The sequence below is a fragment of the Temnothorax nylanderi genome, unplaced genomic scaffold (genome assembly GCF_030848795.1).
Source record: "Temnothorax nylanderi isolate EJ_2023f unplaced genomic scaffold, tnyl_v1.0 TNYL_tig0687_pilon, whole genome shotgun sequence".
Classification (NCBI taxonomy): Eukaryota; Metazoa; Arthropoda; class Insecta; order Hymenoptera; family Formicidae; genus Temnothorax; species Temnothorax nylanderi.
Window position 1 is genome coordinate 5253 of NW_027249749.1, and position 72089 is coordinate 77341.

Here is a 72089-nt window from a genome sequence, read left to right on the forward strand (position 1 = left end):
CGAGCGGGAGCGTGCCGTGTGACGTCACGCGGACCGACGCGGCCGTTGCACGCGGACTCCGCGGCGCGGCGAAAACGCGGTCACCCCTCCCCGCGGCGCGGCGAAAACGCGAACGCGGTCGCCCCTCATCCCGCGGCGCGGCGAAAACGCGGACGCGGGTCCCCTCACCCCGCGGACCCCTCCCCCGCGGCGCCGGAAACGCGGTACCCCCCTCCCCCGCCCGCGGCGCGGCAAACAACGCGGTTCCCCCCTTCCCCCTCCTCGCGGCGCCCGAAAACGCGGTAACCCCCCTCCCTCCCGCGGTATACCCCCCGCCCCTCACCCCCCCTCGAGCACCTCCACTTGGGTCAGAACGCCCATAGCTTACCTACTCTCGGGCGCTAATTCGCGCCAACGTTGCGGCATAGGACTCTTTTCGCTCGAAATACCGCCTTAGTTGGAACTTGAATTCTTCCCAGGTCGACACTGATTCGAGCGGCTGTCGATTGTACCAATTCGAAGCGCGCTCTTTTAATTGACTCACGGAAGCAAGCAACAAAACCTCATCGCTAAATCGGTATGTCCGCGCGATATTGACGATTCTCTCCAGCCATCTCAGTACATTTTCGTCTTCCTTACCCGAGAAGGTCGGGATCAATTTCTCAGCGCACTTCACGTTCTGCCATATATTTGACGCTCCACTTCCGTTTCGCGTCAACGCGCTCGCGTCATCGGTATCCCGGCGGGTCACGCTCACCGGTGGGGACGGAGATGACTGCCGCACAGCTCGCATCACTATTTCCACTATCTGTTCTATGTTCGGGATCGCATTAGCATTCGCACGGTTCCCAGGAATCCCTGCTCCGGAAAAAGGAGCCGCGATAGTTGATTGTTCCTCTGTCATCCCCTATCTTTCTATGATCGATTCGTTATTCGGGGGTAGGAGGGGCATGTCATTCCCTTCTTTCGAAAGACCTTCGGAGTTTGCCTCTGGCCATCCTATTCGTTGGTAATGACTCACAACGGTATCGAAAATGTTTGTACGCGATCCCTTCGTGTCGAGCTTTAAGCGCGCTGCATGTGCCCGCAGATCATTGATCGATAACGCCTCTAGCGTTTCCCGGTTTATCCTATTGACGTCGATAATCAAGAAATCCTTGATCACCGATTATCGTATCCAGGATCGAAACACTTTGCGGGTCGGGAACACCAAGCTACCGATCAATCCCGCAGGTAGCACTCCGAATTTCGGTTACTCGTACTTATGCTGACTCATCGACTCCGAAAGTTCGAGAACATTCCCCACCGTGAACGCACCTCCGGTTCTAGCACCTTCTTAGACGACCGAAAGTTCGAGAACCTTTCTTACCGCGAACGCCCTTCCTGTTCCAGCACCTTCTCAGACGACCGATCTCGGTACCAGCTCCGACACGTATTAGTCCGAAAACTTAATTATATGTCTTTTAGCCACGCCGATTCATCTCACTTCTGATAAACTGTAGGCAATTGTTAATAAATCAGACAGCATATACGGACATCACTTGCTCCATTTATTATCTCAACTTTATTCACTCGATTTACACAGTTTTACCGCTTTGCTTCGTTTCACAAATGTCTCGTATATTCCGCTTACACCTACGTCTCAACACAATCCGACTCGGCAGTCCCTCGCGAGTACTTATATTAATTAATACCAGCAGCCCGATCTCAGTCCCTCGGATCGCGGGCAGACCGTTCGGAGTATTCTCTCTCACTGCCCCCAATCGGATCCTGTCGCGTCAGCCTAATTCGGCAGGTGGAGCCATATACATTGCAAATCGGCGCCTACTGTACGTCTATCCCAATTCGGCGCTTACACTTATATCTACCGCAATTCGGCGCTTACACTAGTTACTTCCCAACCCTGATATTGATACACACTTTCCTCATTAATCCTATGAAATCTAGTTCTGGATTTTCATCCTGTAATTCCACAAGTTGTCTTTGAAGATAACTTACTCCTCTGTTGCTTTTGTTAACATATTCAACAACATATGCTGCGCATGAGTATTCATCAATAATGAATTGCAAGTCCATATTTGAATTGAGTATGCTTGCTATCCATGGATTAAAAGTGTTTGTCCACAATTCGTTCATGTTTCTTTTGTAAAAAACAGTAGGTCTTCGTATACTTACTCGAATCACATCTAAGTAGTACTTCATTGTCATATTATTATCAACTAAAAACTCTTCAATTGTATCGTAAGTTTTATTATTCAGTTTTTCATTTATTTTAGATGCCCGCTTTTTCAAATCTTCTCTGCGACAATCGTTTTTAGTGATGGGTATCAAGACGCAAGTTTGATCCATAGGCCAGTAGGGTATATTAAACCGACACTTATTGTCTTTTTTTTTTAAACATGTAAACGTGTGCTTGTGCACTTGATTAGCGTATGTTTCTGGTAAATCAGTGACTGATACTGAGCACAAATCTCTGATTAGTAATATTGTTTCGTTCATATTCTCCGAAATTGCTTCTTTGGGGTCATTTTCTAGCCAAAGCAATATATGCGCGTGTGGGCTACCTCTATTTTGGAACTCAATGCGTTTAAAGAAGTCTATCACTCTATACTTTCCAAAGGGATTGCATGATTTTTTTGCTGATAAAATTCTCATAATTACCTCGACAATTTTGTTAAAATAAATGCAGCATATTACTGGATCTTCGTTTACTAAGCTGGCCCTCTGTAATGCTCGTAATTCGTTCATTGAATCTGTAAGTTCTTGCCCGTTTCCTTCTCTACTTAGTCTGTACAATGTCTTTAGGAGGTGTGGCCAGCGTATCTCGTTTGCACTCATCGTTAGAAACATTGTAGGTTTCCCAAGTTGTCTTATCATCGCAAACAAATCTTTCTTCCGTGAATTCCAATATTGCATAGAGTTTGGAATAGACTTCAAAAAGGCTAGATTCTTTTCCACACATTCATCCAGGTACGTTTTATCTTCTATCATACGTCGAGTAATATTCTCAGCAGTGGCGTTTACTTTGAAAGTAGAATAGAGTCCTTCGGTAACTCTCAAACGCATTATCTTTGCAGCCATATAAAGAATATGCTGTGGTGTTACTCCGCGTCGATCTTTACGTCTAATCTCGCTTGTTGCTATTTTGAACGGAGTTACTCTGATGCCTTCTTTAAAGACTCGTGGATGTCCGTAGTATATTGCCGGGAAAGATAATTCTTCTGCATACGAGTCAAAGACGATGCTTAAAGGCTTTTTATTTTGCCCGGGTGCTATATCCAAGTATTTACTTTCGTTCCAAAGCATTGTGTGTTGTTGTCCCAAAAACAGTTCTTTATCATTGTCACTTTCAATCGTCTCAATTACATTATCATCTTGTTCGTTGTCTCTTGAACAACTTGTACTTGGTCGCTGTCCATCATCGACATTGTTCATATCTCGTTCAATATACTGTATTTTATTTAATTTATACAGAGGCGTTGTCACCATGTAGCGTAGCCATTCCTTAACAACTCGCTTCTTCACAAGGCCACTCAGATACGATGTTTTATGTATAATATGTTTCTTAATACTTACATTGAATGAATAATCATCATCTAATTGACGTGGTAATTGTTTTACCATGTTATCTACCTCCACTGGTACGTTAATTACCTGTCCTATTATTTTATATGATCCAATTTCATGTCGTAATCTTCTTATTTGCATAAAAGGTAGTCTTGGAGAAATCAGACGCTCAGTAATGGGATCCAATGGAGGCAAATTCTTTGGATGTTCAGGATATTTATAACCATTTGTTTTGCTTAGACTTGGAATTTCTCCTTTGGTAAGCGATTGTCTACAAGTTGAACAGATTTCAAAGTCCTTGAGACACTCAATCTCATTATCAAAATCTCTTTTTAGAACATCTATGTGACTTTGAGCTACTTTAGTTAAATCTTGTTTATACCATAATCGATCACAAACATCACACACGTATCCAAACTCGTTCTTCAGAAAATTATTTTCAAAAACCTTAGATGCATTCATATAAATCTGTCGAAATGTCTCAGGCCTCTAGTCTTTTCGTGGACCTTGCTCTTGTACTTCAGTAAATTCCGGTTGCGCTTTCTTTTTTCGTTTCCTACATTCTCTGGATCTTTCGGTAGATGACTTAGCTGTCATTTCCAGATTTCTCAATGATGATGTTTGTGATGCGTCCTCTTCCGCTTTCTTCTTTCGTTCCCTACATTGTCGTGATCTTTCCGTAGACGACATCTCAAGCCTATGTTCTTCTCGTGGACCTTGCTCTAGCTCTTCATTAGATTCCAGATGCGCTTTCTTTTTTCGTTTTGTTGTGCCGCCGCCTTGAATTGGAGATCAGGGCCGGCACCGAGTTCTTTGGAACCGCCGATTAGAGGGAGAGAGGACACTGGCGATATGTAGTTTGCAGTCGCGTTTAATAAAAGATAGTTTTATTGATACACTTGTAGATTTGCACTACCCTGACTTGCGGGTTACAATTAATGTTTCGTTGACTCGCGGTACGCTCTCGATTCTTAGACTGCCCGCCGTTCCTTGGAAGGGCGGGCTTTTTATCGCCTCGGCATTGCTGACTTAGCAGTCAGCGATTTTGACTTCGCGATCAACGTCCTAGCGGGCTGGTGATATCCCGAATGACCATATATGGTCATTACCGCGACGCGTGCTGGCTTTTGCGTCATCGGTCCTCGTCGCTAGGGTCGGATTACCAAGTAATCCGGCCCTCGGTGTTGCCAGGTGCCATACTTTATCGCGAATACGTTGTGCGCTCACAACATCCCTTCCCCCGCGGAAAAAGAAAAACTGAGGTAGTCGAAGTTTTTCGTTATTTATTTATTTGTGTTTTTCTTTTTCCTGAGAGGTTACACTCTAATTTTCTTATATGCTAATATGTATGCTGTGATTTCTCCTTTTAAATTTTTAATGATTCCCTTTTTTCTTTATTACATAAATAATTACAAGTATAATGCTTACTACTACTACTATTATGGTCGCGGAACCTACAGGATATACAATATTCTTATTCGAAAAAACGCTGGGTTGGTTATTTTCCACTTCTTTTTTAATTTCATCTAGACTTAAACTTAATTTTATTAATTCCGACGGATCTTTGATTACTGGTTCTAACTTTATTTCTTTTTCGGAATCTAATTTGTTGTCTAAGGTTATACTTTTTTCTATGGTATTAGTTATATTTAATTCTGGTAAATACATTTGTACATGTTTAGTATAAATTTGGTTTTTTGTTTCTAAAATTATATCTGGTGTAGTTATTTTACAATTATCGCGTAATGTTATTTTTCCGGTTTTTTCAATTTTAATTTTATTTTCTGGCATCTCATTACACTGAATTATTATTTCCGATATTTTTGGAGTGGAATATAACCATGTTTGGGGTTCGGCTAATGTTATCCAAAATGTTACGTTTGAGATGATGTGGCGTTGTCCACGGTTTTCTATGTATCTAGGCGCTTTTATATAAAGCTGCACCTCGCTTGGTGCATTCGCAGTTACAAAATATACGGGAAAATTTTGATCGCATATAAATTTAGTAGTTTCTCGCGTACATTTATTTAAGTCGCTTTCCTTTAATATTATATAATTATGATTTTCTCGGTTTATTCCTAATAGCGTGTGTGAGGGTTCTTCCTTTAATTCTACGACTATATTCTCTAATGGAAGTACGCGTGTAAGTAGAATGTCATTTTGTGCATATGTTAGATAGTCTGTAATATCGTTTATGTCTGTCGTGAGGTCAGCTAGGATAGCGGTTATCAATAGTATTTGTTCGTCTATTTCCTCTCGGTGTATGAATTGGTCGTGCAGTTTCCTTGTAACGTTTGCTAGTAAATTTTCGTTGTGTGATAGCGTTTGCTCTAATTTTTCCATGTGGCCCACTGTGGCGTTGATGATCTTCAGCTGGTTCTTTGCTGCGTGCTGTAGCGTTTGTTGCTGGTTATCAAGCATTTGTATTTGTTCGTTGATTATTTTTGCATCTTCAGCATCCATGGTACCAAATAAAGTTTTACTTATCTGGCCGATGGCATCGATTAAGCCTCGTTTAGTTACGGGTGCTTTGTAAATTGTTTGTAGATGTTCTAGGGCGCGTGTCGTTCTATCATTTTCTCTTTTCGTGGTTCGGAGAGCAATTTGACATGTATTTTTGATGTCTCCCGTGGCATAATTGCAAAGTTCTTCGGTGTGCCCTAGGTATCTTTGAAGCTGCTGATGTCTGGTTTTTAATGCGGTTACGTCTATGCGTATCGCTAATTTCCATGTTGCTTTCGTTTGCTGCAGGCGTCCGATTCTCTCGAAATAGATACCTGGCTCGTTGATAAATTGCGTCACTTCGTACGGTGGTACGGGCGACGCCGACGCTCCTGTTGTGAGGTGCTGATAGAGGATGAGAAGATTTATAACGATGCGTAATTTTATTTCTCTTGAAACGTCAGATTTTTTATTTACTTTTTCTTTATGCTTCTCGGGTAGGCGGACGTTCGCCGGTGCGCTATTAGCTCGCGTCGTGATCTCATGTTTCACCGCCGTGGTGTGTGTTAGCTTATCGTTTTCCAAATGAAATATATCGCAAAAATCGTCGCATCTCTGCTCTAACGCCTTCTCCTCTTTATTATTTAATTTAATTTTCATGCGTTTTTTACGTAATTTCTCGCGTTGTTCTTGAATTAAGTTGCGCTTTTCAGTCGCGGGTAATGTGAGTCCGTCAACCGTGTCATTCACCGGCATCTCTTCTCGAGTTACATGCGGTGTGAGCATCTGTACTGTCTTCCCGGTGACGTTTAATTTGCTTCTCAGACAATTGGAATCTATTGGTTTTATCATGCAACTTCCGATGAAAACTCCAGAAATAGGTTTTACACGTTTTACAATACCTCTTCTATTTCGATTTGCACCTGTCGTCTGTATGATTGTTTTACTGCGGAGGGGTTGAATTAGCTTCTTATACGGTCGGAGCTTAAGATTTACTCCGCCGATTCTCAATACGTTTTTCCCATGGAGACAGTCAGCTCTGTGCTTTTTGATGAAATCGATTCCTAGTATTCCTTCATAATCCATCGGGAAGTCGTCGTTTACCACGTATATTGTGTGGCGTATGACTTGTTTTCCCAATTTTATTGTGGCTTTTATTTTTCCAAGGGTGTACAGTTGGTGTCCTGTTATCCCTGTCAGCGCTAGTTTCTTTTCACGCATTTGTGTATTGCCTTTCAAATTTCCTATTTTGATAAAGGTTAGTGCTGCTCCGGAATCGAGCAAAAAATTCATTTTTCCCGTTTTGGTTTCTTGCATCGGGAGTGTCACGAGATCTAGATTATAATTTTTACTAGTCTTGCTTGTCACTTGAGTAACTTGATACTCGCTCACGGCTCGCGCCTTATGCTTTCTCGGTCTCTTTTCCTCTTCACTGCTACTGCTGCTGCCGCTGCTGCTGCTATTCGATATTTCATCGTCCTTGTCTGACGTATGCTTAAACGCTTTCGCTGTGGTATATACCTGTGGTTTTTTATTTCCATCAGTTTTAGATTGGCGTGTTTTTTCCTTTTCGGGTCGGCCGTTCAGCTGCCAACAATCTTCCCGTTTGTGCCCCTCTTTCTTGCAGTGGAAGCAATATTTCTCAACTGTATTTATTCCGTGGGGTTTTTCCGCTCTCGGGAGAGAATATCTATTGGCGTATCGGCTAGTACGGCATTCTTGTCCGCTATGGCCTAGCTTTCCGCATTTATTGCACTTGACTCCGACGCTCTGAGCTTGTCGGGTTTGCTCTTGACCGTTTTTGTTTCGGTCGGTAGTATATGTTGCGCGCTGAGGAGGTCCTTTCCATTTCTCCTCTGACGTGGCGCCGGTTATTGCTTCCTGCAAAGTTTGGTATCGCTGCGCCCTGACTACCATTTTAATGTCCTCGTGCAGCCCGATCTGGTAATTGTGGAGGGCCTGTACCTTTATACTGTCGAGAATGGCCTTCTGCTGCTCTTGTGAGTGCCCTTGGCCTTCCTCCATGGCTTCATATAGTTCTCGCGCTAGTTTTTCTACGCGTCGCCCGAATTCCTGCGCGCTTTCCCCCGATTTTTGCTTTAGGGAGTTAAACTCTAGTTGCAGGTGGGTCATACTGCGCTTGCATAGATATTCTGTTTCTAGTTCGCGTTTTAACTGCGCAAAATTATGAATATCGCGCGTATCAAAATCTATCATGGCTTTGCCTTTAAATTTGGTGCATAACATTGCCTCCAAAAGTATTGATTCATCCGCGGGGTGTATGTTCTTCATTGCGTAATTACTGGCGTTCAGAAATTCGCGGACGCGCTCCCGGGATTCTCCGTCTATTTCGGGTATCATGTTTCGGGCTTCCTTTAGGCTGAGGCACCCGAGGTGATGTCCCGGTTGGTTTCGGACGTCGGTATGCGTGCGCCCGTAGGTAATGTCCAGAGGACCTTGGCTGCGCCCGCGGCGACCTATTTCGTCGGGGCGCTCATAGTTTACAGCTTCTAGCCTGCTTACGCGGTCCTGTACATCGCGCACTGCGCGAAGGAGTTCGACAGAGCGCTCGAATTCCGCGGCCTCTGAACGGTTCATGCGATCCTGCATATCGCGCATCATATTCAGGAGGTCGTCTAGCACGGAGTCCTGTGCTCTTGGACCTGCTCGCGCCGGCTCAGGGGCTCGGCGTTGGTCAATTTCGGACGGTCGCCCGTTTACCGAGCGTCGCGTTATTTCCGCGTCGATCTGCTCTGATGTTTCCGGCATATCTCGAGTTTCGTCTCGGGGTGTATTAACCGGAGCCGCTCGTCCTGGCTGGCTCATCTTGTTGGCTCGGGGGGTGTAATCCTCTTCGGTCGGATCGAATACGTCGCTGTCGTAAGAGGTCAGGGAGAATTCTCCTCGTTGAGAGATTCTGCTAATCGTACTGCTTGCGACGTCGGAGTGTGCGTCTGTTTGTGTCGGGGTCAGTCTATCGTCGCCGTTACCGCAATTATTATTGTTATTTTCACGCGCTAAACTTGCGTCTATCTCGTCGAACGAAAATTCCCGCTCTATAATGACGTTTGGGTGCAGTTCTAGCACCGGTGTGCTATCGTCCGAAAATTGTGAGTCTAAATTCCGTCGCACGCGGTCTAATGTTTCGCTATCGGTATTTCTATTGACGCGCACGGGACTTCGCGAGCTATATTCTATCGCGCGCAGTGCTGGTTCGCTGTGTAGGAACGATGCGTTTTGGACGGGGCGGAATGGGGTGATTTCGCCGTCTGACATCTATCGGCTCTCACTATTTTTGTTATCGGCGTTCGCGGACCGTCTCGCGTCGCTCGCAAAGTTTTACATTTGGCGTTCGCAATGATAAATTGTAACGGACTTACAGTAACGCCGTGTAGCGCATCGCGTCCGTTTTCCGCTGAGTCGTTGTCCTGCAGGACCGCTTCGCTGCTTCGTCGTCGCTGCTTCGCTGCGCCTCTGCTTTGCTGCTTCGCTGCGCCTCTGCTTCGCTGCTTCGCTGCGTCCCTGCTTCGCTGCTTCGGGCTGGCGAGTCTGTACGGTAGGTCGGGGCCTTCTCCGGTGTCGCTGATAACACGCGGGGGCTACTACCGCGGCTTTTCTCGCTCTGGATCTGGTCGGCTGTTCCTCTCCGGGATGTTTTACCGCCTTTTGATGATTTGCTCTTTTTTGCAGGCGTAAGTCTGGCAGGATGTCCTCTCGTCCGGTTAGCAGATCCCACCGCTGCCACCAATTGTTGTGCCGCCGCCTTGAATTGGAGATCAGGGCCGGCACCGAGTTCTTTGGATCCGCCGATTAGAAAGAGAGAGGACACTGGCGATATGTAGTTTGCAGTCGCGTTTAATAAAAGATAGTTTTATTGATACACTTGTAGATTTGCACTACCCTGACTTGCGGGTTACAATTAATGTTTCGTTGACTCGCGGTACGCTCTCGATTCTTAGACTGCCCGCCGTTCCTTGGAAGGGCGGGCTTTTTATCGCCTCGGCATTGCTGACTTAGCAGTCAGCGATTTTGACTTCGCGATCAACGTCCTAGCGGGCTGGTGATATCCCGAATGACCATATATGGTCATTACCGCGACGCGTGCTGGCTTTCGCGTCATCGGTCCTCGTCGCTAGGGTCGGATTACCAAGTAATCCGGCCTCGGTGTTGCCAGGTGCCATACTTTATCGCGAATACGTTGTGCGCTCACAACAGTTTCCTACATTTTATTGACCTTTCGGTAGATGACTTTGCCTCGGGCATTTCCAGATTTCTCATTGAAGATGTTTGCAACGCGTCTTCTTCCGCTTTCCTTTTTCGTTCTCTACATTGTCGTGATCTTTCCGAAGATGACATTGCGGACTTCTTCTCATTTCTATCAGAACTTGTTGTTGGCATTTCTTCCTCTTGAGCGTCCTTTATTCGTTTCATATATTCCTGTGATTCTTCGGTAGATGACATTGCGTTCCTTACTCGATTCTACTCCTCTTCGTGGGCTCCTTTATTAAACCATTCACAATTTATTTAATGTTATTAAATTTTTCAATTATTAACTATATACCTGTATACGTGAGTCTATGTTGTTTTATCCAAAATGATATCTGTTTTTGACTTTAAAATAAACAATGCTTCTTTATATATGAATTTAGTCTCTATATGATCATATATAATTATATATAATTATATATAATTAGAAATGAACATATATAATAATATTATATAATCCTATATGGTTATATATACTTTCATATGAATCTTATATGGATCCATATATGAGTGCATATATGATCTATTGTTTATATCTAGTTATTTTTTGAATTATGTATGTCCATTTATAATTTTATATATATAGACAAAATTCATATATAATCATATATATTTATATACAATTTTTAATAATTTTCCGTTTTTGTAATGAAACATTTATATATATTTAAATATATTTTAATCGCTATATATACCCGGCAAAAAAAGATTATATATAATTATATATATGAATATATATGATTATATATATATATATACATATATATATATATGTATATATATATATGGGGCATTCCATGCCAAATCAACCAATGATTGACCCCGACCATTTTTGATTTGGCTGATAATTTTTTGTGTTTTTGCACTAAATTAAAGTAGCTTCCATGATTTTTTGTAGATTTTTATCTCTACTCATACTTAAGTTATGGATTTTTGAAAAAAAATGCAGTTTAAAATTTGGCAAATTTCAAATGCTTGTAACTTTAAGAAGAAAAAAAATATTGTAAAAAACAAGGTGGGCTTTCTTTTCGTTTCTCTCTGTACTTTTCGAAGAAAATATCGAAAAAATGTTTAATGGGCAATATGACTGTTTTTTTTAAGGATTTAAATAAAAAATGTTTGTTTTTCTCAGTGCGACCGTTTTGATTTTTTTCAAAAAAATCTTACAAATTCTAGACTTAATTTTGAAATTTTCAAGACCTAGAAGAAAATGGGATTCCAATAACTTCGATTTTTTAAGGGACTTTTTCTTCATTTTTTTTCGAAAATATTTTTTTAAAAATAAGATAGACTCTACCGATAGCTATAAAAAAATTTGATAAATTTATAGACAGCAATCCTGAAATTTCTATCTATGGGTAAAGAGGAAATTCGAATATTTTCTATTTTTTAATTGCATTTTTACTTATTTTTATTATTAAATTACTTTTTTTAAATAGAATATTATAAATTGGGGAACTTTAACGGTTAGCATGTAACAATTAAATCATATAGTTAATGAAAAAAACACATTATCTATAAAATTAGCAATCAGATTTATTTGAAAATAAAATAAATAAATCAAAATCAAAATTAAAGATAAACATAAAATAAATGATAAATATATCAAAAAATTATGCCATATAACTATTTATTTATTTTTTTTTTAATTATCTTATGTAATTTTACATCATTACATCGAGAGAATATTTTCACATTTACATTTCCATTCTTATCAGGTATAACGCAATAAATTTTGTGTGTTCCGGTATACGTTTAGCACTTGACTTAAAAAATGAAGAATTACTAAAGCACTGAAAACTTTATTTTTCAAATTTTTAGCCTGGAAACCTCTATTTGAATTTTGAAAAATGTTTTATGAGTAGAATGTATTACTTTTTTAATACCAGCACAGGGATTCTCTAACTCCTTAACGACAGTTTCGGTATTGTTGCGTAAGTATTATATATGGTAAAAAAGCTGTGAAACGATACCGAAACTGTCGTTAAGGAGTTAGAGAATCCCTGTGCTGGTATTAAAAAAGTAATACATTCTACTCATAAAACATTTTTCAAAATTCAAATAGAGGTTTCCAGGCTAAAAATTTGAAAAATAAAGTTTTCAGTGCTTCAGTAATTCTTCATTTTTTAAGTCAAGTGCTAAACGTATACCGGAACACACAAAATTTATTGCGTTATACCTGATAAGAATGGAAATGTAAATGTGAAAATATTCTCTCGATGTAATGATGTAAAATTACATAAGATAATTAAAAAAAAAATAAATAAATAGTTATATGGCATAATTTTTTGATATATTTATCATTTATTTTATGTTTATCTTTAATTTTGATTTTGATTTATTTATTTTATTTTCAAATAAATCTGATTGCTAATTTTATAGATAATGTGTTTTTTTCATTAACTATATGATTTAATTGTTACATGCTAACCGTTAAAGTTCCCCAATTTATAATATTCTATTTAAAAAAAGTAATTTAATAATAAAAATAAGTAAAAATGCAATTAAAAAATAGAAAATATTCGAATTTCCTCTTTACCCATAGATAGAAATTTCAGGATTGCTGTCTATAAATTTATCAAATTTTTTTATAGCTATCGGTAGAGTCTATCTTATTTTTAAAAAAATATTTTCGAAAAAAAATGAAGAAAAAGTCCCTTAAAAAATCGAAGTTATTGGAATCCCATTTTCTTCTAGGTCTTGAAAATTTCAAAATTAAGTCTAGAATTTGTAAGATTTTTTTGAAAAAAATCAAAACGGTCGCACTGAGAAAAACAAACATTTTTTATTTAAATCCTTAAAAAAAACAGTCATATTGCCCATTAAACATTTTTTCGATATTTTCTTCGAAAAGTACAGAGAGAAACGAAAAGAAAGCCCACCTTGTTTTTTACAATATTTTTTTTCTTCTTAAAGTTACAAGCATTTGAAATTTGCCAAATTTTAAACTGCATTTTTTTTTCAAAAATCCATAACTTAAGTATGAGTAGAGATAAAAATCTACAAAAAATCATGGAAGCTACTTTAATTTAGTGCAAAAACACAAAAAATTATCAGCCAAATCAAAAATGGTCGGGGTCAATCATTGGTTGATTTGGCATGGAATGCCCCATATATATAATTAGTATTATTATTATATATATGGAAGCATTCTCACTAAAATTTTCATATTTTTACCCTGATCTACTGTAATAATTTTTGATAATTTTTTTCCGAGAAATATTCTGAAAAAGAGAATACACGTATTTTTTTTAGTTTGGGCCTACGATTAATATTTCCAACAGTATAATTTTTGTAAAAATTAAATTTTTTGGTAACTCCGCTTTTTAAAATGTTAATATTTTAGAAATGTTCAATCTTATCTTTTGGATGAAAGGACCCCGCACAAAACCATAGAAAAAAGCCGTTCTGTCGACTTGGCTAAAACTTTGGGAATCGGTAGTTTATGTGATGCTGATCAAAAGTTTCAATGGGCGCGAAGTCCGAAAATGGCCAGTTTTCAAGATACGAGAGGTCAAAAGTTGGGAATATGGCCAACAGATCTAGCTTACATGGGTTATCTACCCACGCATCGACGGCACTCATTGAGACGGAAATTGTTCCGCATTGAGACGGGATTTGTTCAGAGGATGTGTGAAGACTGTCAGGATAAGCAATAGCTACGACGGAACTGGATCTGGCCATATCAGTAACTTGGCCATATTAGCTGCACGAATGTTGCGTAGCTATTGCTTATCCTGACAGTCTTCACACATCCTCTGAACAAGTCCCGTCTCAATGCGGAACAAGTTCCGTCTCAATGAGTGCCGTCGATGCGTGTGTAGATAACCCATGTAAGCTAGATCTGTTGGCCATATTCCCAACTTTTGACCTCTCGTATCTTGAAAACTGGCCATTTTCGGACTTCGCCTCCATTGAAACTTTTGATCAGCATCACATAAACTACCGATTCCCAAAGTTTTAGCCAATTTGACAGAACGGGTTTTTCCTATGGTTTTGTGCGGGGTCCTTTTTTTGGGAATTAAAATTATGCACATAATTGTAATTGTCGATTTTGTATTATGTACATAATTTTAATTCTAGAATTTGTATTATGTACATAATTTTAATTCTAGAATTTTTATGTACATAATTTTAATTGTTGAATTTCCATTATGTACATAATTTTAATTCTTGAATTTTCGTTATGCACATAATTTTAATTCTTGAATTTCTATTATGTACATAATTTTAATTCTTGAATTTCCATTATGTACATAATTTTAATTCTTGAATTTTTATGTACATAATTTTAATTATTAAATTTCTATTATGTACATAATTTTAAATCTTGAATTCCATTATGTACATAATTTTAATTCTTGAATTTCTATTATGTACATAATTTTAATTCCCGAATTTTTATTATGTACATAATTTTAATTCATGAATTTTTATGTAGGGGAGACCGGGGCATAACCGTCATTTTTAATTCTTAAATTTCCATTATGTACATAATTTTAATTGTAGAATTTGTATTATGTACATAATTTTAATTCTTGAATTTCCATTATGTACATAATTTTAATTCTTGAATTTTTATGTACATATCGTTAATTATTGAATTTCTATTATGTACATAATTTTGATTCCTGAATTTCCATTATGTACATAATTTTAATTCTTGAATTTTTATGTAGGGGAGACCGGGGCTAAACCGCCAACGAGGTTGAACCGCCAAATCAAATATCTCGGAACCTGTATATTGTGCGAACTCGCTATTAACATTGTAAACGCTGCTTATGGTACCCATGTGACCAACGGAGTTTCGGCAGGTTCCCTGCCGTGTTATGATTTTTACGGAGGCAAACGTGTTTTCGTGGTGAAAAGTGAAATTTTCTGCGCGTGGAAATTTTGTAATATCTGCAATAATATTTGCTCTCCAAATCTCGAGGTACGTGATTATAAAAAGTAATGCATGCTGAACACGAATCCAGTATAGTTTTTTCATTATCGTTGATGTCTAATATTTCGTGGGCGATCAAACCTGAAACTTGTGTTTGGGGTTAATCCGTCAGTAAGCAGTCCGGGTGCATTTCCAAGGCATTTCCGGGCATTTCCAGGCTCACTGCATATGGAATATGGATGAGACGGGAATTACAACCGTTTAGACACCGAATAGAGTCATCGGACGTCGAGGAGTGAAACAAGTCGGGCGAGTAACTTCTGCGGAAAGAGGGACCCTCGTAACTATTTTTTAATAACGTTTCGCATAAAAATTTTAAATAAATTTTTATATTTTTCTCTTAAAAAACAATTATTAAGATGTATCCTATTATTTTTCAGGATTAGATGTACGTATATGTATTGAAAATGCAGTGTGACGGTTAAACCCCGGCATTTTTGAGATTTCAATTTTTCCACCGTTGTCGTTTTTGCTCTATACCGGTTAAACAAAGCAACGTAGATAAATATTTCCTATATAAATTTTGTAGCTAAAGGTTCACTCTTTACAGTGGTATACCACATTTAACTAAAATTATTTATTTTCTTGTTAAAAATCGGCACCGAAAAAAAACTGACGGTTAGGCCCCGGTCTCCCCTACATAATTTTAATTCCCGAATTTTTATTATGTACATAATTTTAATTCATGAATTTTTATGCACATAATTTTAATTCTTGGATTTCTATTATGTACATAATTTTAATTCATGAATTTTTATGCACATAATTTTAATTCTTGGATTTCTATTATGTACATAATTTTAATTCCTGAATTTTTATTATGTACATAATTTTAATTCTTGAATTTTTATTATGTACATAATTTTAATTCTTGAATTGTTATTGTGTACATAATTTTAATTCTTAAATTTCCATTATGTACATAATTTTAATTCGTGAATTTTTATTGGTTATTCTTTACAATAGGGCCTTTTCCGAATTTTGATATTTTCTTGCGGCTCTCTTGGTAAAAACCTTTGTTGTGACTCCGACAGTGATAATCAATCGGGGAACCCCAAAAAATATGTACCCTATCTATTTTTTTGCCTATTTTTGAATAGGAGCGGGAGGAAAGGAAGACGAGGAATGTACTACGCGAACAAAATCATAACAAACAACGGTATTTATGCATAAAAGGGGCACACACACACACGGGGGGGGGGGTGCAAAGGGGGGAGGCCAATAATCAAGCGTCTTAATTCAAGCAGTTAGGTATCACGCTGGGAGTTTGTTTAGTTTTATTATGCGGCGGAGCCCCTCCCCCGCCTATTTGTGTACTGTTTATACACATGTACTATACACATGTATTATATATCCGCCTGCGGCGGAGCCCCTTCCCCCGCATGATAAAACTAAACAAACACCCAGCGTGATACCTAACTGCTTGAATTAAGACGTTTGATTATTGCCCCCCCCCCCTTGCACCCCCCTCCGCGTGTGTGTGTGTGTGTGCCCCTTTTATGCATAAATACCGTTGTTTGTTATGATTTTGTTCGTCGCGTAGTATACATTCCTTGCCTTCCTTTCCTCCCGCTCCTACTCAAAAATAGGCAAAAAAATAAGTAGGGTACATATTTTTCGGGGTTCCCCGATTGATTATCACTGTCGGAGTCACAACAAAGTTTTTTACCAAGAGAGCCGCAAGAAAATATCAAAATTCGGAAAAGGCCCTATTGTAAAGAATAACCAATAAAAATTCACGAATTAAAATTATGTACATAATGGAAATTTAAGAATTAAAATTATGTACACAATAAAAATTCAAGAATTAAAATTATGTACATAATAAAAATTCAAGAATTAAAATTATGTACATAATAAAAATTCAGGAATTAAAATTATGTAGGGGAGACCGGGGCTAAAAGGTCTACGGGGTAAATACGTCTAATCAAATATCTCGGAACCTGTATATTGTGCAAACTCGCTATTAACATTGTAAACGCTGCTTATGGTACCCATGTGACCAACGGAGTTTCGGCAGGTTACTTGCCGTGTTATGATTTTTACGAGGGCAAACATGTTTTCGGAAGGTAAAAGTGAAATTTTCTGCGCGTGGAAATTTTGTAATATCTGCAATAATATTTGCTCTCCAAATCTCGAAGTACGTGATTATAAAGAGTAATGCATGCTGAACACGAATCCAGTGTAGTTTTTTCATTATCGTTGATGTCTAATATTTCACGGGCGGTCAAACCTGAAACTTGTGTTTGGGGCTAATCAGTCTACAAGCACCCGGGGCTAATCGGGCTAAACTCTGGTCACTGTGGCGCGCCGGGCGCACGACTTCAGCTCACGGCGAATTCAGGTTAGGTTGTGACCGAACGGCACGAGTTAAGCCCGATTCCGGCGGATAATATTCCTATCGAACGGTCGCCACTCGGTTTCACCTTCGACTACCGAGAAGGTATGTTAGTATCAACGCCCCGATTATTTGCAAGACGCTAATATTATTTCTTTCTGTCAGATCGATGTCCCTGATGGATCACCGTTGCTGCTACCCGTCTCCAGATCCTCGCCTATTCGCATACTGGATAATGGTAAGTGTCGCTAATAACTTAGCCGCTAACTCCCTTCCTCTGTTTCAGATTGGCATCCAGGATGGATCGCCGTTGCTGCTACCCGTCTCCGGATCCTCGCATTACCGCGCACCGGATGAAGGTAAGTCTCGATAATTATCTTAATTATGTACTAATACTTTTCTTCTGTTGCAGGTTCCTGCCCAGGATGGATCGTCGCTGCTGCTAAACTTCCCCGGATCCTCGCTTTATATCACATACCGGATTGCCGCTGGACAACGATGGATCATCGCCAAAGGACAAGGTAAGTAGAAGGTAAGTATAGGTAATTTTATAATTAATCTTGAGACTTTGTTTCAGAAATAATTATTCTTTAATTGTAGACCATCATTTCAACTCTACAGGCCGTTTCACAATTATCATAAGGTGCTTCACAACGATGGTATTGCGCCTCGGTGTGGATTGCGCTTTTTCGATAAAAGTTGCACAATTGATTAATTCGCGTATCTCGGCTTATTAGTTTCGTCGATACAATGCCTTTTATTAAGATAATTAATTTCGCCAGAGTGCTCGATGCCCCTTGGCAATCACTCCAAGATCACGTGACACATACGTGATGATCACTCTATCATACAATGTTCGTGCGCACAATTAACGCTGGAGTATTCGGTTGTTTTATACAATAATTAACACCGTCCGCACAATACTTTGTATCCGCGTAACCCAATGTTCGCGGTTGTTATATACTCGATATGCACTTCCGTTAGTTAACAATGTATCCGAATTTCAACTCGACGTATTCGGCTAACACTCGATTGTAATTGGCAACTCGGTGCCCCTCGCTATTGTTAAACGAGTTATTTTACGCGATAGTACGCGGGAGTTCCCGGTTGTTAAGTATAACACGTATGCTGTGAGTATAGAGCGTGATACGTCCTTTCGCTACGGCTATTAGACGGAGAGCTGGCTACATAAAAATGCAAGGTATAAGGTACATAAAATATTTATAGCTAGAGAGGTTCCATTAGCACTCCCAAACACTGACAAGGGAACGGTCGGGGGTGTCCGAGACCGATTTGGATGCGCTTTGGATATGTTGTTGAGCATCAAAAAATATTAGACTCGTATTTTTTTTTTGCGGCTTATCTCGACGTTTATTGGTCGAAAAAACCCGATTTAGAACCTACCCGATTTGGATGCGCTTTGAATATGTTGTTGAGCATCAAAAAACATTAGACACGTGTTTTTTTTTTGCGGCGTATCTCGACGTTTAGGGGTTGAAACAACCCCTCGAAAATAACGGATTTTATAGTTTTTAGCGAATATCTTCGAAAATATAAGGCGTATGAAAAAAAGTTTGGTACAAAAGGTTTATGGCTTTTTGTGCTCTTTACAATGGCGTAATCAGATTTTTCAAATTTGTCACATTTTTTAATTTAACCCCACCCCCACCTATTATTTTTGCCAAATATAACAATTTTTTCAACGCAAATTTAAGAGCGTCAAATGCCAAATACATCCATGTGTATTTTTATTATGATACCATTATTAGATTTTTGGCAAGACGAGATGATATGTGGTATAGGCGTCGCGCTGTAGGTAGGTGTTGCGTTATTTCTGTTCAAGTTGCGCCGTACGCTTAAAAATTTCCATTTCAACTCCGGGATGACCGAAAGCGCTGATGCGAAGGCCAGCGCAAGGCTATTTCGAGAGTCCTGGACTAGCAACGGAATGTCGACTCCGACATTATAAATACCGCCGAATTGTATCGGGCGGGCAGTCGCAAATTGGAAAGAGACGGTATCAAACCTAACAAAGACCACTCCATTAATTATAAAGTGCGTATTTATTTATATAATTAAAGTTCGAGACAAATATTTAATTTTAATATCTTTCAGAATGAAGTTTAATCCATACAATGTAATAATGCTACTTTCTGCAACTTTCACTGCTTTCAACTATTCACCTCTCTCTCTCTCCAAATTATGTTATGTACTTCTCGCTCAGCGACTCAAATCTATCTGCCGTCCGTCCGTGCCTTCCTTCAGAACGCGCGAAGGCTTTCCCCTACTCCATATAACCTTCCGGACTTCCTGCTTATTTATTTTCGTGCTAACGCTATCGAAATAGCGTAAACTCCTCGCTGTCAGCGCCTAGTGCTGACCTTCGCATCAGCGCTTTCGGTTGTCCCGGAGTTATAATTGGGATAGTGTATTATTGTAGCGGTTAATGTGACGCACGTTCAAATTTGCGACTGCCCGCTCGATCTTACAATTCGGCGGTGGTATTTATAATATCGGAGTCTACATTCCGTTGCTAGTCCAGGACTCTCGAAATAGCCTTGCGCTGGCCTTCGCATCAGCGCTTTCGGTCATCCCGGAGTTGAAATGGAAATTTTTAAGCGTACGGCGCAATTTGAACAGAAATAACGCAACACCTACCTACAGCGCGACGCCTATACCACATATCATCTCGTCTTGCCAAAAATCTAATAATGGTATCATAATAAAAATACACATGGATGTATTTGGCATTTGACGCTCTTAAATTTGCGTTGGAAAAATTGTTATATTTGGCAAAAATAATAGGTAAGGGTGGGGTTAAATTAAAAAATGTGACAAATTTGAAAAATCTGATTACGCCATTGTAAAGAGCACAAAAAGCCATAAACCTTTTGTACCAAACTTTTTTTCATACGCCTTATATTTTCGAAGATATTCGCTAAAAACTATAAAATCAGTTATTTTTGAGGGGTTGTTTCAACCCCTAAACGTCGAGATAAGCCGCAAAAAAAAATACGAGTCTAATATTTTTTGATGCTCAACAACATATCCAAAGCGCATCCAAATCGGTCTTGGACACCCCCGACCGTTCCCTTGTGAGTGACCAGTCTGCCTGCGCGCTTAGGAAGATTAAGGCGGGGGCGGACGGTCAAAAATGACAAATTTTACAAGGAAAAAAATGATAAAGCTTAGGGATAAGAATTACAGGAATGTTAAGTATTTGTTGCTACGAAACGCGGAAAATTATTGGCAGACGATTTCGTGGAAAAGAAAGGGCCGGCAGACTGCAACAAAGCGGCGTTAACTTTTGTGAAAAAAAAATGATAAGCTTCATGATTAAAAATTATTGGTAATAATTACTAAACTGTTAACGAAGTTATGTGCTAAATGGCAGACGAAAAAACTGAAGACAACATCGAGGCAGACTGTGATGAAGAGCGCGGTTTCGATCGCGCTTAACGAGTTAGTTCCGTACGATGCGTTACTACGATATGTTATTTTGTTAATTATATTATGTCGACAATAAGATAACAATTTCTATATTATATACATATATAATAAGTGCTAAAAGATATGTTTAACATTAGAATAATTTTTTATTAACAAAAAAATACTATAAAAAATTGTAGACTTATTCTATTTCGCTGTTTGCATCGGATTCATCGTACTGCATATCTTCTTCGCTTTCGCAATCGATATCATCCTCAGATTCGATTTCGTTGATATCTGCTAAAAAACGACATTAAAAATTAAAAATGACTATTAACAAATATGAGATTGAAAGCGGGGGGGGGGAGAAGCAAGCGACGCTTTCCTTAGGTCAAGGGAGGGGGAAAACAGCCTGCCGATTCTTACCGCACCAAGCCGGGCCCATAGCGTCCCTTTTCGTGGCTCTCTCGGCGTCTAGTTTTACACTAATTTAAATATAAACAAATTGTAATTATTACCTGTCGAACTCGTGCTGGGTTGACAAGACAGTGTAGCTTGACTCTCAGAAGATGAGGCAGTCGATTCGTTATTAGCTACATAAAATAAACAATAAATTAGTTATTACTCTCTCAGCGTCTAGTTCTACAGTAATTTAAATATAAACAAATTGTAATTATTACCTGTCGAACTCGTGCTGGACTGACAAGACAGTGTAGCTTGACTCTCAGAAGATGAGGCAGTCGATTCGTTATTAGCTACATAAAATAAACAATAAATTAGTTTTATTATTTATCAACAATGTATTGAAAAAGTCATATAAGAATTTATGTACTTACTAGGATCAGGCTCCGGTAAGCTCATGAAGGAGACAAGGCTGGACATAGGCTGGTCGAGGGCCAATGTGGAGGTCCTCCAGAAGCGACCCTTACAGTGCTTCCGTTGTATGGCAATGGGGCACACGAGGGAGACGTGCAAGAGTCCGAACGACCGCACAGGCCTATGCTATAGGTGTGGGCAGAACGGCCATTTGGCCAGCACGTGTCAGGCACCAGCGCACTGCGTTATCTGCGCCGAGACAGGCCTCCCAGCGAATCATCGCATTGGGGGAAAGGCCTGCAAGGGAGGGAAAGGCAAAAGCCAAAACGCGGCTGCCTCCAAGAAAAAGGGAGCTGGGAAACCAAGCAAGGGAGACGTTAAAACTTCCAGCTCGGTCCCCGTATCCCGCACAGAAAAGACAGGTTCGACAACTAGCCCGAATTCCGAACCTGAAACCAGCCGGGGGAAACCCATTAGGAAACTCCCGTAGGTAACGAAGAACACAAGGGTGGAACTGTCGCAAAACACGATAGCCACCCTTAAAAAAGGAGAAAAGACTCTGGGGAAAACAAAAGAGTCAACCCCCAAGCCTGCGAAAGCTGCGACAGGGGTTAAGGAAGACGTCAAGGCCGTCACGACGACCGACACAAGAGTCCCAGTCAATGAGACGATGAACAGCGGAGAATGGGCCACGGGCGAAGGATCTGAAGGATGGTCGGATCTCGCCATGGACGTTTAACCTGAAGCGGCACAAATACCCGTTGCCGCGGAAGTACAGGCGATGGAGGCTGAGGACCTCGGGGACACTGCCTCGCAATGTCCTTAGAGATCCTACAAATCAACCTCAACCATGCCCGCGCGGCCCAGGATCTGTTTCTACAGACGGTGGCCGAACGCGGGAGTGGGTTGGGGTTACTGTCGGAGCCGTATATGATACCAATAAACCATCCCAACTGGATATCGGATATAAACGGCTCCGCCGCGATTTACTGGAATGCACTGCCGCAATCCCCGCCGTGCACTCGTTTTGAGGCCGGTGTAGGATACGTTGCGGCAATATGGGGGTCCATTTCCTTCATAAGCGTTTATGCGTCCCCAAATTGGAGTCTGGCCAGGTTCGAGCAGCTTCTAGAAGAGATAGAGGCGTGCATAGAGAGGCTCTGTGGCTCGAGTGGATCTGGTCGGACTGTCGTGGCCGGGGACTTCAACGCAAAAGCTGCGTTGTGGGGGTCCCCGGTCACGAACGCGAAGGGAAGGACGCTGGAAGCCTGGGCGGCGGACATCGGATTATGCCTCATAAATGAGGGCAGGGAGAGAACGTGCGTGAGGCGGCGGGGCTCCTCGGTGGTGGATACCACTTGGGCGACCCCGTCTGCCGCGCGCAGCATAAGCGGCTGGATGGTGGTCCCGGATGCGGAAACGCTGTCCGATCATCAGCTGATTCGGATGCGCGTCGGGATCACTACCCCGGCCGAGATGGACCGTCGCCGGACTGCGACAGACGCGCGAAGGAGATGGGCCCTTAAGCAGGTCAACGCGGACCTGTTTAGAGCTTCGATCCTCGGCATGACGTAGGGAGAGGATGAGGACGAAGCACGGGAGGAAACGAATGCGCCGGTAGATGTCGATGCAGAAGCGGGGGAGCTACGGCTCCTGATGGAACGCGCATGCGACATCTCAATGCCACGCCTGAAAGGCTGACAACCACGGCGCACCGTATATTGGTGGAGTGGCGAGATAGCGGGTTTGAGGCGAGTCGCTAACTCCGCCAAGAGGAGATGGATGAGGATCCATGCAGGTAGAAGAGGACCCATCACAGAGGAAGAGGCGGGGGAGGCCTGGCGTTCCGCCCGCCAGGACCTCTCCTGCGCGATCAAGGCGGCCAAGGAGTCTGCCTGGGGCGAGCTCCTCGCCACGCTCGATGAGGATCCGTGGGGGCGCCCATATAAGATCATCCTCAACAAATTGAGGGCACGGGCGCCCCCGATTACGGGGTCATTAGACCCCCATTTTGTCGGCGGGGTAGTAAATACCCTGTTTCCTGCCGACAGGGGTGGGGCAACGGGTTTCCCCGAAGTCCCCACCCAAGAGTGGAATGAGGATGAAATGGGGGTCACCGAGGAGGAAATGGCGAGGGTCCTCCGCAGGGTCGGGAGAAACAAAGCTCCCGGCCCTGATGGAATCCCGGGCAGGGCGTGGACTCTGGCCGCCGGGGGACTAACCGGTCGAATGCAGAGAGTCTTCACGCACTGCTTCAGGGCCGGTCAGTTCCCCAAGATATGGAAAGGGGCCAGCCTGGTGTTGCTGCCCAAGGTCGGCAAACCGCCGGGAGACCCATCCGCGTACAGACCTATATGCCTGTTGGACGAGGCCGGAAAGATTTTGGAGCGAGTGATCGCCGAGCGCCTCGTCCGGCATCTGTCTCGGAAGGACGGAATAAACCTCAGCGAAGACCAGTACGGCTTCCGTGCGGGCAGATCAACGGTAGACGCCATCTTGAGCGCCATTGCCCGCACGGAGGCTGTAATAAGGGAGGGAGGAGTGGCTTTGGGGGTTGGTTTCGACATAAGAAACGCCTTCAACTCCCTCCCGTGGTCAGTGGTGGGGGAAGCGCTAGTTCACTTTGACGTTCCCCCTTACCTAATCAAACTGGTCGAGGATTACTTCCGGGGCAGAGGTTTACTGTACGTGGATCGGGATGGGATCCTCAGGACCAAGCTCATGGAGTGCGGTGTTCCACAGGGGTCCGTATTGGGCCCGCTTCTGTGGATCATCGCGTATCATGCGGTCCTGAGGACTGACCTTCCCGCTGGCTGCCATTTGACAGGGTACGCAGATGATGTGTACATGGTAGTCGGCGGGAGGGGATGGCGGGAAACACTAGGGTTGGCCAACGTAGCTACGGCTTGCGTGGTGCGCTCTGTTGGGAGGCTGGGCCTCAGGGTGGCCCCGCAAAAGACCCAGGCTACCTGGTTCTTTGTTTAAAAAAGGTCACAGCGGGAGCCACCCCCCAGAGAGCTCGGTCTCACCGTTGAAGGAATCCGCGTCCCCATAGAGCGCAGCCTTAAATACCTAGGGCTGTAACTCACGGAGGATAGTAGCTTCAGCGAGCACATTGCCCGCACAACGCCGAAGGTGAGGGTAGCGGCTAACGCTCTCACCAGACTGCTCCCAAACCTGGGGGGGCCTGGCGGGCATGTGCGTCGCCTGTATGTGGCAATGGTCCACTCCATGCTCCTCTACGGAGCACCGGTGTGGGCGGCAGAGGCGGCGACCAACAGCCGCCTCAGGAGGGAACTACACGCAACGCAGCGAATAATAGCTAGCAGAGCTGCCCGCACGTATCGGACCGTTTCCCATACGGCGGCAACGACCCTCGCGGGAATCCCACCGGTGGTCCTGTTGGCCGAGTCCCAGGCCGAGGTATATCGGCGGACAAAGGCCGCGAAGGAGGCACGGGGGACCACCGATCTTCCCAAAAGAGCGAGGGTCGCGCTGAAGTTACAAGCCAAAGAGGACCTTCTCCGCCGATGGGAGGAATACCTGGACGATCCCAGGGTTCCCGGCGGCGTGAGGGTCCGAGAGGCTATACGGCCCGTCCTGCGTGATTGGGCGGGCCAACGGGGACGCGGAATAAGTTTCCGGGCGGCGCAGGTGCTCACCGGGCATGGTTGCTTCGGTGAGTATCTGTGCCGCATCGGCAAGGAGCGCACCACGGGGTGCCACCACTGCCCGGAGGGGGCGGACACGGCGCAGCATACGCTGGAGTTCTGCCCGGCATGGGAGGAGCTGCGCCGTGCCCTCCGGGAGGTGGTGGGGCAGGACCTCTCCCCCTCGGCCATCATCGCGGCCGCGGTAGGGTCGGGGGGCGAGGAGAAGTGGCAGGCATTCGTCTCCTTCTGCGGCAGTGTTATGTCGCGGAAGGAGGCGGATGAGAGAATTAGGGAGGGGAGTAGACGTAGAGATAGCGGGGGTCCCCTCCCTCAAAGAGGGAGGAGGCGGAGATGACAGGAGGATGGCAGCAAGGCGGGGGCGGGGGGACGCCCCCCGACGGGGGCGTCCTTCTCCCGTCCCCCGCGATGGCCGCGGATGGAACGTGTGTTGAAGGAGAAATAGGGGAGGGGGGACGAGGGTCTCCGCTCTGCGGAGGCTCCTCCTCCCCCCTTCCGAGCTCGATACCGAGCTGTTGGGGCGGCGTAGGGGGGGCTCGGACGGGGTCCCTATAGGGTCCCTGTCACAAGCGCTCCTCCTGCGCCGCGGAGGTATGGGCGGGTGTGGGGCTCTGGGGTTCGCCCTGGAGTCCTGGCGCCGCCTGCCTTCCGCTAGAAGGCGCAGGTGGGGGGAGGGGGGGCGGACCTAGGACCTTCCCCACCTCCCCTCCCTGCCCCAGGGGTGGGGAATGGTTGGGGATTGCCATCTCCCCACAGTCATTACGGTGACACCTTGGGAAGGGGGGGGGACGAATGGGCGTATGGTTGTCCATTCGTCACAACTTTAGCTTTGCTCGGGGTTTGCCGAAAGGGCAGGACGTGAAGAGGCTCAAGGTTGAGATCTAGTTTGTCCCGGGGCCTCTTCAACGTATAACGTCAGTAGGAACCATCGGGGGAGTTTTAGCGGGTGCAACTCCCGCATAACCGTCCCCCCTCACCCCAGAGGGGGGGGGTATCCAGCGATTTCTCCCTCGTCAACAAAAAAAAAGGATCAGGCTCCGGTATTGTATTTCCAGACTGCTGTAATTTCACCAATTCACTATATTTATGTCAACATACTTTCTTTTAAGAGCCGTGAAATTACTGTAACAATTTCCATGGTACCTATTGATTTTATCTGGAGTTGTTGGTAAAATAAGTTCATTATACTTTAGCTTGTAGGTCACACGAATTTTAAAAATCTTTCTGCATTTTTCCAAATTTTTATCGTTAAAAAGTGTGATTTTAGTTTCACTACTGTTGTTACAAAATACACACTTTTGCTCCGAACTCATTTTGCGAATAGTTCACTGACATTTGCAAAATATAAATAATAAATAAAGATTCTAAAAACCACTGAAGAAAAATAAAATTCGGCACAATATATATACACGTTGGACGTCTGTTCATCATAAATGACCTTCTCCAGCCTCTACTATACAGCTGTTTCTCGGCCGCTTGGTCCCTCTGAACCGTTTCAAACGGTTTTTATACCTGCGTTGAATTTTCGAATATAATTTTCGAATCTCTCAATCTATTAAAACCTCAATATATTATTTTAAAACTTGTAGAAAAATGCTTATATATAGTTTTCAACTGCAGATCAAAAATGTTATGAGATTAATTAGTAACAATTTAGATTCAATATAATAAATAAATTAATCATTTTATTTTTAACAATAAAAGAATGAATACAAACTGAATCCATTAATGAAAAAAAGAAACACGTAATATATTCATATAAATAACAAAATAACATATCGTAGTAACGCATCGTACGGAACTAACTCGTTAAGCGCGATCGAAACCGCGCTCTTCATCACAGTCTGCCTCGATGTTGTCTTCAGTTTTTTCGTCTGCCATTTAGCACATAACTTCGTTAACAGTTTAGTAATTATTACCAATAATTTTTAATCATAAAGCTTATCATTTTTTTCCACAAAAGTTAACGCCGCTTTGTTGCAGTCTGCCGGCCCTTTCTCTTCCACGAAATCGTCTGCCAATAATTTTCCGCGTTTCGTAGCAACAAATACTTAACATTCCTATAATTTTTATCCCTGAGCTTTATCATTTTTTTCCTTGTAAAATTTGTCATTTTTGACCGTCCGCCCCCGCCTTAATCTTCCTAAGCGCGCAGGCAGACTGGTCACTCAGTGTTCGGGAGTGCTAATGGAACCTCTCTAGCTATAAATATTTTATGTACCTTATACCTTGCATTTTTATGTAGCCAGCTCTTAGACTAATACCCGAGAGACTGCCTCGAGCAATGGCTCTCGCTTCGCCTCCCCACTATGCCGAGTCGTTCCCACTCCCGAACTTTCTCTTTTCGCCTATTGTATTCGGCACGTACGCCCGGCGCGATCACGCGAAAACAACATGACTATCACGCGCCCGCCGAATGCCCTATTGCGCATTTCGTCTTCGCAAACGTTCCAGAAGGTTCTCGTGGAAATTTCCACGCGCAGCGCAGTGCGAGAACCTTCCGCCTTCGATCCCGATGCACCAGGTTTTCACCTTTTGTCGTTGACGCCGACCCGTGCGCACCTCCATGGAGATGCCCTCGATGACGATTCCGGGTGATTTTCCTGTAGACGATGTCCGGGTGATCTTTTGGTCGTCGGCCGTTGACGCCGACCCCTCGGCTGCCCTGCGGGGATGCTTGTACTGCCTCTCCTGACCTTCGTTCCTGGGGAAGATGCTTTTCCCGGGAACTTGGTCTGGCCATGGCGCCGATCCCCTGGGAAAGTGTCCCAGGTCCTCGAAAGACGGATAAGGACCTTTGTTCCTGGAGGAAATGTTTTTCCCGGGAACTTGGTCTGACGATGACGCCGACCCCTTGGGCGGGTGTCCCAGGTCCTTGGGAGGTGACTGAGCACTTTTGTTCCTGGGGACGATGAATTTCCCGGGAACTTGGTCTGGCGATGACGCCGACCCGGTGGACGTGTGTACCAGGTCCGGGGAATGCTCCTCCGGGCCCCTGATTTTGGAGATTGTCGCGGTTTTGATCGTTTCTCATTGCCGGCCGTCGCCTCCGTTCCCTCAGTTGGTCCTTTTTCCGGCGAGCCCGCTGGTCGCATCTTTCCGGGCCCTTTTGCCGAAACGCGCGGTCGCAAGGTTTCCCTCGAGCGTGATTCTGTCTTCCCTGGCACGTGCGTCAGTTTGTGTAGGAGGGAAATGGTACGCACGTATCGTCGCAAAAGGGGTGTTTTGGCCGACCAAAAAGATGGCGGACCGTTGTTTTCGAGATCGCTCGCGCTCACGGCACGTCGGCGAGGTACGGCTCTGAGATCCTGCGATTTCCGCGCGAGAGTTGACATGCCGCACGCGCGGTAGATCGTCCCGACTCCCGGCCGCGGTAAATCGACGTTGTTGGTCGTTGTGTCAGTGACAGTCGCGCGTGCGACCGCATCGTCCAGCGTTCGCCGCATCGTCTCGGCGTCATTGTCGCCGCCGTTGTAGTGGTGGTGGTGTCGGTGGTGGTCATCGTCGACGTCGTCGTCGTCGTCGTCGTCGTCGTCGTCGTCGTCGTCGTCGTCGTCGTCTTCGTCGTGGTGGTCGTGGCCGTTGTCGTCGTGGTGGTCGTGGCCGTCGTCGTGGTGGTGGTCGTGGTCGTCGTTGTCGTGGTGGTCATGGCCGTCGTCGTCGTCGTCGTCGTCGGCGCGTCGAGGAATCGGCGCGAGGACGCCGTCGAGTCGGTAAAATGGTCGCGCTCCACCGCGAGCTTTTCTAACCCCCCCTGTCGCTATTTGTCGCTCCCCCGCGAGAAACGCGGCTTGGTTAGGTTGGTCGAGGGTCCGCGCTGATCCTATGGCACCGGAACGCCGTCACGCGTGTTCCCCGTGGTTGCCCGCGTTGACAATGTGACGTGCCGTTGGGGATTTACGATTTGATTAACCTCTGTATTCATGTGCCTAAATTGTTTTATGGAATAGGTAAAACAATTATTTTTTAATAATGTTTTGCATAAAAATTTTAAATAAATTTTTATATTTTTCTCTTAAAAAACAATTATTAAAATGTATCCTATCATTTTTCAGGATTAGATGTACGTATATGTATTAAAAATGCAGTGTGACCGATTAGCCCCGGGGGGGGGACCGATAAGCCCTGCATTTTTTAGATTTCAATTTTTCCACCGTTGTCGTTTTTGCTCTATACCGGTTAAACAAAGCGACGTAGATAAAAATTTCCTTAATAAATTTTGTAGCTAAAGGTTCACTATTTACAGTGGTATATCACATTTAACTAAAATTATTTATTTTCTTGTTAAAAATCGGCACCGAAAAAAAACAGACCGTTTAGCCCCGGTCTTTCCTACATAATGGAAATTTAAGAATTAAAATTATGTACATAATAAAAATTCAAGAATTAAAACTATGTACATAATAAAAATTCAAGAATTAAAATTATGTACATAATAAAAATTCAAGAATTAAAATTATGTACATAATGAAAATTCAAGAATTAAAATTATGTACATAATAAAAATTTAAGAATTAAAATTATGTACATAATAAAAATTCAGGAATTAAAATTATGTACATAATGGAAATTCAAGAATTAAAATTATGTACATAATAAAAATTTAAGAATTAAAATTATGTAGGGGAGACCGGAGCTAAGCCGACAACGGGGCAAACTTGACACTAGGCTTTTTGCCAATTTAAATCTATCGTAGAAACTTGCCTTTCCTACTGTAAATGCGTCTTTATGTGCCAGTATTATCAACGGAATTTGGTAACATTCTGAGTTATAGTGTAATTTTTAACGCGACATAAGCGTTTTTGATAGTGAAAAGTAATTTTTCTGATCTCTCGAAAATGTCTACTCTTTCATCGAACTTTACTCTTGCGAATCTACCGGTAAGTGATTTTGATGGGAAATTTGATGCTCTATATGAATCCGATAATCGTTTTTGCATATTTTCAAAATTTTCATGTTTTTGAAGTGACAAAAGTGAAAAACGACGTCCGGGGCAAAGTCAACACCACGCCGTTTCGTCGGATCCCAGTAACAAACGATGCTTGTCATGCAGCCGTATGGCTCATGACAAATGTATGCGCACGTCCGATCGCGAGTTTACCTGCATTAATTGTTTTTCAGACATGAGTTTAGATGAAGATAATTGAAAATTCAACAATTTTTGTTCTCATTATTTTAAATGATTGTTCTAGCTACTTTATTCCGAATTTTTGTACTTTTTAAATACACAATAAACAATGTATTTTCATTTTCAGACAGTAAAAAATAAGTTCCAGATCAAATTGTGTCGATCAGACAAAGTGTTGAGTTTGCCCCGGCGGGGTGTCGAGTTTGCCCCGGCATTTTTTAATTCGAAAATTTGTCTTCGCGTCACTTTTCCTTTTCTGGCGGCAAAACAAAGCGACGTACAGCAAAATTTCCTGAATCAATTTTGTACCTGAAGAAACACTCTTTAAATATGTACCATTGAATTTGCCTAAAAATTTTAATTAAATATTAAAAATTGCCTTTGAAAAAATAGTGTCGGCTTAGCCCCGGTCTCCCCTACATAATAAAAATTCAAGATTTAAAATTATGTACATAATAAAAAATCAAGAATTAAAATTATGTACATAATAAAAATTCGAGAATTAAAATTATGTACATAATGGGAATTCCCAATAAATGTTATGTCTTGACATAATAAAAATTTCTTTTAATTTAAAATTTTATATGAAATCTGGGATTGAAATGTGAAGGATATCAACGGACAACTGGGATTTGGTTGAACGGCTTTCTTTATTCGATACAAATCGTTACGGTTCGCGAGACACGGTCCGGATCGGAGCCGGCAGCCGACTGACTCATCGGCGACTCGCGGGCCGACGCCGCGACGCCGCGGTGTTGCCGTCGTCGTCGAGTACATGACATCCCTCACCCCTGGATCAGTCGTAGGTTACTGTAGACTTTCCCGTCGTCTTCCTGAGATTGTGACCGTGCTTTTTGCTTGATTTGTTGCTTTCGTCTTACCTCCGTCCATTTTGAGTAGGCGTCCACGATGATTAAAAAAATTTGTCCTTGGAACGGCCCGGCGAAGTCTACGTGGAGCCGCTTCCATGGCTCGTTCAGCGATTCCCATGCTTGTACTGGAGCTCTAGATGGATTATTTCGCACCTCTTGACATTTGTCGCAATTTTTTATCTTCAGCTCGATGTCACGATTAATCCCTGGCAATCAAACGTAGGACCGTGCGTACGCTTTTGTGGTCACTATGCCGGGATGATTCGCATGTAAATAGTTCAGTACCTCTGGTTGCAGGGCTCGCGGCACCACTACCCTCGCTCCCCAGGTTATGCAGTCGTTTATAATTGACAATTCGTCTCTTTTCTGCCAGAATACTTTTAGTTCCGGAGGTATCTTGCTTGGCCACCGTGTTTGCAGCCATTTCTTTATCGTCCGTAGTCCCTTATTTTTTCCTGTTTCCGCAGCTATTTCTTCTGGTGTAATCGGATTCTTCGTGATTCCCTCGAGCATCAGCACATCCCCGATTTTTTCGTCTTCGGCTGCCTCTTCCTGCAAGGGAAAACGCGAGAGTAAGTCCGCGTTTCCGTGGTTTTTAGCCGGTCGATAAATCAACTCGTAATCATACGCCGACAGTGTAATTTTGTACCTGTTTAATTTCGGTGATATTATACCCTAATTTTTTTTCTTGTGATCGAAAATTCCCAACAGAGGTTTGTGATCTGTGATCAGCTTGAACCTTCGCCCCGCTATAAATTGGTGAAAATGTTTGACCGCCTCTACGAGAGCCAATGCTTCTCTGTCCAATTGCGCATAGTGTCGCTGTGTTTTACTCAGTGATTTGGACGAAAAAGCGATCGCTCTTTCTCGGTGATCCGGCATTTCATGCGCCAGTACAGCTCCGATTCCATGAGGAGAAGCGTCGGCTGATAAAACTATTGACAGGGCGTCGTTGAAATGTATTAACACTTCCGATCCAGCGAGTTTGTTTTTCAATCCATCGAACGATTTCTGTTCCTTGTCGGTCCACATCCATTCCGTGTTGTCATCCAACAGTCGGTGAAGGGGTTCTGCTATACGCGCACGATCTTTTATGAACCTCGCATAGAAATTCACCCCACCCAGGAAAACCTGAAGATCTCGTTTGTTTTTTGGTGCCGGTATTTCTTTAATTGCCTTTACTTTATCGTCGATAGTTTGAATTCCTTCTTCCGAGATTTTGTGACCCAGGAATTCCATTTTACTCGAAAAATTGATTTTTTGACGTTTATCCGGAGATTTGCCTGCTGCAATCGACGCAGAACTTCTGTCAATCTCTCGTCATGTTCGTCCGAAGTCTTTCCTTGAATTTTTATATTGTCGAGGTATATTTGTATACCTGAAATACCGGCCATTATCGTTACCATGTATTTTTTAAAAATACAAGGCGCTGCAGCGATGCCATCCAGAAGACGCATCACATTCAACAGTCCTCTCGGTGTCCTGATTGTCAATATCTTTGACGTCTCTTCGTCCACTCGAAGCTGTTTATAAGCGTCCTTGAGATCCACCTGTGAGAAGATTACTCCTCCGTTTAGAATTGATAGCGCCTCTTCGACCGTGGGCAACGGATATTCCGAGTTCATGATCTCCGGATTCACCGTTATTTTATAATCTCCCACCACGCGGATTTTTCCGTTGGCTTTTCTCACGAAGATTACCGGCGTAGCCCATTCGGATTGGTCTACTGGCCGCAGCATCCCTTGTTGTACCATCGATTTCAACGCATCCGAAGCAGCTTCTTGCAGCCCGTACGGTATACGTCTGGCTTTTATGAAGCGAGGCCGAGCATTTTCTTTCAGTTGAATGTTGATAGGCGGCCCGTTGTGTCCGGACAGTGTCGGCAGCGTTAATGATGCAAACTGCTCCAGTACTGATTCTTTGCAACGCACTTTTTCTTTTCGTGTGATACTGTTGATTCCCGTAACCCTTATGCCTAATGCTTCGAACCAGTTGCGTCCTAATAGATTTTGTCTCGTCAACTATTACTAGCGGTAGAGTCGTTTTTACTTTTTTGTATTTAACGGAGACGTCCGTCGTTCCTATTACTTTCAGCGGTTTCTTCCCGTAACCGAAGAGTTTGGTTTTTTTTCTGACCAACAAGGTTCCTTTTTCGGCCACAGTATTTTGTACGTGTTTTTATTTATTAATGAGAGGTGTACACCATTATCGACTTCGAATTTTACTAATCTTGATTCCACTTCGACTTCAATAGTGTAGTAGTAGTAGTAGTAGTAGAATAGTGGGTGGTTCCACTGGGGCCCCCGACGGCACCTAGATCTTACTGATCCTTTGTGCCTCCCCACTCTTTTTCCTGCTAGGTTTCTAAGGTCAGTCTTGAGCTTTGTACCAGGTTTATTAGATCTAGCACTTTCCAAATCCTGGGGACTTAGGTACATTCGTCCCCAGGTTTTATATCTTTTGCATATAAGTGCCGGACAATGGCACAGTATATGCACGTTATTTTCTTTCTCGTCCCCGCATAGGCGGCACTCTTTTTGTTCCGCGAGTCCGAGGTTGAATAGGTGCGCTCTGAGTAGGGCAGAGTGGCCAGTGAGCAGCCCCACCGCCACTCTCAGTTTTTGTTTGCTCAGCGCCAGTAGTTCTTTAGCTCTTCCTGGTCTGCAGTTTTTCATCAAGGTCTTGGCCTGGCGGCAGGTTTTTAATTTCTCCCACCTGGTCAAGTGCTCCCTTTTCAGGGACTTCAATAGTGTAGTCGTTTTCTTTTTTTTTTCGCTCGTCTCGATCGTCATTGACATAACGTTTGACTCTGAATCTGAATCCCGGTTTATTTGTTGTGTTTTTGGCGTTTCTTTTTTCTTTCCCGATGTCTGCGGTTTCGAGTTTTTTTTACTGATGCATGCCCGAATGATATGACCGGTTTTTTCGCAGAAATTGCATGTTTCGTTTTTATAAAAACATTTATCCGCGGTATGGTTAGTATACCCGCATCTGAAACACGGCTTTCGCGTCGATTCTTCATTTCGATTGTTATTTTTATTTTTATTAAACCCTTTATTTTGCGTTATTTTTTTTATCGTCAACGCCTCGGAGTCTTTTATGATTTTTTGTTGCAATTCGGCTGCTTCCGCGTTGCCCGCAATTTCCAACGCTTTATCGAGAGTCAATCCGTCTGTGTTTGTTTCGCTTACGTACTCTTCGTGCCTACGGCAAAGATATCGCTGAAGCTCTTCGTTCGCTATCCCCGCCACAAACCTATCGCGCAGCATTGTTTCCAGTGGCAACTTCCCTGCTGGCCCGGTGAATTTACAGTCCAATGCTAGCTTGCGAATTTCGCTCACGAATTCTTGTAGGGTCTCGTTATTCCCTTGATTCCTTTTATGAAATTTAACTCGACCCAGTAACTCGTTGATCCGTTTTCCAAAATGTTGTTGACATTTTTTTAGTATATTCTCGTACGATACGTTCTTCGGTGCTTCCGGTGAGCAAAGAGATTTAATAGTCGCATAATTCGCGGTTCCTACCGCGGTCAACAGCGTGGAACGTTTTTTTGACTCCTCGATAATATTATTCGCGTCCAAATAAAATTCGACTTGCTCGATGTAATCTTCCCAGCTCTGCTGGCCTTGAGCGAATTCCGTCAGTTTACCTATCGCCGGCATAGCGAATATAGTCTCGTCTTGTTTACTCACGCTCTGGCTGCTTACGGTCCCTGTTGACTCGTGTGTAAACCCCTTTTCACCACGCGATTGCTGCGATTTTTCGTCCGACGAAATTTGCTCTTTCGTGAAATCCGCCAACAGCTTCCGTAGATCGTCCACGGTGGTTTCTTCAGAAATTGATATTTTGTAATGTTCACAGGCTCTCTGCAACGCGGCTTTATTCAACGTATATATCCAAGATGTTTTTCCTTCTGCCACATTTCTTTCGACTTCCCCGAGTAGATCACTCATCACTTAATGCACATAGTCTTAGTCTTATTTTTTCCACACACGTGATTTCTTTAGTCCTCGTCGCCAATAAAGGATATCAACGGACAACTGGGATTTGGTTGAACGGCTTTCTTTATTCGATACAAATCGTTACGGTTCGCGAGACACGGCCCGGATCGGATCCGGCAGCCGACTGACTCATCGGCGACTCGCGGGCCGATGCCGCGGTGTTGCCGTCGTCGTCGAGTACATGACAAAATGATAGTAACACGTAATTCTAATTTTCAATTTTCATTATGTTATGGCATAATTTTTATTCACTGAAATTCTATTAACCATGACATAATTTTAATTCGTGAATTTTTATTATGTTGTAGCATAATTTTAATTTACTGAATTACTATGATAGCTTACATAATTTATATTTCTGCAATTATTATTATGTTACGACATAATAAAAATACATTAATATTATCTCATGACATAATAAAAATGAATTAAAATTATGTCCTAACATAAAAGTAATTCGACATATAAACTGTACCTTTCTCTATGTATGGCACGCCGTTTTGCTATTTATTCATAAAATTTTTATTTTGAATTAATTTTACGTGAATACATAATTTTAATTCATTTTTATTATGTTATGACATAATAAAAATGGTTCCGAAAAACTATCTACTTCAGTTTAAATCAATTACTGAATTTTTATTTTAGATTAAAAAATCTTATTAATAAATAGCAAAACGGCGTGCCATATCTTTAGAACTTAGATATGGATATATAAATGTGTATTTTGAAATTGATAATAATCTTAAAACTTCCCCTTCATAATGTTTTTTATTGTAAAAAAATTTTATCACATCACCCGATTTCACGGTTGCCGCGTCGCAAATTGCGTAATTCTCTTCGAGAATAAGAAAAGAATTGTCTGCTGAGCACTCAATCAAGAGCATTTTTTTTTTAAGTTTTACAGCCTTTGAAATTATAATAAACGTAATAATTACAAACTTATAATAAAAAATTAACTTTATTGCATCGACAATATCACACGTGGTCGCAGCATGCACGCAAAGCAACACAGCGCCATTAATGGCCGGGGCCTCAACCTCAACTGCTGACTGTGGCGTTGGCTCCTCTCCCCCTAAGCGCAGACAAAGAGCAACGCAGTTACAACTTTGTCGATTCGAGATTGTTGGAAAAATTCAACTTGTTGAGGTACGCTATAAAACAATATTCAGAAGTGCGTATGTAATTGTTAAGAATTTAAATATAAATTCAAGTGGAAAAGCAAATTTCTACAGGCTAGTTCGGAGCATCACTCGGTCACGAGGTTTGAGCGTGTCCTATGCGTGACACAACAATGTTATTCTATAAGCTCGACACAGTCAGAAGTCAGTCGTACGTAAGCAGTCGCTGGCTAAAGACGTTCAAATGTATTGACTCCGTTTTGAATAAACGATGTTTGTGCTAAGACAAATCTCAACAGTAATGAAAGCCCCACACAGCACATGATATTATAAGTATCATCCCATTGTTATACTCAATGTACTGTGATCATCCGTAAAATACTGAGATCAACGCTATAATATCTTTTACAGTATTATTCGGTTTTCTTTCGCGCGTGTATGATCTCAGGTTTGACTCAAGGTACGGAAACGATACGTACGCCTTTCTACCGCGCGCGTAAAATCTCAGGTTTTACTCGAAGTACTGAGATGGTATCGTACTCGTGTCTTCCGCGTGCGTATAATCTTCAATTATACTCAAGATATGAAAACGGTACGTATATCAGCGCCATGCATCCGTCATTTATTCTGTTCCGATCTTTTTCCGGTAGCACTCTGAGTGACATGTCGACGATGCAATGCATGAAGAAAACAAAGCGTGATTGATATCAAAGGTAATCCTTTTTCTTCCCTAACTTACATCTTATAAAATATTTAATAAAGTTAGCAAAACAATTTTTGTATATAAATTACGTGATATTTTGTAATATTTTATACAACTCGATTCACGGTTCACGCACTCGGTCGAGCGGCCGGTGGTGCGAAGCTACCATCCGTGGGATTATGCCTGAACGCCCCTAAGGCCGTATCCTCTCTAGTCAAAGGTGGCAATGATATCTCTAGGAGTCTCGTGAGTCGAAAGGCTCAAAACAATGTGACACACTACTAGGCGGCCGGTCCTCGCGGGCCGGTCGTCGCACGAGCCCGGTTTGCCGTACGGCGCCTCTGCCCGTCGTCGGGATCTCACCGCTTACGACGGCACGGCGTCTAACGGTCGAACATGAGTTTCGCGAGTTCGATGTCGAGACTCGGAATCGTCTGTAGACGACTTAGGTCCCCTCACGCGAGTCGCGGCGGGCTCGTGGCTCGTGTGCACGGATCTTTCGGGCGGCTCTTCCGCGCGGGACAAGCCGCTTGTGTGTGCACGGTCTATCGCGCGCTCCAAACCGCTCCTGACGTGTCCGCGCCCTTAACCTCTAAATCGTCAGCAGAATAGTTTCACAAGTTGTAATTTAATACAATTATTTTTCTATTTGTCGTTGCCTGCACTTTGTAATTATATTAGCGATATTAAAAAAATTACATTTGTTTTTTATTTATCACTTTAGCTCTTGTCATTCCTTTATAAGCTCGAAAAAAGTGATCGGATATCATTGTCGATATCATTATCTGTAAATATATTGAGATGAGAAATTAATTTTACGAGTTCTTGCTTTTTATTTTATTCACAGGTGTGAATGTGCTGCATGGTTTCGAAGAGACCTTGTCATTCGATTTGCCGGACTTTCAAGATACGACCTTCTTTCCCACGCAAGATGGGCACCAATTGCTCTGGTTCGCAGCTGCCGTCGACTCCTCAAACATCTTACTTTATCAATTGGTTGTATGTCGATTACAGTTATATTCAATATTACATCTTATTTTATGTGGAATAACAGAAAAGACACTGCTTTTTGTAAAACTACAACAATATGTCTTTCAGGATGATAAAGCTCAACTTGTCGCAACGTATCCGCAACCGAATGGAAAACGGATAATTGTAAATAATTATGGCGCTGGTACGTTTATAGTTGTGCAGAAAGATACCGACGGAATCATCATTCTGCGCCTCAGCAAAAACGAAAGCGTAAGAAGGTACGAAATGCAGTTGAAGCAAGAGTTCGAAATTCCCGGAGTGGTGCACATGAATATGTGGCTCGGAATGAATCAGCTGTACTTGGGAATCGCGTCGGAAACGAGAATATTCATATACGTATGGCTTGGCGAGAACTTCAACAAGATCGACACGTTGCTCTATGGGGCAAGAAAACTCTTGCCCTTCCAGAATAAGAGTTTTATGCACGTCGTCGTCGTAGGATCGCTCACGAAGATACTCCGGTTTTCCGTGCGTTCTAATAGATTCGTAGAAATACAGAAATTAGATTATGCTAACAATGTCAGCTCGTTTCACTTCAAAGAGTGATATTGTCACAACAGTGTCATATTGTCAAGCGCTGCTTATGAAAGTCTTTCCATTCCAAAGTACTCACATTTCTGTGCTTTATGAAGCATATAGATTGTATCTTAAATTTTCTAAAAATATATACTTGCAGATTGACGATTCTCCTTTATGTGCTGAGGCCAGCTTAATGCACCGTCTCTTATTATTGATGGCACTGTGAACGACGTAAATCTGACGGAGTTAATAAACAAGCAATTGAAAAAGCATAAAGCGGTGCAGACAATAGAAAGTAAGATGGATTTCAGAAATGATTTTGAAGTTTATGGAAATATCACAATCGGTGGACTCTACGAAAGGATAAACTTAGCAAATATTAGTGGTCAAAATGAAATAGATGCCGTTTTGAATAAAATGACGGAAGTCGTGGCACTGACGGAAGACATAAAAACTGCATTGCAAAGTAAGTTACACATTTATATCATTAAACGGCATTCGAGTATTGATAATGTTTATCCGATAATATATTATTAATTGTTTTGTATGCAGATCGTGCTATTTATGTGAGCAAATTTGAAGCGGTAGATGAGAATATATTGCAGCAAACCGCTTATAACACTTCTAACGCAGAAGATGTGAAGTACATGAATCTTAATAGTACTTTTTGCGAGTCAGAAAATATTTCCTTGTTTTGTAACGATACGGAATTATTGAACGTTGTCGCCGGTACAAATAATATTTTAAACATATCTGCATGTGTAGACTGCATCTATAAACTCAATCAACTCGATAGGTTAAGAAAAGTAACTTACACTACGGCTGTAACCCCTCCATATATACTACACATATTATTAATTCATATTAATGAAAACATCAATTTATATTGTAATAAATACTAATAAATAAAAACATCAATTTATGATAAAGTAAAATTATGAAATATTAATAACCTAACCTAATCTATATGTGAGCGTGTATAAGTGATCGACTGAAACCTTCCCGTTTTCATCATTTCCTGAAACTGCCCTCAAACTGTAGACATTCGCTGCGAAATTCTATGGAAACATTCGCTGCGAAATTCTATGGGAGAAGGTACCCCGGACACTCGAACGTTCGTAGAAAGTACTTCGTCAATCGCAGTACGTATGCGATTGTTCTGAGATTATCGCAATATACTGTTACGCCCGTGCTGTGCGCTCGCTGTGCGCTCGTGCCGAATCGCTCGTTAGACGCCTGGGCGGCAGAAGAATATCGCAACCGGACAACGGGATGCTTGACGACGGTTGTTTACAAACAGCCGGTCGTCAGATTACGCTCTGGACCTCGAACTTGTCGGACGCGACTCGTTGTATCTCTGAGCAATAAATCCGTTTTTTATATAACTGAGAGTAACTTTATTCCCGGTGACGGGGAAGCGCGGCGCGTTCGCGAGTGCGATGACAGTGCGACTGTGTGAGTGCGGCGAACGCGTGTCGAGCGTAACATTTTGGGGGCTCGTCCGGGATCGGAAGGACGAGCTGCGCGGATAAGACGAGCGACGAGCCACGTTACGACGGCCGAGAACATCCTCATGGCCACAAGGAAACGGCTCAGGATGGCGACTCCACAGTCGGACGCCGCGGAGATGACGGCGGAAGTCGTCACACTTCAGGCGGTAATACGGGAGATCCGCGAGATGCGCGAGGAACACGCACGTAGAGAGCGCGAATACGCCGAGAGATTTCGCCGCCAGGAGGAGGAACTACATCGTCTCCGTGGGACGAATTCCAGCGAAACCCCAGAGCTAAGTTCCTTAATTAATAGAGCGTCCGGGAACTCGAGGGCGCGAGACGCGAGCAGCGCGGAAACGCGAGACGCGTACGCGGGAGAGAGAGCCGCGGTCGCGAGCGGCGCGGAAACGCGAGGCGCGCACGCGGGAGAGAGAGCCGCGGTCGCGAACGGCGCGGAAACGCGAGGCGCGCACGCGAGAGAGAGGGCCGCGGTCGCGAGCGGCGCGGGAGTGCAATCTGTGCGCGCGAGTGAAAGTGCCGCGGACGCGAGTGACAGGCTTGGTTACAAGCTCAAGCCTGATACGTACGATGGGACGACTCCGTTGCGAGAATATTTTTCTCAACTCAGTTTGATCGCGCGGGCGAATCGTTGGGACGACGCGACGAAAACCGTCGCGTTAGCTTCAAGCTTGAGGGGGAGGGCGCGTTCAATTCTAGAAACAGTGCAGGATGTCGAACGGTTGAGCTTTGCGGAACTTAGGACGAAGCTCGAGTTGCGTTTTGGGGAAGGGTACTCTTCCCAAAATTGTTATTCCGCACTGACGAATCGTAAACAAAAATTTGGGGAAGATCTAGCCGCTCTTGGTTCCGATATCGAGCGTTTATCTCGCCTGGCGTACCCCGAGTGTCCGTATGAGTTGCGCGACAAAATCGCTTGCGCGCAATTTATCTCGGCTATTTCCGAAAATTTTATTCGGCGAGCGCTTCAGATGGAGGGAATAACCTCTCTAAATTTGGCCGTCGAAAGGGCTAAAGCGCTTAAAATTATCTTGGGGGATAATTCCGAGAGGAACAGGGGAAATTTTAATAAGAATTTTGCGAAAAAGGAAGTTGAAAATGCGGGAGGAAACGAGAAGCGCGGTGAGGAAAATAAGAGCGCGGGGAAGGGCCCGAAAGGGAATTGGCGTGGCAGCAAGTTTGGCGCCGGCCGGGGGGAGTGTTGGTCTTGCGGAAAGACCGGGCATTTCCGTTCCGAATGTCCCGACGAAAAGGGAAACGCGGCTATAATAAAAATGTTTTAAATAAAACAAAGTTGTATTATAATAATTATTTCTGTTATGAAGGAAAAGTTGATGGGAAAGAGTGTTCTTTCAAGGTCGATACGGGCTCCGACGTTTCTATACTAAATAGGAAATTTGTAGAAGCGAATAAGAAAAAGTTTCAGAACGAAAATATTAATTTGAGATATCCTACTGGTGAAAAAGTTTTTATAGAATTTAAAGTGGAAGCCAAGGTAGAAATAGGAAGCTACTCTGTGATAATTCCTTTACTGGTAGCCGATATTAACGATGATTGTCTCCTTGGAGTAGATTTTCTTAAAATCGTAAATTTAGAGGAAATCTTTGATACTGCTTTCAGAATTGCGAAACCGGAAATGCAGTTAGCTCGGATAGAGGATGTTTCTAATAAAGTCCCTGTTTCCTTGAAAGAACTCTTCAAGAATAATTCTCAGGATCTTAATTTAACTGAGAAAGAACTTTTTGCTGAATTTCTTGTTCAATTTCAAAATGTATTTTCTGAAAATATTGTTGCGAGAAACTGTGATGTTGTTCAACATGTTGTAAATGTGAAAGACTCTCTCCCCATAAAGCAGGTACCTCGACGGATTCCTTTTCGAATAAGAGGGGAGGTGGAAAAAGTTATGGAGGAAATGAAAGCTTGTGGAGTAATTGAGGAATCGAAAAGCCCTTGGGTTTCTCCAGTGGTTTTAGTAAAGAAGAAAGATGGAACAATTAGATTTTGTGTGGATTTTCGAATGGTGAATGCAATAACGGAAAAAGATTCACATCCCCTCCCCAGGATTGACGATTTATTTGATCAACTATCAGGTAACGTTTGGTTTTGCACTTTGGATCTTAAAAGTGGGTATTGGCAGATTAAGATTCGACCCGAGGATAGGGAGAAAACGGCTTTCTCGTTCGGTAGAGGGCTCTGGCAGTTTACGGTGATGCCCTTTGGCTTGTGTAACGCCCCTGCAACCTTTGAGCGCCTTATGGAGAAAGTTTTGCAAGGTTTATTATCTAAAATTTGTTTAGTCTATTTGGATGATATAATAATTTTTGGAAAGAGTTTTGCGGAGATGTTAGAAAATCTGAGAAAAGTATTTTTACGGTTACAAGAGGCGAATTTAAAGATAAATCCTAAGAAATGTGTTTTATTCGGAAAGAAAGTAAAGTATTTGGGTCATGTAATTTCGGCAGAGGGTATTTCTACAGACCCCGAAAAGGTTGCTGCCGTAGAGAGATGGCCGGTTCCTCACACGAAAACTTTATTACGAAGTTTTCTTGGGTTTTGTTCTTATTATCGTAAGTTTGTCAAAGGATTCTCTTCCTTAGCTAAACCCCTTTATGTGTTAACGGGAAATCAAACAAAATTTATTTGGGAAAAGGAATGTGAAAACGCTTTTGGAAAGTTAAAGCAAGTGTTATCCTCTCCTCCAGTACTTTCGTTTCCAAAGGACGAGGGTGAATTTATTTTAGATACCGACGTCTCCAATATCGAAATTGGCGCGGTTTTGTCACAAAAGCAACAGGGGGAGGAAAAGGTCATTGCATATTTTAGTCGCGTTCTCAATAAAGCCGAGCGAAATTATTACGTCACGCGGCGAGAACTTTTAGCGATTGTAGATTCAATTAAATTCTTTCGCCATTACCTTTTGGGACGAGAGTTTTTGATCCGTACGGATCACGTTTCTTTACGATGGCTTATGTCCTTTAAAGATTTAGATGGGCAGTTGGCTCGTTGGCTGGAGAGACTTCAGCAATATCAGTTTGTAGTTATTTACAGAAAAGGACTTTCTCACAAAAACGCTGACGGATTGTCAAGACGGACTTGCGAGTCGTTTGACTGTAAGTACTGCGCCAAGGTGGAAAGGAGGAATTCTGAGAGTTCGGAAAAGGGAGTCGCTCGCATCGTATTAGAGGCGAAAGATTTGGAAGAGTGGCGACAGGAGCAGAGAGTAGATCCAAGCATTTCGATCATACTCCGTGGAAAGGAAGCTGGGGTTCGCCCACCTCGCGCTGAGATTGCTGCGGAAGACGTTTCCGCTCAAGTTTACTGGGCATACTGGGATGCTATAGTCTTGAAAGAGGGAATACTTTATAGGAGGTGGGAAGCTCCAAATCTTAAGTCCAGTCTTCTCCAGCTTATTGTTCCCCGGAGACTTGTCAGAGGAATTTTAGAGGAAATGCATGACTCTCCATCAGGAGGGCATTTCGGAGTAAATAAAACTTTGGAGAAGATCCGAAAACGTTATTTTTGGGCCACCTGTAAGCAGGACGTAGAGGATTGGTGCAAGACTTGTAAAGTCTGTGTCGCCAGGAAAGGTCCCTCGGGGAAGGGAAAATCTCCTCTACAGGTTTATAACGTAGGGACTCCGTTAGAAAGAGTTCAAATGGACATCCTAGGCCCTCTTCCAGTAACGAAATCCGGAAATAGATTTCTACTTGTTATAGTGGACTGCTTCACGAAATGGGTGGAAGCCTTCCCCTTAAAGAATATGAGAGCTAAAACGGTTGCAGAGATTTTTGTGGCTCAGTTTGTTTCCAGACATGGAGTACCTTTGGAGGTTCACACCGACCAAGGGAAGAATTTTGAGTCGAAACTTTTCGCAGAGTTGATGAGGCTGCTTGACATAAGGAAAACCAGTACTACTGCTTTGCACCCACAGTCGGATGGGCAAGTGGAACGACAGCATCAAACTATAACCAACTATCTGGCGAAATATGTTTCGGAAAACCAAAAAGATTGGGATCGAAGGATCCCTATGTTTCTCCTAGCGTATAGATCCGCGAAACATGAGACGACTGGAGTTACCCCTGCGGAATTATATTTCGCTCGAGATCTCAGGTTACCTTCAGACCTCTTGCGGGGAAATCCTTCGAAGCTTCTTGGAGAGGAGCCTCCTCTGGTTGGAAATTTTGTCAGGAATCTGAAGGGAAAATTGGAAGAGATTCATTCCGCCGCACGGAGGCAGATGAATATGAAATCTTCTCGAATGAAGGCTCGATACGATCGAGGAGTTAGGCAAGTTCTCTTTCAGGAGGGGCAGAGAGTCTGGTTGTATAATCCCCGAAGAGTTTTAGGGAAGGCTCCAAAATTGCAGAGCAATTGGGAAGGTCCCTTCTTCATAATAAAGAAGCTTAGTGACGTGGTATACTGTATTGGGAAATCACCTCGTCATAAGAATAAAGTTGTTCATTCGGACAGGTTAGCTGTTTATTCCGAGAGAAAATTAGATTGAGAAATTAGAGTAGGTCGGAGCCCGAAAGGAAGAGAAAGGAATGTTAATAAAAAAATGTATTTGTAATAAAGAACTCTTGTACAACGTGTTATGATTTCATTTTCAATTTTCAAACGTTTAGTTCCTTGTTACTGCGGATAATTTTTGTTTTCCTAGGGGAAGTCGGCGGTACGCGAGTGATGTGGTTACCGCGGCGGAACATCGGCCGAAGACTTCTCAAGGAAGTTTTTTTTTTTTAAAAGAAGACCGCCTGTCCACGGTTTTTTGATCTGTGGTTTTTCCGTGGGCCGTAGGGCAAATGCCGGGCGGGGACTTGGGGAGCCCTCCGGGGCGTTGGGTCCACGGAAAGTAGATTCCCCCCCCTCTTGTCCGAAGATTAAGTGGGACGGCAACAGAGGAGGACGGCAGCGAGGGAGACCACACCGGGAAGAGCGGAGCTCCTACAGGGTCGTCATGGGACCGTCAGAGGGGGGAGCCTGGCCAGCTCTCTCCAGAAGAAAGACGGTTGGAGACCTGGGTGCGGCTACCGGGGACCAGGAGGTATGGGGTCCGTTGACTCGGAGCAGCAGCTCGAGGAGGGCAGGTGAACCATACGGTGCCCTGGAGCCCACGGAACTAGAGGAGATATAGACCGCGAAGAACTACCCTCCCGGATTGTCGGGGCGACAATCTTGGAAGAGGGGGGGTAGTGTTACGCCCGTGCTGTGCGCTCGCTGTGCGCTCATGCCGAATCGCTCGTTAGACGCCTGGGCGGCAGAAGAATATCGCAACCGGACAACGGGATGCTTGACGACGGTTGTTTACAAACAGCCGGTCGTCAGATTACGCTCTGGACCTCGAACTTGTCGGACGCGACTCGTTGTATCTCTGAGCAATAAATCCGTTCTTTTATATAACTGAGAGTAACTTTATTCCCGGTGACGGGGAAGCGCGGCGCGTTCGCGAGTGCGGTGACAGTGCGACTGTGTGAGTGCGGCGAACGCGTGTCGAGCGTAACAATACTTTTGCGATAATCTCAGGTCGTTCTCAGATTCTCCCTGTGCTGTGTGGGGAATAAATTTGTTTTGCAGGCAATAACGTTTAATTCAATCAATTATTAACTCATAAAATGTCATCAGATCAAGATGACGAACCTCGAAAGAAAAAATATAAAAGTTGGTTAGAGAATGATACTGTGTCGGTACGTATACATACAATTCATATAGCATTATTTATAAACAAGAGTACGCGGTGGCTTCGACTTCGATCGGCTTTAAAAATTTCTTTTTAATTACTTGGCGTTAAGACGCTGCCGCGTCTCTTGATGTTGAGGATCTTTAAAAATTGTTCTGCACTCAATTCATTATATTGTTTATAGTATATATAATTATAATGCGTAAAATTAATATAGTGATATTACAAATTGTAAAAGAATTATTTCTATTATTTGAGCCAAAAATAGTGATCGATTCTTAAAGATTTCAATCTCCTATTTATAATTTATATTATTAATTAATGAATATTATACTATATCACATAATCATAATTTAGCTTTGTAATTGTAACATTTTATTTTTTATTACAACATAGTAAAAAAAATAAGATTCCAAATATTCTTGAAGTTAAAATAGACGAAAATTTTAAAAATCTAAGATCACCTTTTCATAAATGTAATTTTTGTTAATATACAGGTACCGCTCAGAACAATTCAACGATGGCAGTCAAATGTAGGATATGCTCACATTTCTATTGCTAACCATGATAATTTTAATAGTAAACCAACGGCAAGCGGCTCTTTCATTAATTTCCAAGAAAGCAGTGCTATTGAAAATCTTGATTCTGATGACGTAACCGTATCAAGTATCTTAACTTCAAAGGATGGAAGTGAGGTTTTTGATGTTGAGACCAACCATGCATCAGACAATACAAGCAGTAGTGATAGGCTTGATAGCGAGAGTGATTCTAACGACATGAATCATAGGCAAGATGATAGCGATAATGATCATGAGCCTAGATGCCAAAATAGTAGGCTGGATTTAGTATTGTATAAAAATAGTCGAATGACTATCGACGAAAGTATTTTAACTCTTTTAGAATCATACGTAGAACATAAATGGACTAAGGCTAGTTTGAAAGACGCTTTAAAAATGTTGCATAAAATGCTACCTGATGATAATAATTTGCCAAAAAGCGTTTTCAAATTGTTCCAATATGTTGAAAATTTGGCACCATCGTTTAACGTTATTAAACACTTCTACTGTAAAAAATGCTTAAATTACTGTAGTGCTGATACAAGAATATATGAATGTTTTTCGTGCAATGCAAACGACAAAAGTATTTCTTGCTTTTTCGAAATTGACATTTGTAAACAGATAAAATATCTATTCGAAAAACGAAATCTTGCTGAAAAATTAAAACCGCTATCGTCAAGACCCGACAATGGTCAAATTAATGATATTACGGATGGTTCAGAATATGTTCGAGTTAATTCTAGAGAAGATAGACAAAAGTACGATTTAACATTGGTGCTAAATACAGATGGTCTGTCATTAGTCAAAAGTGCAAAAAGTCATTGTTGGCCTCTAATGTTTATTATTTCAGAACTTCCCGAACACTTAAGGGAATCGTTTCTTATTACTATAGGACTTTGGTATGATGATTCGTGTAAACCATTAATGAACACTTTTTAAAACCATTTTGTGAGAAATTAGAACGATCTTTTCAAGAAGGTATCAGTTGGGTCCATCCACAAACAAGAGGAACGTTTGTTACAAGAGTTGTAGCTTTTTTAATAATAGCCGATGCACCAGCAAGAGCTCAACTGCAAAACATTTTGAACTTTAATGGCCGATATGGCTGTAATATTTGTGAAATAAAAATGAAACAAGCCAAAAATATTAATGACAAAAGAAACTGTCGCATCTATTCTTTTCATGATCAAGATAAAAAGCTAAGAACTGGCCAAAGAATGGAAGCTCAAGCTCAAAAACTACTCCGATCAGGTGACGTTTATGTTAAAGGGGTAAAAGGACATTCTGTTATTTCAAATCTTCCTCTTCTTGATTTAGGAACGTGCTTGTTACCTGAATACATGCACTCTGCTTTATTAGGAGTAGGAAGGCAAATCGTACAATTATGTACAGAAAAATATAATAAACCTTGGAGTCTAAAAAAATATATCAAAGATATTGACAGGTTTTTGTTAAATATTCGACCACCCCATTTTTTCAATCGGATGCCACGGCCTATAACAGATTGTAAGTTTTATAAAGCATCAGAATATTATAATCTGATTATTTTTTACTCACTGCCAGCAATGATAAATTATTGGCCAGACGAATATTTACAGCACTGGATTCTTTTTGTTAAGGGATTATTTATTTTGCTTCAAGAAAATATTAAAACATGTAATCTTGAGAATGCAAAAATTTTACTAACAAGTGTTGTTGTTGTAAGACTATTCGTTAAACAAATTGAAAGTTTATACGGCGATCGTCAGTTAACATATAACGTCCATCAGCTTTTGCACCTGCCACTTGTAGTTGAACGATGGGGTCCTCTAAGGGCTACCTCAGCTTTTCCTTTCGAAAATTTCAATGGATTTCTTGCACACTGTGTTCATGGCACAAAACATTTTGGCCAAGAAATAATAAACAATTTAAGAATCGCTCAGGGTGTACAAATACTGAGAAGTCAAGTTAATGCTACCAAATTATTTGTTGATTTTATTCTGATTGACTGAGGGTATTTTAACACATCTGATCACCGTTCACAAATTAACCATATTAAAGTGCCCAGCACACGCGCGCGCGCACACACAAACACACACACACACACACACACACACACACACACACACACACATGCGCGCGCGCGCGGACACACATTTTATATCATTATATCCTAATCTGGTTATATATAGACAGATCTGATGATGTTTTATATCATTTCCGGCCGCGTATATGAACATATACAACCATATACAGTATCGCGTCTTTTGTCATATTGATCATATACAGTGCCATATACGGTTATATATGGTCACTTATAATTATATCTGATAATACATGGTCGAACATGCTTTATATACGACCATGTGAGGCCAGATACGATTATGTATAGTGTCATATCTGGCTACACATAATAATATGTCTGACCATATATGAACTTATATGATCAGATCTTGTGTCATGTATAATGTACGATCTGATCATATATGGCGATAGATAACCATATATGATTATATATGCTCTATATATGGGCATGTAAAACTTATATCTGTTCATATCTCATTTATATATGTTCATATACTGTCAGATATGAATATTTTTTCCCGGGTATGCACAATGACTGCTGGCCGGATGTTAAAAGTGGTGTCTGTAAAGTGAGTTTTCAAAACATACTTTTCAAGTAAGATAACACATTGGTAAGAAAAAAAAAGTTGTCGCACATTGAGGTTGTTATTAGCGGTCATTTCATGGTTGTCCTGAAGGATCCTCGAATGTTGGGTTTTCAACAACGTATGCAATGACTGCTGGCCGGATGTTGAAAGTGGTGTCTGTAAAGTGAGTTTTCAAAACATACTTTTCAAGTAAGATAAAACATTGGTAAGAAAAGAAAAGTTGTCGCACATTGAGGTTGTTATTAGCGGTCATTTCATGGTTGTCCTGAAGGACCCTCGAATGTTGGGTTTTCAACGACATCTTACTGATACCGTTCGGCTCGGATGGCTTTGCGCAGTTGACATTGGAGAAGCTTCTGAAATGATAAATCGTTGTTGAATACGCTAAATTGTTCGAAATTCATCGACAAGTCTATAATTGTTTGAGATCGTGATAATCGGGATAATCCGTATCACAAGAAAATCGCTTTCGGTTGCATGTCAGCGCAAGCACGCTTTCGATAAAGTATTCGATTGAAGTATTCGCATTAAAGAAATCGTATTATTGTCAAGTTATAGCATGGATCTTTTCTTTACTCGCATTCCGGAACATTCGCTAACATTTCGTTAATAACAAAGTCAAGCTAACAGTTCGCACAAACAAGCAAAAAATCCATGCTATAAACATCGTGATCGCAAACAAGCAACGATCTCTTCGGATCGTCGAACGAAAATTGTGACGTAGTTGCGATGACGTGGGCCGCCGATGGCCAATTACCCTCCCGAAATCCGAGCTCCGCGCATGTCAGGCGCGTACGTTTCCGCGCGCGGCCTGTGGCTACCAATCACGCACTTGTGTCCTTTAACAACCTTCTATGTTTTTCAAATGCGATAAAGTTATTGGTGATTAGCTCGGAGAGAGCCTCGTCTCGGAGATAATAAAAGGTTCGCCGCTGTGCCGAGGGCCCTCTCTTTGCCGAAGTTCACCCGCTTAAAATCACCGCTCGTGCAAACAGCTTAAACACAACTCGCAATCCGCTCTCGACATCGAATTAGCTTGTGCAGCTAACTTCTCTGCTTTTCGCTGTGATAGATTCTGTGCGCGCTATCACTCACGGCACTATACCATTCTGTAAATAATTGTACATACTTTTAGACTTTAAATATAACTTGCTTTATTTCCTTGATTTCTGGACTTGCTGTTTTTTTTTGTGGTCGTTCTATCACCTCGCGCTACCTCGCGCTACCGCGTGCTCTCGAACAATAATCATTTAAAGAAATAAATGAAACAAACCTTCTGTGGATTATGTCTTCCCAAGAAGGCGAGGCTCTCAAATAATATCCATTTTTGTCTCATGGGCTTTCCAGTTCCACTCCTCGTCTCTTGCTCTCGCAGCTGCCTCTCCTTGCTGAAGCGTTGACGGAGACGTGTCCATCGATTCTGGCACTCTCCCGATAAAAACAGTACGTGAAATCCACGTTATTGCTACGTGGATCAGCATCGTGGAATCCACGTGGACATTCGAGTGGACAATCCGCTCAAGAACGGTACTGTAGTCCACGTGGATGAGATCATCGATTTGACGTGAAATCCACGAGCTTTCTCTCTAAATTTTTTGGAGTGGAATCTCACTCCAAAAGAGTGAGATTTCACTCCTAGGAATAATAAAAATACTGCCAGTCTAATTAGAGTGAAATTTCACTTTTCGAAAAAGTGAGTTATTCATTTTTTACTTGGAGTGATTCTTCAACTCTGAAAAGAGTGACATGTTTCACTGAATAATTATTCACCCGACATAAAAAAAATTATTTATTTCGAAATTTTATTACTATTTTTTAACTAAATTTGTTTCTTAAGATGCAGTCTATGATTATAAATATTTTCTCGTATTTGAAAAACACACTTACCTTGGTGGGATTCAAACTCGGGACCTCGGGACCTCTGCATCGTGAGCCAGCTGCCTTACGTGGTAGACTACTTCTTAATTTGATGTAAGCGTTATATATAGTCTACATATGTTATAACCAGCGCAAATATATAATTTTTCAAAAATCATCTTAAGAAACAAATTCAGTTTAAAAAGAGTAATAAAATTTTGAATTGGATATGTGATATAATATTTCTTAATGTCGGGTGAATGTCAGAAACCAGTGCCGGCTCATTATGAAATTTCGTGTTCGTAAATATATTTATGAAAAAAGTATATTTATAAAGTTAAAACATTCTTATCAAATCCTTACAAGGGCCTTACTAGAAAAAAATAAGGAAACCTTTCTTATGGCATCCCTAATAAATAATGATCGGGACCTCATCCGGTTAGCGCATAAACGCAGTATAATAATACTTTCATTAATTATAATCTTTATATCACTTTGATTAATTATAATCTTTAATAGAAATTACGTGGATGCAGATTTATCCACAAACTATCCACATAGATACAACGTTTTTTTTTCATCACTACATCGAAGTCTTTTATCCTCGAAATGTCAATAAAAATTCCCTGTACATATTTCTTAATAGATATATCCACAGAGAATCTACATTGATATTTCGGAGATAATAGACTTCGATGTAGTGATGAGAAAAGAACGTTGCATCCATGTGGATAGTTTGTGGATAAATCTGCATCCACGTAGTCCACGTAAATTACGTGGATTCGACGTGGATGTGACGTGACTGTTTTTATCGGGCTGTAACTATATCATATACATCAAATATAAACAACTATTGTCATATGATACATATAAAACGATAGGTAGTAAAACCCAGTCATACGCCGTTCATAATGATACGGAATGAAATACAGAACTGTCTCTGAGACCACCGTAAATCAGTTAAGAGTTAAATAAAAATTTACTTACCTGTAGTATCTAGAACATTAGCAATTTCTGTCCACGCATTCTCTTTCATTGTTGCATCCTTATAGCTTTTTACACTTTTATCATGAAGATATGGGCGAGAACGAATTATATCAATTAGTAACTCGTCACCATATTTTACATGTTTATTAAAGCAGTTTTGGTCAAATGCGTCTAGTCCGTCGCTTATACACTCTTCTTCTTCTTCGAAACGACTCGAATAATTATGATAATTATACATATTTGCTATAAATAAAGCTAGTTGTAAAACGTGTATACGACGTATGTATACACGCGCTAAAAGTTCGTAAATATAACCTAAAAATCTGAACACTGTGATTGGTTGGCAACAGGCAATAAGCATAGAATTTCTAACGTGACGGAAATCCTGTGTCTATTGCCTGTGTCACGGTCCATTCTGCATTGATACAAAGTTTCTGGTATGTTGGTATTCCTTATTCTTATTGCTTGTTCCTATTCCCTGTTCCTATTGCCTGTTGCCTGGCATTGTGCAAGGGCCTTATCTCTGATTCCTCGGAAGAGGAACAAGGCAAGGAGAAGTCGACGAGAACGGAAGTACTTCGCACCATTGCGGAGGAGGGGATGTCGCCAGCATAGAGACCCGTGGGAGGGAAATCTCCCAAGTTATTGGACAAGGGAGTGCCGCCTCAAGGAAAACAGTCTCTTGAGGAGAAAATCCTAGAGAGAGTCTCAAGTAAGATAGAGACTATGTTCGCTGGATGGATACAGAGGATGGGACTACCAATTCCGAGGAAAAGTTCCACCAGGAGAAACGAGTCCTCTTCCCCGCCCGCCAAGAGCACAACTAGCGCTCAAAGCAACAAGGACACAGGTAAGAAGGACGAAAGCAAGAAGGGGAAGGGAGCAGCCAGCAAAAACAAAGGACTAAATAAGTCAGCTGTTGCGCCTGAGAAGGCTGCTGCCCCTAACAGGGGCAAAAATTCGGCAGACAAGGGCCCCGGCCCCGCGAGCCAGACGCAAGCGAGTAGGTCTGGCCCCAGTGCCTCTTCGGGAACCACCGTGGTCCGGATGAAGACGTGGTCCGAGGTGGTGAAGAAAGGGGCCTCGGGTCAGAAAAAGAAGGCCACGGCGAATTGCAAGGCTCCTGCTGAGAACAAGGGCAAACCCGCTACCCAGCGGAGCACTGCCAAGACCTCGCAACCAAACAAGCCAAGGCTGACAAGGCTGATAAAGCTGGTAAGAGGAAGCCGCCGCGTACCGCGGCGGTGACCTTTACTAGCGATAATAGGAAATACGACGAGCTAATAAAGGAGGCTCGAAGTAAAATTTCCCTAAAAGAGTTGGGAATCGAAGGTGCCTTGAAACCCAAGAGAGCCCAAACTGGGGCTTTACTAATTGAAGTCCCAGGGGTGGATGGAACAGCCAAGGCAGACGCCCTGGCTGGAAGGATGGCAGCCCTGTTTGCTGGGCGAGAGGGCGTCCGGATATCGAGGCCCCAAAAGATGGCAGAGCTTTGTATTATGGACGTCGAGGACTCCATCGCTGATGCTGAACTTGCAACGGCCGTGGCTGAGGTCGGCGGGTCCAGGCCGACGGAGGTCCAAGTCGGACCTCTGAGGAGAGGGCCGAATGGCTTGAAAACGGCCTGGTTAAAGTGCCCCTTGGCGGCGGCAAATGTGATCGCCGCTAGGGGGAGCGGACTCCAGATCGGCTGGTTCAAGGTTAGGGTGCAGCTGCTGGATGCCCGTCCTCTTCAGGTGCCTGGAGAGCGGGCACGTCAGAGCCAGCTGTACCAGTCGACTGTAGCACAAGATGCTACAGGTGCGGCAAGGAGGGGCACCGAGCCCAGGGGTGTTCTGCCAAGCCCCGTTGCCCCGTTGCCGCGAGGCGCAAGAGGAGACCGGGAAGACCGGCGATTAAGCCGACCCCGAATAGGCAACAAAGCACAGGAGGAGAGGAGGCTATGGAAGTCGAGCCGGAGGAAGATACTGGCCCGCCCCATACCAGCCCTACCGTCTCCAGCTCAGAGAAATCGGTGGAGCCCAAGAAAAGGCCCGCAGAGAAGGACAACGCTGGGGGAAATAACGAGAATGAGGAGCCGAAACCCCAACGACGTAGGCAAGAAAAGGAGCCCGTAACCCCGGCTCCGCCTGTACACAAACAGGGGAGCGAGCAGGAGGAAGAGACCTCCGATAAAGTGGATGCGTAACGACCCAGCGACTCCTCCAGGCCAATATCAATCACTACCGCGCCGCACAGAATGTGCTGCTGCACACCATAGCGGAGCGCGGCTGTGGCCTGGGGGTAGTCTCCGAGCCGTTCTGGGAGCCGCCCAGCCACCAGTGCTGGGCGGTCGATCGGCGCGGTTCGGTGGCCGTTACGTGGCGTATGACGAGGCAACCAGTCGCCTGCACTCGCCTAGAAGCGGGCGACGGCTTCGTCGCCGCGAAGTGGGGCCATGTTATAATAGTGGGGGTCTATGTGTCCCCCAACATTAACCTGGCCCAATACGAGGCATTTTTGGATGACCTCTGGGGATGTGTGATAAGGATGCATTTCGAACCGGTAGTGGTGACCGGGGATTTTAGCGCCAAATCGGCGCTGTGAAGGTCCCCGGTCACCAACGCCAAGGAAAGGCTTCTTGAGAGATGGGCGGCGAGCCTGGGGCTCTGCGTAATAAACGCAGGAACCGTTCAGACATGCGTGCGGCACAATGGGGGCTCGGTCATAGATATCACATGGGCCAGCCCCCCGCCGCGCGCCGCATTACAGGGTGGATGGTGGTCGAGGGGGTAGAGACTTTTTCTGATCATCTCTATATTGAGATGAACCTCTCGACCGCCCCTCCTGAGGTTTAGGCTCGCCGCCGGAAGTTGGAACAAAAATTCCCACGATGGGCCTTGAGGAGGCTGGACCGCGACATGTTTAGAGCCGCGGTCCAGACCTCCCTCTGGGTTGATGACGTATTAATAGATGCCGCCGAGGACGTGGATGAGACCGCCAAATGGATCGGGGATGTCATGACCGCCGCGTGTGACGCTGGTATGCCCCTATCCAAGCTTTGTCCACGGAAAGCGGCGTACTGGTGGACGGAGGAGATAGCCGAGCTTAGACGCTCCTCCGTCCACGCCAGAAGAGCCTGGCTTCGGGCCCGACGTAGTCACGGCGCAGCACACGCTAGAATTCTGTCCGGCGTGGCCAGTGCAGCGCCGTGTCCTCACTGACGCCATTGGCAACGACCTCTCCCTACCGGCAGTCGTGGCGGCGATCGTCGGCAGGGAGGGGAAGTGGAGGGCATTCCTGGCCTTTTGCGGCCAGGTAATGTTCTCCAAGGAGAATGCGGAGAAATAGTGGAGAAATAGGAAGAAAAAATCTTTGGGAGATTTTTTAGGGGATTCTAAAAATCTTTAGGATATTTTTTAGAGGTTATATCAAGACTCAACAGAGGTCGAAAAATTTCTTTACCATTTATGCTTATAGTGCCCTCTGCAGTTCTCTAGTTCTAATTAGTAGGATGCACATGCATGATCACAAAAAACCAATCACTACGAGTTCTCTAAACTCTACTAACCTAACCTTTGACCAATCACCAACGTAATCATCTCGTTATCGTCGTTTGTTATGGATTTGCTTTGGTGAGACGGGGGAAATTTTGGAGATATTTAAATAATACATTGTATCCGGTATATGAAAGATGTAAAAAAAACATATGTACAAAAGTATATTAAAAATTGAGAACTTTATCCTAATTTTAAAGGTAGGTCTTCGCCGAAATATATATACATTTTCCACGAAGCTCGAGAATTGAGTTTATTCTACGTTTTTAATATATGTCGTTTTGTTCGTTTTATTCATTTGATGTATGCAATATTGTCTAATTTCATTGACACAATATAGGGTGGTTAAAACCATCGCCTGACGGGGACTCAACCAATGCATTCTGTGCTTATTGCAAGACAATTCTTAACGCTCATAAAAGAACTTTCGAAGATCACGGTAGCTCGAAGAAGCATATACAGCATGCAAAGAATCAACAGATCGCTGCTGCTTTACCAAAAATCATACAACGAAAAATCATACAACTATCAAACACACGCTGGTTAGTGAGGCTTCAGACTATAGATACAATACTAGAGCAATGGGATGCGTTAAAACTACACTTTCAAATAACTGAAAGTAACAAAGAACGTTGTTATATAGCTCATCAATTGTACGGAATGTATTGCATTCCGGAAAACAAATTATTCTTGACATTTCTGAGCAACAGCTTGAAAGGCGTCATGGCGATAAACAGATTGTTTCAATCCGAATCTGTTGATCCAATGAAACTGTTTCAAGATGTGAACAATTTGCTATACTCGAGCCTCCAAACTCTTGTTGTTCCTTCAAGGTTGCAAAAAATATCGCGATACGAATTAGCTATTTTTGATTTCAAACAATATTTAATGCCCCTCCAATGCATGAACTTTGGGTATGAGTTTAATAATCTGAGTGCTAGCATGAAGCCAGAAACTGTCATTCAGGTCAAAGAACGGTGTAGAGACTTTTTGAGCTTGCTATGCTCGGAGTTACAGAAGAGAATTCCAGAGGACATTAAAATGATCGAGAAAATATCTACTTTTTCGCCGGAATCAGCCTCTTCTCAAATCAAAGCAGATATAACTGAAATTGCCTCAAAATTCAAAAAAAGTGTGTGTACTAACATAGACTGTACGATACGAGAATGGAACCTTCTTCACACTGCACAAGTTAAGAATTGTACAAGCACTGAAAGCTTTTGGGCCGAAGTGTATGATATCAAAGACGCTGACGGAACAAAACGATTTGAAAATATTTCCAAGCTTGTGCTTGCCAGAGTTGGGCATTAATCGATTAAAATTTTAGTTGATTAAAGTAATCCATTAATCAATAATCGAAATTAATCAATCATCATACATGTAATCGTGACTAATTTAATCGATTAATGATATTAATCGTTAATCAGTGTAGAATTAATCGAAGCAAAATAATCGATTAACGTTTAATCGTTGTATATAATCACGATTTTTTTAATCATGATTAATCTAATCGATTAATTTAATGAAATTTAATCGATTAATTTTCGATTTTTGAAATTAATTAAAAACAGTTACTAATTCAATCACTGATTAATCAGTATTGTTCTCTAGTTGAGAACTAGGCTAAGAATTAAGTTTCACATATCACATTAACATTTTACGGTTATTTAATGATTGTTAGAGCAAAAAGAAAAAATATTATATTTTGGCATTAAGTTTTTTGTTTTTTAAATTTAAACATTCATTTTTACACGCGCTAACGCACATCTATACTCAGTTTAACGTTTACAATGATCTTAAAATGATCTGAGAAATTAGTCCTATATTTTTATTTAACTTAGGGATGGGAGGGGTGGAAGATAGGAGGAAGAAAGCTTATGAAAAAATAAAAAAATTTCCGTTATATATTAAGGTAATATATGTACGAGTAAATACATTGTAATGTGGATATATTATTATTTGTAGATTCTCTTTATTACAGAAACATCTATTTATTACAGTATATATACTTATAGATTCTGTTCACTACAGAATAATGTTGATTATAAAAGTTTCATATTAGCTTTTAATATTACTCTTCTTTCGAACATATTATCGGACAATTTATGTGACTTAGGTAGATTTGTCATTGTCGCAAATGAGAAAAGTCTTTCTACTGGAGCTGATGATGGAAGTGGCGTATTGTATTTCATAAATACATTTTTTATAGCTGAATATCGGTGAAGAATATCAAGTTCTTCACCGCTATCATTAAAAAAATGTAATACTTGAAGCTCCACTTTTGATTTTATTTCATTTAAAAGCCTAGAAGTAGATGGAACACCAAAATCAAAAAAATTATCTTCAGGTGCACAAGTCTTTTGTGGTAATTCTTCTAATTCCATTTCTACTTCTACGGCTTTTTTGAAAGCCTGTAATATCGATTCGTGATAACATGAATTTATACAATGTAACCAACGATTTTTGAATCGTGGATAACTTAAAGCAGCAATAGCGGCATTTTCTGCAGCAGAAGTGGTGAAATTGAAAAACTCACTAAATCTTTTCTCAACTGCATTAAGAAATACTTCTGACAGTGGTTTGCAAAAGATCCAATCCCTTTTCACAAGAAACTGTAATTTTCGACGTAACGCTACAAGACAAGGTAACATTATACCATAATAAGTATTATTTTCTCCTTGAAGTAAATCTAACGCTTCTGCCACAGGTCCTGCGCAAGCCAAATGCTCTTCCAAGTAATTAAACTTATATTCATTTAGCATATTATTGATATTCAAAGCTTTAAACAACTGAGAGCATTTTGGTCTAATTTCTAAAATCTGTTTGAGAGAATCATATAAACTATTCCATCTTGTCTCACCTGGTCTACTAAGAGTATGACCTAATATGTTTTCAATAATTTCAGCGGTTTTCGGTCGCATAGCAGCTCTCCACAGTAAGTTACATTTTTTCATAACTTGGCTATGTATGATCGATAAATCTTTGGAAGTCTTTAAGATTTTAGCAGCATCACTTGTAGCACAGAGACTTAAAGTATGCGCACAACATCTTAAATGAGCTGGTAGAAATTTCTGCAGTTCAGGTGATGAGTGTGCTTCTTCTTCATTGAAAAATTCCGAATCAGAGTCAGTTTTCATGTCACTTTTACTACATTCATTACAGTCTTCCTCTACGATATTTAAACGTTCTTGTACCACACCATACATTTTGAAAGCTTTGACGAAATTGCTTCCATTGTCCGTAATCGTCGCCATAATTTTACTTTGTGTAAGACTAAACTCTGTATGAATTGAATGTAATAAATCAGCTATTCTATCGTACGAATGCGTATTACGAAATCTTCGGCATGCTAAGGCTACAGATTTTCTTTGAAAGTCACTTTTTATAAAGTGAGCAGTAACTCCGAGGAAACTTCTTTTTCTTCCTGACCAAATGTCTGCAGTAGTGCACACAAACGAAATTTTCTGCAATTCTTGTTTAATCTGTATATTCTGGCTTTCAAATAAAGAGTTAATTCGACGACTAAGAGAACGCCGACTCATTATTGTAAGACCTTGTTGTGATACTTTTAGCTTATCGAAAAGTAAAATAAAATACGGGTCTTCTATTATTCTCAAAGGAACCATTGAATGTATAATGAATTTCGCAATATCTTCGTCAAATGCATCTTGAGAATCATAATTGCAGGTATGCGTTAAACCGCTTACAGTTCCTCCTGTCATTCTTGTAGAACTTATCCTTTTTGGTCTTTTCGATTTAACATACTCCTTATACTCCGACACTGTCTGCTCTCCGTGCCGCCGTTTTAAGTGAGATACAAAATTTGAAGTGGTACTTTTGTATCCTTTAATTTCGACAACTTGAGGTTGACATTTCACGCAGAGCGCAACAATTGTATTTGCAGAACTTTTTTCTGGTAAATATTGAAAATATTCACCGTCAACAATCCGCTTCTCCGATTGAGTCTTCTCTATATTTTGTGTAGATGACGATTGTAATAAGGTGTCATTTGTTTCCGAAATCGTAAGTGCCGATGCACCAAAACTTTCACGAGTATCAGAATCACTATCATTTCCACTCATCATTTTCTCAAAAATAAGAAAATTCTTCCCACAAAAATAGAAATTAGTAACCAGAATAATTGATAACTGTGCTCCGGTATGTTCTTTGTCCGACTGTATAGCTAGAACGACTGAGGTAACTGAATTGTATTAAAACTAGTCAACCTTGCGATTCTGCGAATCTAAGAAATTAGTCCTATATTTTTATTTAACTTAGGGATGGGAGGGGTAGAGGATAGGGGGAAGAAAGCTAGAACGACTTACAAGCCACGGAAGTAGCGTGACGTGTAGTATGTAAACAAAGTTGTTGTGAATCGCTACGCATTGTTGTAGCGCTTTCGATAGACACGGAGTGGAAGCGTGCGTAACGCGTGATTCGGCTCTGCTCCGGTATTTCAGAACCGAGTTACACGTGAAACGAAACACATCGTTCCTTAGACTCCGTAAAGCTATACGGGTATTCCGCGAACTCTGTACGCGAACTCTGATTCTATTATACTCTCCTATCTATCATCAAGTAAATATATTACAAACTGGCAACGAGGATTTTGGGCGCGTGATCGAAGGATTTTTTTTCCGAGGCGGAATCAAGGCAGTGACCGTACGTGCACACTTGGAAAAATGCCTACCGGAGGCTCTAGCACTTCTGGAAAGAGCAAGGCGGGTTTAACAGAATCCCCGAACTGTGCTAAAGTGCAGAACGTGATGCAGATCGAAACTTTCGATCCGAACGCACACACTTGGAAACGTTGGCTTCAACGTCTGGAAGGTTCGTTCAAAGTATTCAAAATAACGGCCGTAGAGGAGAAAGTAGCTTACTTGTTGCATTATATTGGAATCGAAGCTTTTGGAATACTGTGCGATCGTCTGGATCCGGTCGACCCGTATACTAAATCATTCGGAGATCTATGTAAAAAATTAGAAGAATTTTATGCGCCAGAACCACTAGAAATTGCGGAAATCTTCACATTTCGCAAATGTATGCAAAAAGACGGAGAGTCAGCCCAGGAATATTTGGCGGCTTTGCAGAAACTTTCACTGCATTGCAAATTCGGTAATTACCTAAAAACCGAATTACGAAATCAATTCGTTTTTGGAATAAAATACCCGCGAATCCAAGTTAGATTGTTGGAAACAGTCGATTTGACGATGGAGACAGCACTCAAAATTGCTTGCTCCATGGAAAAGGCAGATCAAGGGATCCACCAGCTGAAGAAAGATCAGAGTGCAGGACCTTTAGTGGCAGTGGACTTTGTCGGGGCTGGAGCTAAAAGTAAAAAGAAGTCGGGCGAGAAGGAACGGAAGAAGACCGGGCAGTTTTCGAAATCGGAAGCAAAGAAGACGCCTTCGTCTAAAGACTTTGGAAGTACTAAGCAGATAAGAAATGGTGGTAAATCAGATAAAATTGTATGTTTCAGGTGTGGTAAAAATCATTTGGCGCCCTCCTGCTCTCTTCCTCGGAGCATAAAGTGTCTAGAATGTGGCGGTTTTGGCCATTTGAGAAAAGTTTGTAAGAAGAAAGCACAGACCAATTATATTGAGGACATAGATAGATAGATAGATAAGTTTATTGTATATTCCCGTAGGGTTTACAAGGCGTTTTTTTGAGGAACGTACCCAAACCTCTTACAAAAACTCCCCTTCGCGCCCTGGCCTTATGCGACCTTACAATTTGCCTAAATTCCCTTTCCCTCCCCCCCTCCTTCCTCCCTCTGTTTGTCTTCCTCCGCTTCCTCCGGCTCTACGTCCATCTGCCTCCATCCTTCCTGTCTCGGCTCCTCCCTGTCCTCGTCCGGATCCCTCAGAAGCTCCTCCGCCTTCACCTACAGCCCTTCCGCATATTGCTCTCCTCTCCTTTATTCTACTTTCCTCTCCCTCCTCCTTCCCTTGTCCGTCTCTTCCTTCTCCCTTTCTCTCATCCCCTAATCCTTCTCTTTACTCCTCCGACTCCCCTTTCCCTTCCATTCTTTCCCTTTCTATTTCCATCATCCATTCCTCTCCTCACCCAAAACCCAACCCACCGCTTCCTGCTAACTTCCTCCTCCTGCTTTCCACCTTCTACATTCCTCCCACACATGCTCCGACGTTTCTTCCCTATATTCACACATCCTACATTTATTCCTCTCATCCCCCTCCCAGTACCTGCTCTCCTTCATCTCACTCCCTAACCTAAACCTCGCCACCCTTCTCCATCTGCTCTCTCCCCATCCCTTCTTCAGATATCCCGGAATACCCTCTCCCTTTATTACCTTGTACCACCTATTATAATCCAATTTCTCGATCTTCTCCCATCTCTCTTTCCTTTGCGTCTCCTTATCTCCTCCAAATAGCTTGCGGTGCCACCCGTCTCCCTCTTCTCTCAACCCTTCAAGCTCTTTTAACCCCACTCCTCTTTCTTCAAAGAACCCTTCTCTCTCTCGTTCCCAGCTCGATCCTGCTCTCTCTTCCTTCTCCCTTCCCTTCAGCTCCTCCCAACATAACCTCGCCAGCTCACTTCCTTTTCCCTCCTCTAACTTCTTCTCGAATTTCCATGCGCTCATTCCCGCCCTCCCTCTTAGTTTCTCCCTTTGGAGCTCCTCCCTAACTAAGTACCACGGCATTTTTCCATCTACTCCCAAGACCCATCTGATATACCTTTCCTCCAACCTTTCCATTCCTTCCCTCTCTCTCCATCCCCATATTTCTGCTCCATACCCCATAACCGTCCACACCAGTCTATCAAACAGCCACACTCTTTTTCCCCAGTCTTTCCCAAATCTTCTCTTCCCTATCCCCCAAACCTTCTCCATCACCGCTGCCGTCTTCTTGATTCTTTCCCTTACCTGCGCCTCCTGCCCTCCGTTCCTTTGGAACACATACCCTAAATACCGAAATTCCTTTACTTCTCCTACTTCTTTTCCTTCCCATCTCCATCTTCTCTTACAGTCCCTCTCTCCTCCTTTCTTGAACCTCTTTATTTTAGTTTTCTCCACATTCAACTCCAACCTCTTCCTACCTAGATATTCTTCCAATCTTTCAAGCATACTCCTCATTTGATCCTTATCCTCTGCAATTAACACTACGTCATCGGCATACGCCAACGTATATATCCTCTTACCTCCTAGCATTATCCCTCCCCATTTAACTCTGCCCATTTCCTCCTCCATATCTGCTAACATTATGTTGAAAAGTAACGGACTCAGCGGGCACCCCTGTCTTACCCCCCTCCCCGTCCAGAACTCTTCCCCTATTTCGTTTCCCACCCTTACCCTACTTTTCGTCTCCCTCAGAATCTCCTCCGTCCTCCTCACCAGCCCTTCCCTTATTCCTCTTTCTCTCATTGCTTTTATTAATACCCCTCTATCTACCGAGTCAAACGCCGCCTTAAGATCCACAAAACATGCTACCAGTTTTCCCCCTTTCTTCTCCATATATTGAGGACATTGCGACAGTAGAAAAGGTTTGCGAGCATTCAAAGCATCGATCCAAGTACACGGTCTCTCTCTACGTAGAACAGCGAAAGGTATTGTTTGATGTAGATTGTGGAGCCGCGGTGACCTTAGTAAGTCATCGTTGGTTAAAATCAAGGTTTCCAAAATTAAAAATTTATAAAACAGATTTAAAATTGCGGTCGTATTGTAAAAAAAGTTTTATGCCCGTTGGATTTGTAAAAGTAAAAGTTATGGATAGAAATTTAATTAAGTATTTGAATATATATGTAGTGGAATACGACAGGCAGCCGCTATTGGGTCGAGAATGGATAAATCAACTACAAGCGTTGGATAAATTAAAAAAAAGTTTAGAGGAAATGCAATCTTTAAATCTAGTAGAACAGTCGTATAATAATGGTTTGAAGGATCTATTAGCAAAATATTCAAACTTAACTAGAGAAGAGTTTTCCCCGATCAAAAAAATGAAAGCGCATTTAAATTTAAAACCAAATGCACAACCAGTATTTTTTCAAAGTAGGCAAATTCCATTTCAAATTAAAAACAAGGTAGAAAACGAATTAAATTGACTAGTACAGGTATCCTCAAACCGGTAGAAGCTTCTAGATGGGCAACACCGATTGTGCCGGTCTTAAAGCGTGATGGAAGCATAAGAATTTGTGGAGACTTTAGTATTTCGGTAAATCCGTGTAGGTATTGTGGTTGATGAGCATCCATTGCCGACCCATGATGAGTTATATGCTAAAATGTCGGGCTGTAAAGTATTCTCAAAAATAGACTTGAAACAAGCTTATTTGCAACTCGAATTACAAGAAGGGGACAAAGAAATCCTCACGCTTAATACGCCTAAGGGCTTATACCGGAGTAATCGACTCATGTACGGAGTGGCATCAGCGCCTGCTATTTGGCAGAGAACAATCGAAGAGATTTTGAAAGGCATACCAGGCGTAACTGTGTTTCTAGATGATATTAAAATTGCGAGCGAAAATAAAGAAAAACATTTAAAAATTCTGGAATTAGTTCTAAGCCGTTTAGTGGAATATAATGTGTGTATTAATGTAGAGAAATGCTCGTTTATGAAAGATCAAATATCATATTGTGGGCATGTAATTGGAAAGTATGGTATTAAGAAAGAAAGCCAAAAAATAGAAGCAGTAGAAAAACTACCGAGACCCACGAAGGTGTCTGAAGTTCGAGCTTTCGTCGGGTTAATTAATTACTACGGTCGCTTTATAGAAAATCTCAGCGATATCTTAAGACCGTTAAATGCATTATTAAGAAAGGACACTCGTTTTTTAAGTGGACGCAGGAGTGTGAGACCGCTTTCAAGCGCGCTAAACAGGCTTTTTGTAGCGATAATATACTAGTTTCGTTCAATCCGAATATGCCAGTAGTTCTGGCAACTGATGCCAGCCCGTATGGGGTCGGAGCGGTGTTGTCACACAGATATCCAGACGGATCGGAACGTGTAATTCAATACGCCTCATGTACATTGAATGAAACGCAAAGAAAATATACGCAATTGGACAAAGAGGCGTATGCCATTATCTTCGGAATCAAAAAGTTCCATAATTTTTTATACGGTAAGCGATTTACGCTTCTCACAAATAATAAACCTATCACTCAGATTTTTAATCCGCAAAAAGGTTTACCTGCTTATAGCGCAATGCGCATGCAGCACTACGCGGTTTTCCTTCAAGGTTTTGATTTTGATATTAAATATAGGAAAACAGGAGATCATGGCAACGCCGATGGTTTTTCTCGACTACCGATTAAAGAAAATGGTATCACAAATTGTGACGCGCTGGATGTTTATACAATAGAAACGGTAAATATGCTACCAGTGAAGGCAAATGAGATTCGGAAAGAAATGGCTAAAGACGCCGATCTCGCGAAAATAGTAGAAGCATTAGAAAAGGGTAAATGCTTGAAAAAGTTAGGACTACAGAATCATGAATTTGCGTTAAGTAATGGAATACTGTTAAGAAAAGATAGAGTTGTAATACCGGAACGGTTAAGAGGTAGAATTCTCAAAGAATTACATTCTGGACACCCGGGTATTGTTAAAATGAAAGAACTGGGTAGAAACTATGTTTGGAGAACTTTTATTTCTCAGGAGTTCCAGGATTTTGTTAAAGCAAATGGAATTATTCATAAACGAACAGCTCCCTATTACTTAGCTACCAACGGATTAGCGGAAAGATTTGTTCAAACGCTCAAGCAGTCGCTACGCAAAATTAAAGTAACGAAAGATAATATAAAAGTTAATGTACAAAAGTTTTTGTTTCAATATCGCATAACTCCCATCCCGGAGCTTAAGAAATCACCAGCTGAGGTGATGTTTGGGCGAAGATTACGCAGTCGACTGGATTTAATTTTGCCAAAAGAACTTGAGGTCAAGGAGGGTTCGTTAGAGTGCGATGGTGAGACAAGAAATTTTCAAGACGGAGCTAAAATAGCCGCACGCGAATACTTAATTAAAAAATTAAATGGCGTTTCGGTACCGTAGTTAAGAGATTAGGGAAGCTACATTACTTTTAGTAAAATTAGAGAATGGAAAGATATGGAAAAGACATGTAAATTAACTACGTAAAATCGGGCAAGATACCCATGATATAACGTCGGAATTAGATTTAGACCTATTCGAAGGTAAATACTCGGATGACAATGCAGCAGAAACTATTGTGAGTAGAGAGAGACCGGTAATCGATGTATCAAATGAAGTGGGTGCAAACGTTATCGTTCATGCACCACCCGAGGAGGAGACGGAGGAGACAGCGTGTGAAAAGACATGTGCGAGCGAGTCAAACATGTATTATGTTGTATTTTTTCAAACAAAGTGCGCGCCTTACGGGTGGAAAAATCAATAACTTATTTGAAGTTAATTACAATTAAATGACTTAATTGAAGTAAGGCGCAAGATTATTGCGCATGCGTATTAATAAAAAAGTAAAAATACATACATAAATTGTCAACTTCTTACTTACCGACATTGAAATATTATAAATATTAATTATAAACAAACGGAACATGAGCGACGATTTTCCTTCTCAGAATCTTTTTTTCGACCCAAAATACACAAAATAAAAAGTTTTAACAAAATCGGAGAGGTTGGCGCTATACTGCATATTTACCGTCTGTCAACTAATAGGGGCTATTTAGGAGATTTCTAGGGGGAAACGAAATAAGCCTAGGGGGAGGTCGCACAGACCACCTGGTAACACTGCCGCCGGGCCAGAAGAGCGACACTGTCCCGCGAGCTTGCGAGTGGAGAGGTGCCATCCCCTGTCATCGCGGACTACTGGCTGCCGAAGAGCGTGCGAGAAATTGTAAGGCCACTGCTCAAGCACCGTACAAGTAAGATCGTCTCGAGACCGAGGCCCTCCCGGGAGTCGCGTTGTGCCGCAAGTGTTGTAAATTCCGCTAATTAATACCGAGAGAAGTACCACAGGAGGGTCCGGCCGGGAAAGTGAAACGCAATTGCCCGTCTCGGGAACTCGCGCGCGCGGCCGCCGACAGTCAACGCGTGATTAGAGTCAACGCGTAATTAGAGTCAACGTGTAATTAGAGTCAACGCGTGTTTAGAGTCAATGCGTGATTAGAGTCAACGCGTAATTAGAGTCACGCGTGCGTCCCGTTCCGTAGTGCGGGATCGGAGCTGTGTTCTTTGCGTATAGATACAGTACCCGGAGATCGCGTGCATTTACCGTCCCGTAGTATCGTGTAATTGTTATCATAGTGTAATAGTCATCGGGGATTATTATTAAATATTCGGTTCCGACTCGAGATTATTGTGAAACGGCGAAATGCGCTTCGCGTAACCTAGAGACCCTATAATAAGAGTCTGGCCATACGGTAACAGGCTTTTGATTGGTCCGCCATTTCTCCTCAACTCCCGCCGAATTTTGAATCATGGTAATTTCAATAATTGCAAATTTTAACAACACAATTAAAAAATAAATGTTCTATAGTAAAAATATTGTTAATATAGTAGTTTAATTATAAATCTTTATAATATATTTATTTAAAATCTAAAAAAATAATTCAATAAATCTGTTCATTATATTTTGTATATTATATATTTACACAAGTATCTGCTGTTTAAATGTTCTGTGTATTTATGTTTTTATATTGAATTGTTTATAAAAAATAATAAAATGTAAAGAAAAGGTAGAATAAACGGAAATTTTAAAAGTATTATAAAATTATTTATTTAACATGCATTGCGATACTTTTGCTATCGTATCTACACTTGTTTAATGTGGTACACTTTCTCTTATTAAAAATTCTTGATCTAAATACTACAAATCGACTTATTATTTTTTTATGTAACTGGTGACAATTCAAAATATGATCGGCCTTAACCTTATTAAATTTTTCTATTAAAAAGGATTTCTTTTGATATTATCAAAATATTTAGAATAATGACGGAACATTTGTTCTAATTTCCAAAATAATATAAATGTTTTATACATTTATATTATTTGGAAATTAGAACAAATGTTTCGTCATTATTCTAAATATTTTGATAATATCAAAAATTTGAAATCCTTTTTAATAGAAAAATTTAATAAGGTTAAGACCGATCATATTTTGAATTGTCACCAGTTACATAAAAAAATAATAAGTCGATTTGTAGTATTTAGATTAAGAATTTTTAATAAGAGAAAGTGTACTACATTAAACAAGTGTAGATACACAGTAAAAAAGATTTTAACACATTGTGTATTTATGTTCCAATCAATCCACTCAAAATAGTTGTTAAAAATTTGTGTTGAATTTTTAACATATCCAAGTGTTAATTTAACATTATGTGGTTATGTTATTTGAATATTTTGTGTTAAATTGATATTAAAACATTTCTTAGTGTTAATATTTTGTGTTACTTTTTGACATATTCATCTTGTGTTAAAATAACACAAAAATTAAGGTGGACCGTTGGGACATGTGAAATGTGTTAAATTCACACAAAATTTTTTACTGTGTACGATAGCAAAAGTATGGCAATGCATGTTAAATACATAATTTTATAATACTTTTAAAATTTCCGTTATTCTACCTTTTCTTTACATTTTATTATTTTTTATAAACAATTCAATATAAAAACATAAATACACAGAACATTTAAACAGCAGATACTTGTGTAAATATATAATATACAAAATATTAAGAAAATATAACGAATTTGTTGTGTAACATTTAGTTGCACTAATTTTGTAAATGAATAGCGCACTGGTGTTTTTGATAAAACTGATTTTAAACAATTTGTACATGTTACACATATTTTGATTGCAAAATATATTCAGCAATATTATATAAAAAATTCATTTCAAGAGATGACATGTTTAATACATTTGCATTTTCATTAAACAGTGGAATATTGTTATTGTTATCTTCTATAATATTACTAGATTGAATATTTTTTTTCTTTTTTCTTTTGATATGTATTCAAGAAATTCTGATAAATATTCCTTATCATCATCATCATAATTACTACTACTTATACATTTTATGTACATTGCAACGGAAATTAATTTAAATCATTTTTAAACTGTAGCGGATGAGGTATGACATTTTTAGCTCTTAGTTGGGAGAAAGGATTTTCAATACAGTCCTGTGTAAACCGAGAAGTAAAAATAAATTTAAATTTTTTATTTGTGATAAGATATTTAGTTAAATCAATTATTGATTTAGTAGTAATTATTATGCCTCTTTGCACCGGTTTAAAATCACTTTTACCTATTTCTAATTGCTTAAAGATATTAATAACTTCATTTAAAAAATCAATAGTTTCATTATATATTTTTTCATCTTTTGTACCAAGTGCTAATTTACAACTTCTTAATGTTACAAGGGAAAACCATTTAGAAATGATTTTAACAAACCATGCAGTAGTGGAAAATTCTGGCTTATATTCATCCGCTAACAATTCAAAAGAACTGCTTACGTCATGTGAAAATACATTTCTAGCCTTGTTCACCTTCATTTTATTAAAATTATTAGTGCATCTGATGTCATCTATTTGTAATCTGGGAGTTAATAAAAGTTCACAATTTTCTTGAATACTTATCAATTCGTTAAAATGTCTTAATTCTACTTTATTTGTTGGTAATTCAAATTTTAATACTATATCATTTGGTATAGTTATCACTTTGTTATTAATCAATGATTGCTTTAAGTTTTTGAAAATATGTGGTGGATCAGCAATGATATATAAAAAACGACTTGAATCAAACGGATGCACAATATAATTAACTATTTCACTATATTTTCCCGTACCGATACCCAATGATCTCCATAGACCAAGGTTGCCAGGACCCATATTCAAGGTAATAAAATTCACATTGAACTCAATATCCTCTGTTTTACCTATTATCTGAAAAATGATTTCTTTTAAAGTTTTACTATTAAAGCTATTTCCCGTAAAATGGTATCCCACCACATGTTTCCAACAAGTTGCAATTCCAACAAGCATAAATACAAGAGCATGCGTTGCACTACTTTTTTCTTTGGGTTGGGAAATGTTATGTCGCCTATTAACGATCCCGTTGAAGCATCATAACATTTCTGTGGTGTAATCGCCATTTCGTCGATTACTAATCCGCACTCTAAATCTGTTTCTTCTTTCAAATACGCTTTCTTATGTGCTAAAAACTCAAACATTTTATTCAAAATTCCTGGTTCAAAGTTAAAATTTTCTAACTTGCGACGCAAAGTTCGTAAACTTGGAAGTGGCATTTCTTGGCGATGAAGTTCTTCATATCCGTTAGCTCCACAAATAAACTTTAATTGTAGAGCACGTTTAATAGTTGCGTTAGACCAATTTCGAATGCTTTTACTTTTGTTTAATAAAGCCTTAATTTGATCTTCAGTAAATAATTAATTTAAAGCAACAGGGTCTTCTTTCCCCGCTAATTTTTCCAAGCCCGTTCCCTTGGCAGTGGTTTCGCTAGATAGTAGATAGGGACAGTGGGAATCTCGTTAATCCATTCATGCGCGTCACTAATTAGATGACGAGGCATTTGGCTACTGTAAGAGAGTCATAGATACGACCGCACCGGGGGGTCTGGGGGGGCGGTTAGCCCCCCCAGAATCCTCCCCGTGGTCGGAGTGCGACCGACGTTATCAGTACTTCCCTTCACGCTAGAATTAGAGCCGACACCGGGGATTTCCCCCTTACAGAGCCCATACCTGACGATTACGTACTCCCGGACAAGCCGACTCCTCAAACGTAGGGGCACGGTTTCCCGTAACGCCGCTCATTCGGCTATGCGAACCACCGCCCCTACGAGTCCGACACCAACTGGTAGGGCACCGGTAGCCTCCCGGTGGGGCTCCCTACCCCCAACCTTCTCCCTCGCAGGGGTCCGCCGTCGAAGAATTCTTCTTCCTCCGCCCGCTGAAACCGTCTTCCTTCTCCTCAGTTCGCCGCCTTCCCCGAGAATCTTCGGACAAGGGGGGGGGAAACTTCCCGTGGACCCTGCGCCCCGCAGGGCTCCCCAGGTCCCCGCCCGGCATTTGCCCTACGGCCCACGGGAAAACCACGGGTCAAAAACCGTGGGCAGGCGGTCTTCTTTACGAAGTCTTCGGCCGTCGTTGTTGGTGACGACGCCGTGGAAACTCCGCTCAGTGTTTCTCTCTCTTCCTCCAAAAAAAATCACAGACAAACTTCTTTCTGCGGAAGAACAAACATTATACGCAGAAACAAAAGAACAGATTAATTAAATCCAGAAACAAAACAATAAAATGCAAAAGAAAAATCAAATTTAGTTTCTCTATTCCAATTTTAATTCACAATCTCCTTCCCTTTCCCGGGCTCCGAAATTCTCCCCCTGTATGGCCTTAACGGCCTTCGCCCTCTCTATCGCTAATTTTAATGAGGTAACTCCCTCCAACTGGAGAGTCCTCCTCACAAAGCCATCTGTTAAAGCAGAGATAAATTGCGAGCACGCAATCTTATCCCGATCAGCGAAGGGGCACTCGGGGTACGCCAACCGGGCAAATCTCTCCAACTCGGAACCGAGAGACGCAAAATCCTCTCCGAATTTCTGTTTCCGGTTTGTAAAGAGAGAGTAATAATTTTGAGAGAGGTGCCCTTCCCCGAAACGCAATTCAAGCTTCGATTTCAGCTCTGCGTATACTAGGTTTCAACGTCCTCGACCGAGTCCAAAATCGACCGCGCCTTTCCCCTTAAACAAGAGGTCAACGCGATGGTCCTCGATGCGTCGCTCCATTGATTTGCGCGAGCGATGATCTCGAATTGGGAGAAATACTCCCGCAACGGGACCGATCCGTCAAAAACGTCGGGCTTAAGTTTAAACCCGAGCTCCGCGCGCACGTCATTCACGCCCGCAATCGCGCCCCGCGTCCCCGCACTTTCTCGCGCATCGCTCACTCCCGAATACGCGGCAAAGGCCGTGGGATCCGCGCGCACGTCGCTTGCCCCCGGAAGCGCGAAACGCGTCCCCGAATCTCCGGACGCTCTATTATTAGAGGGACTTAGCTGTTGGCGGAAGAGCAGAAGCTCTTCGTCCCGACGTTGTAGCTCCGCCGTAAATACTGCCTCCCTCTGCGCCTGCCCCTCACGCATCGCCCGCATCTCCTGCAGAACCGCCTGTAAGGTCTCTGCTTGCGTCGTGGCCTGTGGCAGGATCCCGTCCCGCGCTCTCCTTCTCGAGGGGGCCGCTGACGAAGCCATCACGCTCGTCTCTCTGCTCGTCTCAAGGAACGCTCGTCCGATCCCGGACGAGCCCCCAAAATGTTGCGCTCCGTCGGCTTTCGCACACACTCTCCCGCACTCCCGCAGGTTCACTTGCGTCCCACGAAATAAGCGTACACAGGTTTAGCAACGAAAGGATGGTTTATTGTGAACCTCAACAATTAAGGAACGCGAACCGAAACGTCCGCTCGAGTTTCAGTCAGAAGGAAATCTGACAGCCGGGTCGAATCAACAACACATAGCAACGCCCGTTGCTAAAGACGCTCCGCGACGAAA

The 72089-nt window shown here is 42.0% G+C and overlaps 3 protein-coding genes and 1 long non-coding RNA gene across 4 annotated transcripts; 2 read left to right on the plus strand and 2 right to left on the minus strand.

Annotated features, from left to right (window-relative positions):
• The first annotated feature begins 22598 nt into the window (after positions 1-22598).
• Positions 22599-23357, plus strand: LOC139784830 (uncharacterized). The gene has a single exon (XM_071724013.1). The coding sequence runs from the start codon at positions 22599-22601 to the stop codon at positions 23355-23357; it is 759 nt and encodes a 252-aa protein (XP_071580114.1).
• A 4517-nt stretch (positions 23358-27874) lies between these two features.
• On the minus strand, positions 27875-35406 carry LOC139784831 (uncharacterized). Its single transcript, XM_071724014.1, has 7 exons — positions 34649-35406; positions 33843-34183; positions 32832-33452; positions 32163-32739; positions 31689-32102; positions 31371-31586; positions 27875-28448 (listed from the first exon to the last, which is right to left on the minus strand). Exons 1-7 carry the CDS (start codon positions 35404-35406, stop codon positions 27875-27877), a joined length of 3501 nt encoding a protein of 1166 aa, XP_071580115.1.
• Positions 35407-48234: 12828 nt separating this feature from the next.
• On the minus strand, positions 48235-49559 carry LOC139784833 (uncharacterized). Its single transcript, XR_011721695.1, has 2 exons — positions 49455-49559; positions 48235-49381 (listed from the first exon to the last, which is right to left on the minus strand). It is a non-coding gene; the product is annotated as an uncharacterized lncRNA (long non-coding RNA).
• A 10728-nt stretch (positions 49560-60287) lies between these two features.
• On the plus strand, positions 60288-61223 carry LOC139784832 (uncharacterized). The gene has a single exon (XM_071724015.1). It carries the CDS (start codon positions 60288-60290, stop codon positions 61221-61223), a length of 936 nt encoding a protein of 311 aa, XP_071580116.1.
• The last annotated feature ends 10866 nt before the right edge of the window (positions 61224-72089 follow it).

What these genes read in the sequence shown, in the direction of transcription:
- LOC139784831 (XM_071724014.1), bottom strand. Translation starts at nt 35,406, where the DNA reads ATGAGTGATCTACTCGGGGAAGTCGAAAGAAATGTGGCAGAAGGAAAA. An exon ending in CTTTGCCGTAGGCACGAAGA is followed by an intron (nt 34,184 to 34,648) that starts GTACGTAAGCGA and finishes GTCCCTGAAAAG; the next exon opens with GGAGCACTTGACCAGGTGGG. An exon ending in GATAATGGCCGGTATTTCAG is followed by an intron (nt 32,740 to 32,831) that starts GTATACAAATAT and finishes CGTCGATTGCAG; the next exon opens with CAGGCAAATCTCCGGATAAA.
- LOC139784830 (XM_071724013.1), top strand. Translation starts at nt 22,599, where the DNA reads ATGTCCTTAGAGATCCTACAAATCAACCTCAACCATGCCCGCGCGGCC.
- LOC139784832 (XM_071724015.1), top strand. Translation starts at nt 60,288, where the DNA reads ATGCCTACCGGAGGCTCTAGCACTTCTGGAAAGAGCAAGGCGGGTTTA.